At 45.7% G+C, this 71,749-nt stretch overlaps 2 protein-coding genes across 3 annotated transcripts in view; both read right to left on the bottom strand.

The window, feature by feature from the left end:
• The window catches only part of LOC121931197 (transcription factor COE3-like), a 151,542-nt gene extending 142,377 nt beyond the window's left edge, over positions 1-9,165 (bottom strand). Inside the window, 1 exon segment of the mRNA XM_042468647.1 lies at positions 8,413-9,165. Coding sequence (XP_042324581.1) covers positions 8,413-8,546 — 134 coding nt within the window. The 5' untranslated portion in view covers positions 8,547-9,165.
• A 12,909-nt stretch (positions 9,166-22,074) lies between these two features.
• On the bottom strand, positions 22,075-54,229 carry LOC121931843 (RING finger protein 145-like). Of its 2 annotated transcripts, XM_042469926.1 has the most exons (10): positions 52,598-54,229; positions 50,703-50,811; positions 49,162-49,253; positions 47,686-47,921; positions 45,405-45,583; positions 44,644-44,784; positions 43,628-43,810; positions 26,771-26,918; positions 25,875-26,231; positions 22,075-23,747 (listed from the first exon to the last, which is right to left on the bottom strand). In XM_042469926.1, exons 1-10 carry the CDS (start codon positions 52,764-52,766, stop codon positions 22,986-22,988), a joined length of 2,376 nt encoding a protein of 791 aa, XP_042325860.1. In that variant the 5' UTR covers positions 52,767-54,229; the 3' UTR covers positions 22,075-22,985. The 2 variants fall into 2 exon arrangements, with proteins under 2 accessions (XP_042325860.1, XP_042325861.1); XM_042469927.1 differs by lacking the exon at positions 49,162-49,253 and having other exon boundaries at positions 52,598-52,736.
• Positions 54,230-71,749: the final 17,520 nt, after the last annotated feature.

A 71,749-nucleotide genomic window follows, 5' to 3' on the forward strand; every position in this document is an offset into this window, starting at 1 on the left:
AGAGAGAGAGTCAAATTGATTCTGTAGCTGTAAGCTCACAGAACATTCCCTGGATTCCCTACTTCTGTGTGTGACCTTCCTCCAACCATCTACATCTGTTGTATGTGAAGTGACCTCCACCCCCCGGGAAATTCCTTTGTGTGTTTCCTGTCCAGGACCATCTGGTCCGTTCTGGTCAGGACAACTTCTTCCTCCCTATGATGCTGAAGTGTAGCGACCTGGGCCTCCAGCTGCTGTACTTTCTCTTCTAAGAGGGCTACCAACTTGCACTTGGGGCAGGTAAAGTTCCCCATATCCCTAGGCAAGAAGACAAACATCCCACAGCTGTTCCAGGTGACTGCAGCAGGGCCTTCAGTGTCCATATTGAGAAGTCTTAAGGAAACTCTGAGCAAAACTGTGGGTTTCCTCTGCTAAACACAAGTGTAAAGACCCCCTGATGGCTTGGCCTTTGTCCCCAAACTCTGTCCTTGAGTTCAATTCACTGGCCTTATAGTTATGTAGACTAGCTCCTTGCAGAGCAAGTCTCTGACTCACTTCCTCTGAGCAGAAGTACCCACAAACCCCTTAAGGAAAAGGGAAAAGAAAATGTGGAAAATTAAAGGGCCCCCTCTAACAATGTTCCCAGGCCAGCTTCTCCAAATCGTCCTTGACTATATAACAATTTGCTTCTGTCCGCTCTCCCCAAGAGCCACAACAATATCCCAAGTTTAAAAGGTCAGATCTCACCAAAGCACATGGAGAGAGAAAACCAGCTTTCCTCTTGGAAAAGGTGAGCTAGAATGAATATGCTTCTGATTTTAGTCTGATCTTCAAAAATACTATCTAAGGGAAGGAACCCTGGTGTCCTCAAAAGAGGTTGAGCACCTCGGATAGCTCCAACAGATTAAAATCCATACTACATCTGCATTGCAGAAATAATCCAGTTTGACACCACTTTAATTGCAATGATTGGATGATATGGCATTCTGGGAATTTCAGTTTTATGAGAAATTTCACTTTCTCTGTCAGAGAGTTCTGTAACATTGAGCCAAGGCAGTTAAAGCGGTATGAAACTGGATTATTTTTGTAATGTAGATGGAGCCCTGGAGAGGATTCAACATCACCACCTCTGACAGAGAAACCACTGTTTCCAGAAGCCACTGTAACTATCCAGCCCAGCTCTACGCTTCTGACTTTCTCTGCAGCATGCAACTCGACTTACTTTCTTGAGCTTTCTTTCTTTCTAGAGCTGTTTTGCAGCCTCTCTGCTTGGAGCACAAGCTAAGTTACTGAAAAGCTGATTATTATGGCTACTGGGCATAAAAGTTCTTCTATCTCTTTCCTCTCTATCACAAACCCCATCCATTTACTCACCTTAGGTGGAGAGGGGATCTTGGAGATGTCTCATCCATAGGGCCACCATGAGTCAGGGGCAACTCGAAGGCAGTAACAACAACAACAACAACAACAGAAGAGATGTTTGATAGTGGAATGGATTCCTCAAAGAATCACAGAACCATAGAATAATAGTGTTGGACCCCAAGGCCCATCCAGTCCAACCTTTCTTAAAACAGCTTCACTGGCAACCGGTTCATTTCTGGGTACAATTCAGAGTGCTGGTCATGACCTATATATGTCCCATGTCCAGGCTATTTGGCAGACAGGATCTCCCTTTACGAACCTGCTAGAGCCCTAAGATCTTCAGGAGAAGGCTTTCTCTCGGTCCTACCATCATCCCAGACTCGTTTGGTGAAGACATGAGAGAGAGCCTTCTCGGTGGCTGCTCCCTCTCTCTGGAATTCCCTGCCCCCTCCCTTCTTGCCTTTGCCAGCAGGTAAAACAATTTTTATGCAGGTAGGCATTTGGTATATAATTCATAGCAGGGTGGTTTTTATGGAGCAGGTGGGTCTTTTTTTAAAAATGCAGACAGGCATTTGGTATAATTCAAAGATATAGCCAAAGATTAGTCAAAGATGTTGAGAAAATGAGGCGTGTCCGTGCAGCGCCAGAGGTGCACCATGATGCTGCGCACCATGTAGATCCTGGCGGGCAGAATTGGACATGCATTGTGAGGACACTATGCCTCGACTCTGCCTCCATGCCAGCCTTTCCTGCCAGTCTACACAGCCCCTAGGACACAAAGCAATGGATTCAAGCTGCAGGAAAAGAGATTCCACCTAAATATTAGGAAACACTTCCTGATGTTAAGGCTTGTTTGACAGTGGAAGATGCTCTCTTCTTCTTTGGAGGTTTTTACACAGAGGCTGGAAGGCTTTGATTGTGCCTGCATGGCAAAATGGGGTTGAACTGGATGACCCTTGGGGTCTGTCTTCTAACTTTGTGATTCTATTATTCTATGCTTCAGAACATGGGGAGCTTCGGGGACAGCTCCATGTAAAGCAGAATTACACTAATCCAAAACAAACATCACAAGGAGAAATTCCAAGCAACAAGTGAATGACAGTGTTCTAAACAAAATGCACATTTGGGAAGAATAAGAAATGGAAATGATTTATTTTAACCACCCACAGAGCTCAGAAAAGTTATTTTTCCTAAAGTGTCTAGAATCCCTTCCAACCTCAGCATGGCCACTGAGATTCCAGGACCCCAAATGTAATTTCTCTCATGCTTTGGCTATCCAGTTACTGGAACCAAAGCAGTGGACATTCTTGCAATCTCTGTGGTTACTGCTGATTTCTCATCTACCAGACCAAGAATCAGCTCCACTTTGGCTGGTAGTGGCAGGGAATCCCAAAATGTTAAAGGTTTCTGTGACACTGAACAAAGGTAAGAAAAAAGTGTTTCAAGTCGGTAGGAGAAGCACTACCAAAGTAGACAAGAGTCTCCAAGCAGGGATACCTCTCTGGCACTGAACCTGCCTCTTCAAAGAAACCTAGAAAAGATGATAGCAGAAAGGTTGGTATTGGCAAAAACTGCTTTCACTGTGCCATATTTTGGTTCCCCTCTCCTTACATGACATTCCTGTCCTTGTCATGGTGGTGGTTCACTCTGCTACAAAAAAGCAAATCTCCAAAAAACAAAGCATCTTGCCGCACATGGGTTCTTAAAACCTGTCCAGTGGAAACCTTTCCATTGAACTGAGTTCAGAATTTTATCCAGCAAATCAGCTAGGAAGATGTTAAACTCTTGGTGTTGTTTTTGAGTCAATCTCAATTCTTAAAGGAGCATAGACAAAGGCACATTTTTGGGTCCAAATTGGGTGCTACTCAACAGATCAAGCTGGAAAACAAGAAGCTGAGGAGGTGGGTGGAAGCGTTCAGAAGACACGCCTGTCACCTTTGCAAGCCCCTGTTGCTTAATGTTAAGTGCGCACCAAAACAAGATGCCAGTCTTACCTTTGGCCTAATGCTAACATCAGGTCCTGCCTTTTTCAATGGGAATTTCCTTTTACAATAAATACATAAATTAAATAAATCTCCTTCCTGCTCTAGAAAGACTTGAAGCACCCATAATTTTGGAAACACTTGCGAAGTGTTGAAAACAAGGCAGCCTCAGTCAGTCACCCCATTGATCCAAAATATTGGGACTCAGGACAGTTTAGGAAGAACTCACAGAAACTCTATTTCAATATCTGTTGGCTGCACTGCATTTTCTTTTTCCTGCTTAAAGTACACCATGTGCATAAGGAATATCTGAGTTGCATACCATGAGTAAATTCTACATGTCACCACAAACTCTCCTAAAGCGGCATAACAATCTAGTCTCACAGCTGACAATGCAGCACAGGATGAGTCTCTCTTATCTGGAATTCAGAAATTGGAAATACTCCAAAAATCCATACTTGTCCATGTTGGTGGCTGAGAGAGTGACACGTTCGCTTTCCCGTGGTTCAGTGTATGCAAACGGATTAACTGCAGGTTGTTTAGACTTGGGTCTCTTCTCCAATATATGTATATGCAAATACTCCAAAATCCAAAAAAAAAGTATCTCAAATCCCAAATGCTTCTGATCCAAAGGATTTCAGATAAAGGAGACTCGGATTGAATTTGGATAAAGGTTCTGAACAGGGATGGGCAGCTTGGGTCAGTCTAGTTGTTTATTTCCAGCATATCTCCCCGCTGCCAACTACTACTGTGCCTCCAAAATTCAGCAACAAAACACATCATTCAATTTCAAAAACGTACAGGAAATGCTTCATTTAGAGGGGTTTTCCAATGCTGATATTAACATTCAGTGATACAATCTGGTTTTAGGAGCGCAGTGGGGTCACATACAACCCCTTGGCTTTGAGCTGCCGACCCTGGCATAAAACCACACCAAAGTGCACATCAGTTCATGTGAATGAGTCCCATGCCATATTGATTTAATAAAAACAACCAAAACTGCATTACTAAACATTTCTCAAAGTTCTGTTCCAGCCAGCAAGACACAGTCGTGCAGATTTGTTTCAGTCTAGGGCAGTCAGGCGATCTGATATGGGAGACCAGCGATATTTGTCCCTCGATGTGCCAAGGATATTTGTGCCCTGTGGGTACAATTCATTTCTTCTTTCTTTCCTGGAAACCAGACCAGCAGCCACTGGCTCAGGGACCAATAACAGTCCAAGGACCACCACTTTTGAGTAGCACTTGTGTAAGATACACAACTGACTCAACACATCAGTGGATAAAATGGGAGAGTTGGTCCTGTTTGGTTGCACACAAGTAGAATAACATTACAAGCTGAGCAAAATCATGCAAACTAAAGAGGACAGAATTCTCCGCTCCTAAAATTGCAACTTCCACCAGTTCAACCACTGTCAAATTCACCCAGTTTTGACTCCCTTAGACAAGGGTTTAGCATCAGGGCATGTTTCAAAGAGATCCCAGACCCAGCAGCAGAAATGATGAGAACATGCAGACCATGACATCACAACAAGATAACACAACAGGGGCAGCGGGGAAAGAGGAGATTTCGGGAAAAGGAATGCCATTTCATGCTTAGGAGCGTCAAGGTAGCAAAATGAATGAGAGTTAACACTTTATATCTTGGCTGTTGGCACCTAACTAAGAACAGGGTTGTTAACTACTGAAGGGATTTTCTGTAGACCTCGGCGGTTGCTTGCTGGCTTAGTAGGAATGTGAGAGAACAAAATGGAGCAGGGATTGGGGCCAGGAGATAATTCACAGGAATGAACAGACGAGGGAAACGAGTGGAACAGAGAGAGGTGAAATTAGATTAGAATTAGATGAGCCAATTAGACAGACAGGCATGACTTGGAAAGAAGGCGGAAAACGGGAGAGCCCCGAATTGCAACTATGATGGCTCAGGTATCATTGCTATTGAAATAAATAGAATTTAATCATGAGAAGGCATAGGAGAAATTATGGGAAGGGGAGAGGAGAGAAATACGGTGGGTTAGGATGCAAAACGCAGTTGAGAGAACAGGCTTGGTTCTGTTGAAATAGAGAGCCGAATAAGATAAGACTATCCCAGTATAATTCAGGGTAAAAGGAGTTTATCTTCCATTTGTTTCAGGAGGAGCAATGTTAATACATGCTTTTAAAAAAAACCAAAACCACAACCAAACAGCAATAATAAGAACCAAAAGCCATTGCAATTTCCTCCCTGGAAAAAATCTGCTTAGATCATTCCAGCAACAAATGTTATATTTCACCTTTGCTTCCTCCACAGTTCTTTCTTGGACTCTGGATTTATTTAACATTTTAAGACGAACCATTCAATCCAGAGACGTAATAGGAAAATGCAGTAATATGGTTATTGGTCCAAGACAACAAGGGCGAAAATGTCCAAATACTTGATCAAGGTTTCATTTGTCCCAGTGGCCCCTTCTTGTTGATGTGTCATTTTATCATTTTTCTGGATCATTAGGAAAAATGTAAATACATACCACTTTATCAAATGGGGGCTAAACATGGCTCCCCTACCCTTGCTGTTCTTGACCCATTACAAGCCCCAGACCTTATTCAGAACAGATCCAAATTCTTCTTTGGCTGAGCTATTTTGAAGAGTCTCTTTGAGGGAAGTGTCCCTAAATCCAGATAGGATGTATAGGGAAAGATTTAAACCCCAAGATGAAAAACAGAGGGTTCAAAATCCTGCTGAGCAAATTTCTGCGCTTGATCTGCCTGGAAATCCTTTTCCCTATTTGTTCTGACTTGAACTTTGGAGTTTATCACACGGGGAGAAATGGGAGTTTAAACAATGATTAACCCGTGAAAATTGCGCAATTGATATTAAAACGTGTCCCATTATCCCGTGGACAACCAGGGAATAACCAGGCAAGAAACAGCAAAAAGTCATTCATGGGAAAATTCAGTGAATGAATTACTGTTGTTTCTTACCCGGTTATTCACGGAAAATGGCACTTTAATCACGTTTTGTCTCAATGTTGTGTGAAAACCATTGCGCAATTGCATTCAAATGCAGATTAACTGCAGGTTGTTCATGGGATAATAGCATTTTGCACATGACTGCGTGTGAAAACTATTCACACAATTGTGGGTTAATCCCAGGTTAATCACTGTTTATACTTCCAATTTTCCCCTGCGTGATAAACTCCTTAGAGTTGGGTGGATTGTGCATGCTGGGAACAGAGAAAGGGTGAGCGCAAAGGTACAAAGTTGCCATGCATCAACTCAGACCATCCATCCAGAATGATAATTGCGTTATCAGTCCCATCACCCAAGAGCCTTCAAGGAGAGATGCCAGGGGGCTAAACTTGCGACTTGTAGCATGAACTGAACTTCCCAGTGATTCCCAATGAACTTCCCAATGATCGTTCGGGGGGGCCTAGGATGCATGAGGAACCATAAAGATCACAGCAGGGACAGCGTCAAGAACAACTCAGGACTTTGGGCAGCCGTGTTTCGAGATGTGCCACTGAATTTAGAAGGTGAAACTCTCACACACTTGGGCTAAAACCCTCACATTACCAAGACCAGCCAGTCTTGCAGAGCATCCATCTCAGGGGCTTACAAACTATGAATGGATAGGTAAGGCTGGTTGTTGAGCAAGGGAAGTCCAGTATATGATGCTAAGGATAAAGGCAGTTGGAAACACAGGTGGACTAGGTACTGGGGAAATAGGACTGAAGACATACATAATGTTATCTGTTCCATCCACTCCTCTGGTTAGCTATGGATCCTGATTCCTATTTCCTTTGTTTAAGCCTCCTCAAAACCAACGTCAAGCAAGATCGGATATCAAAGGTCAGGGGACACTTGAGATCGATAGAAAATCAATTTGAATCAAAAAGGAGCAAACTCTCCTACCCTTTGAGCCCTGGCAGAAATGATTCATATATTCTGGCTTATCGACCGAAGGAAATAATTGGAAGAGACAGAGAGAGGGAGAGAGAGAAAGAAGGATAGGGAAGAGTTTGTAATGCGGTGATAGCCAGCAACAAAGAGAAACATTACGTACCAGGAGAGGAAAAAATCAAACAAACCAACAAACAGAGAGAAATGAAAAAGTTACACCTACAGAAGTTTTTTAAAATTACTTTAAATTATCATTTTTAAAAAAAGCAGAGGGAGAACTTTACAAGAGCCTTTGAAAGTTGAAAAACTAAAGGACTGTTATCAGATGAGAAGGAAATGTTCTCCGCTTTTTCTCCAGCATCAGGAATAACTCATTCCAACACCATTTCTCCCCTTTGCTTTTCCATCCAGAAGTGTTAATTTCAAAAGCACTTTCTAACAGCTTGAGAACAAGTAATGTAACACTACCTTCAGGATGTACATCTAGATCTAGATCTATAGACACACACACACATATATATATTCATATAAATGTTATCTGATGCTGCCTGTCACTTCCAACTTAAACTGCTTTTGATTCTGCTGAAAGACACATCTGAAAACGGTTATGTTCATGCAAAACTCTAATGGTTTATATGCAACTCTAAGAGCAACAACAAGAGTGTGCGGGTGCGCGTTTGCGAATAAAAGCTACTTTCCTTTTCTCTCCCTCCTACTTAATACTGGAGCCGGGGTTTTAACAAGGAGATTGAATAGACTTCCAAATGACAGTAGTTTTGCACCGCCCCAAACAGAAATAAATGATAGCTGCTTAAAGGATCCTGAATAAAATCTCTCTATGTCTCTACTCAGGCAACTATGGACTCAACTGTACACTATGTTAACCGAATGATAAGTCCGTCAGGCGCATGTGTTCTTGGGGTAATTTTTAAAATTACACAGAAAAAAATAAACCAATTGATACTTTTTCCTCCTCCAAAACCACGCTGGTTTGACATGCAGAAATGGTCACTACTGGGCAGTATCTAAGGCATCTGGGTGGGAGAGAAGGACTAAAAGAGAGATGCATCACCTCCTTTGCCAAAAGAAAGGAGTTTGAGGCAATGCTGGGAAGTTTTGCAAAGCTACAGACTGCAAGGATCAAGGGTCTAGACCCTTCCACCCCAAAAGTGTGTTGTGTATGTACGTAGAGGGATGTTTTCCTCCTTACCTTTGAGCTGCTGTGTTGGCATCCAAGATGCCCGTACTCTGCATCCAAGACCTCACCGCCGACAGTCCGCCGGTCAAAGGCTCTTCCTTCATGGTCAGCCCACCTCTGGGGAGACCCTCCTGGATGGAGAACATCAAAACAGCCTTGTAAGGTAGGCCCGGTGAAGAGGAAAGGACTGGGATGAGGATGGGAAAGGGCTCTTCTCACCCCAGACGACCCCAAACCCCGATCAGGGGCTTCCACTGGGAAAGAAAGAAAAAGTTTGGGGTCCCCCTGATTTCTGTCTTTATTAAAACAAAAAAATCCTGCAAGTCGGATGGGGAGGAAAGGCCGAGTCCCCTCAACGGAAAGGGTCCTGAGAGACAAAACCCAGCCACCTGCCGCCACCAGGAGCCTGGCTGGCAATCCAAAGGGAAGGACCCAACTCTTTGGGCTGGCTTGTTTGTTTCCAAGTGACTGGGAGGGGTGGTGGTGGCTCTGCTTGTGTGTCTTGTGTGTGTGTGTTGTATGGGGGTGATGGTGGGTTGGGCTGGAGGGCTGGCGCTGGGTGGAGGGGAGGAAGAGCACAGAGGCTTAGTAGCCAAGCAGCTGGGAGGGGAGGATGGTTTCTTTGCAGGGAGGGAGAGAGAGAGAGGGAGGGATGGATGGAAGAAGAAATCACAGCAAAGGAGGGCGAGCCAGAGAAGCCCCAGTGGGAGAAGAGAGGGGTGGAGAAACTCTGAAGAGGAGGAGGAGGAGGAGGAAAGGGAGGAGGAGAAAGGAGAGGATGGGAAGGAAGGAAGGAAGGAAGGATGAGATGCAGCTGGGAAGAAGAAGAGGAGGAGGAGGAAGAAACCAGGAGTGGAGGCTGAAGGGTCAAGACACCAGCAATGGATGCAGAAGGTGGAGGATGAGCAAGGGCCTCCTCCTCCTCCTCCTCCTTCTGAGCATCTTCCTCCCAGCAGCAAGAAGGAGGGAGCAGGAAGCCCTGGACCACTCTGGAGAAGGAGGAAGAAGAGGAGGAGGAGGAGACCCTGGCCGAAAGGATGGAGGTGGATGCCCTGCTGGACCCCTGGAGAAGGAAGAAGATGGATGATGGAGGAAGCCGTGGACCACTCTGTGGAAGAAGAAAGAGAAGGAGGAGGAGACCCTAGCAGCAGAAAGGATGGAGGAGGAAGCCCTGGACCACTCTGGAGGAGGAGGAGGAGGAGAGCCAAGGCCAGGATGGAGGAGGCCAGGGCAGAGGGAGGCTGGAGAGGTGAGGAGAGGAGGCTGAACAAGCCCAAGAGCCCCAGGAAGGCCAGAGGGAAAGCGGGATGAGGAGGAGGAGGAGAAGAAAGGGAGGCCTTGGAGGAGGGCAAGGAAGGAAGGAAGGAAGCAGGGCTGGGGGAGGTCAGGAGGGAAGGTGGGCGCGGGGGGGGGCTAGGCCGAGGGAGGGAGGGAAGGGGGAAGAGGGGGCGGAGGAGGGATGAAGCGGGGGGAGCCTCCCTTCTCTGAGGGGAGCCCATGCTGAGGGGGCTCCTGAGAGGGAGAAGGAGGGAGGCCTGCCAGGGGCCTGAGGCTGGAGGAAGGGGGCTCTGCTGAGGGGCGACGGGGAAGGAGAGCCCTGCTGGCTGAGGGGCCTTTGGGAGGCCAAGGCCGGAGGGAGGAGGCTTGGTGGCGGGGCTGCGGAGGGGAGAAGGGAAGCCCCCTCCCCTGGGAGTGGCGGAGGGCTCCTCTGGGGAGCCAAGGCCGGAGGGGGAGAGGGCTCCTGGGCCTTGGGCTGAGAGGGAGGGAAGGCCTCCCGCGCGGAGGAGGGGCCGCGCCGAGCGGGGCCCCCCTCTCTCCTCCCTCTGCCCGCTGGGGGTTACCGTGCTCCGGGGCCGGAGGGCGGGGGGGCTGCCGGGGGGGCTGCGAGGCGGAGGGGGCGCCGTGGGGGACCCCCTCGGGGCATCAGCAAGCAGCAGCCTCCGCCGAGGCTCCCCGGGCGGCACCGGGGCCGGGGCCGGGGCCGAGGAGGACGCTGCCCGGCGGCCCCGCCATCTCCGCCGGGCCTCCTCCTCCTCTTCGTCCTCTTCGTCCTCCTCTTCGTCCTCCTCCTCTTCCTCCCCTTCTTCCTCCGGGAGCAGCACCATCAGGACGGCCAGCCAGGGATGCTGAGGCCCGGCCCCCGCCGCCGCCGCCGCCGCCGCCGCCGCCTCGGGGCGCAGAGGGCCGGGGAGGCTGCCGGGGAGGCTGCCGGGTCTTCCTCCTCCTGCTGCGGCCGCCGGTCCGAGCCGGGCCATGCCTCCTCCGCCGCCGCCGCCGCCGGCTCCCTCCCTCCCTCCGCCTCCCCAGGGAGGAGGAGGAGGAGGAGGGAGGAAGGAGGAGGGGAAGAGGGGCTGGAGCCACCGGGGCAGCGGGCTGACATCATCCGGGGAGGAGCGGACTCCAGGGGATGGACCCAGCAGCAGAGAGAGAGAGACCCAGGGATCCCCTCCCCTTCTCCCCCGAAGGACGCTAAAGAGATGGGCCTCCATCCCACCCTTCTCCCCCCGAGAGACAGATCCACAGACCCCTCAAAGCACTTGCCCCAAGATCCCCCTGAAATCCCAGCCGACTTAGTGCCTCCTCACCTTCTCAAAACAGAACCCTAAAGCCAATAAAAGGGCAACACCGGTTTTAGACTGGGAAGAAACCACTCTGGAAGGAAGGAAGGAGAGTGGGAGGCTTTGGAGGGGCCTTAGGCCCTCTTGGGCCCTTCAGCTGAAGGTCAAGGACTTCAAGCAAGACCCCTGCGATCTCCCCAAAGGCCTCTTTCCCTCTCCTCCAAAAAGGAAGGCAGAGAAGGGGAGGAAAGAAGAAGAAACTTCGCCAGGAGAGGGAGGAGAAAACTGGGGAGAGAACCAGGGAATGGGAAGGAAGAGTAGCCAGTGCCTCAATGATGGAGCAGAAGGGAGGCTGCAGTCAATGGGATGTTGTTGGGGTAGTTTAGGGAGCCCCCTCTACAGCACTCTACCAAACGTAAAACCTGAGAAGGGCATAGAATTCCAAACCACAAGATATAAAAGACACACGAAATAGGTAATTCATCAGATTCAATGGCTGTATGCTACAGCTTCCAAACTTTGGTCCCCCAGATGTTTTAAACACAGGATCATAAAGAGCTGGAAGAGACCCCAAGGGCATCAACCCCCCCCAACACCCAGGAGCCCCAGGCGCTTGGCCACAGTCAGGCCTCCCAAACCTCTGGAGGACCAAAGGTTGGGAGCCAGTGGCATAATAAAGCGGTGCTTCTGAAACTTTGGTCCTCCAAAAGTTTTGGACTTCAGCTCTCATGATTCCTAACAGCTGTCCAAGATGGCTAGGGCTTCTGGGAACTGAAGTTCAAAATACTTGGGGGACCAAAATTTGGGAATTGCACTTCAATGTGTAAAGGTAGATAGCTGAGTCTAAAGTGGAAACCATGCCCTCCCTACAAGGAGAGACTTAGGGAGCTGGGGATGTTCAGCCTGGAGAAGAGAAAGTGATGAGGTGATATGATGAGAGCCCTGTTTAAATACTTCAAGGGATGTCATATTGAGGATGGAGCAAGCTTGTTTTCTGCTGCTCCAGAGAACAGGACCCAATGGAGCAATGGGTGCAAACTACAGGAAAAGAGATTCCATTTAAACATTAGGAGGAACTTCCTGGCAGTAAGGGCTGTTGGACAGTGGAAGACTGTCTTGGAGAGTGGTGGAGTCTCCTTCTTTGGAGCTCTCTCCATAGAGGCTGGATGGCTATCTGTCAGGGCTGCTTTGTCTGGGAGTTCCTGCATGGCAGAAGGGGGTTGGACTGGATCAGGGCCCTAGGGGTCTCTTTCAGCTCTAGGGCTCTATGAAAACTGAAACAGTCGAAGGATTCCCATGCCTTGGATCACACAGAACAGAGAACTGCAGTCAAAAAATCAGAAGAAGACTAGGAATGGGAAGAGGAGCCATGAAAGGACAAGAAAAGATCCTAAAGTGTAAAGATATGAGCAATAACATTTGGATCATCCAACCATCATATTCCTCATCACTGTGTACAAATGTGAGAGCTGGAAAGTGGGTAGAAAGAAAATCCATTCATTGGGGATGTGGGGCTGGAGAAGAGTGCTGAGGATCCTGTGGAGAGCCCAAAAGACACAGTGGTTCCTAGAGCAGATCAAGCCAGAACTCTCCCTGGAAGCCATGGTGACTAAACTGAGGTTCTCATACTTTGGCCACATCATGAGAGGATGCGAATCATTGGAAAAGACAAGGCTAGGAAAGGTGGAGGGCAGTAGGAAGAGAGAACAACCGCATGCTAGATGACTGGACTCAGTTAGGGAGGCTATAGGTATGGATTTGCAGGACCTGAGCAGAGCAGTGGAGGACAAGGGGTCTTGGAGATGTCTTACCCACAGGGTCACCATGAATTGACATCAACTCGAGGGCCGTTAACAACAGCAACAAGAATGAGACACACACACACACCCCTGTATGTAGAGAGATTTTGTAGCATATCTGAAACTAATTGAAAGAAGTTGACAGCATGAGCTTTCCTAGACTTCAGTCTACTTCCTCAGATGCATTTGGTGGAGTGGAAGCCAAGCCCAGACATTCATATGCCATTATAAATCCTTTGTGTGTGGAAATGAAGTGGCAGGTCCAGTTTTAAGGAAAGTTCATCCGCAAACCACAGTCCCTCAGCAATGGATTGAAGAAAGACTATGGTTTCCTTACTCACTACACACATTTCAACACTATCTGACCCCATCCTCATAGGGGTGCCCTACATTCATCTCTTCCCCTCACCACAGGCCAGTCCCATTGCAAAACTGGATCGGCCAGTTCATCTCCATGCACCAAGACCAGTTTCCTACGGCCATCGTTAAATTTGGACCTGCAACTTCATTTCCATACACAAAGCATTTGCAATTTGGATTGGCATCCTCACATACCAATAGACATATATATGTCTGTGCCAGGCATCCACTCCACCAAATGCATCTGAGGAAGTAGGCTGAAGTCTACAGAAGCTCATGCTACCGATTTCTTTCTTTCACTTAGTCTTGGAGGTGCCACAAGATCTCTCCACCTACGAAATCACACTGGGTTTTTAAACAGAGGCTGGATGGCATGGAGTGCTTGGACTGGATGACGGTGGGGCAATGGCATCACTGGGGACCTAAGGAGAGGAGACACCACTGTAACCGCCTTTTGGCAGTCATTTGCTTCCCTCTAAATGCTTGAAGAGAAGATGGGAGTGGGCTGGAGCCCATCGGGAGAAGAAAGGAGAGGCCCCAGCATTTATTAAAATTAACATTTCAATTTTTAATTCTTTAAAGCATTTTTGATATTTTTTAAATTTTTTAAAAAATTCTTTAAAAACCTCACATTTTAACCAAACCTTCACCATGTAAACCCACTTAGGTTGTGCGTACGATATTGTAATTTAAAGGTATGGTTTTAATTTTGCTAGTTGTTTATCTCACAACCTCAGTCGTCCCTCCACATTTGCGGCTTTGGCTTTTGCGGATTTGATTATTCACGTATTTTATTAATATGTTGTCCTTAGGAACATCTAGGTCCTCTTTAAGCAAAAGTCGCACTGAAGGCCCTAGAGATTCCTAGAAATAACACTCTGCTAGGCATTTTTAGCTCCTCCAGTGCAATTCTCTGGTCAGTGTCTGGCAGATATTGGCCAGAGAATTGCACTGGAGGACCTAGAGATTCCTAGAGAGGTGTTATCTCAGGTATTTGGGGTTTTTCTACATCCACGGGGGTCCTGTTCCCCAAACCCCAGCGGATGTGGAGGGATGAGTGTATTAGCATTACATCCAGAGTTATATGGGAATAACATTAGTGTGAAAAAGCATTACTAAGGAGTCTGTGTGGTGTGAAATGGGAGGAGAAGGTCAATGGGGGGGGGGGGGGATCACCATGAATTCCCACAACAGGTGATGCCCCCCACCCTAGTGATGTCACTGCTCTGGGGGTCTTTTCCAATTCTAGGATTCTATTAAAAACCTACTAACTTGGCTTTGGGGGAGTTGGGGTCCCCAATGCAGACCTCGGGTGTATTATTATTATTATTATTATTACTATTACTATTATTTATAATGGAGCCCTTCAAAAAGGATCCAGGACAATGGTCTAATCTGCACTGCAGAAATAATGGATTTGAGGCCATTTTAACTGCCATGGCTCAGTGCTATGGAATTCTGGGATTTTCTTTTTAGAATTGTAGTATCATAGACTCCTAGAGTTGGAGGAGGCCGCAAGGGCCAACCAGTCCAACCCTATTCTGCCATGCAGGAATACGCCATCCAAGCCCTCCCTGTGAAAGATGGCCATCCAGTCACCAAAGAAAGAAACTCCACCACTCTCCAAGGGAGCAGCGTACAATGGGGATAGGTCTGGGAACCCCAAGCCCTGTGAGGAGCAACCTAGGTTGCTGGGTATGTTTAGCCTAGAGAAGAGAAGGTTAAGAGGTGATATGATGGCCCTGTTTAAGTATTTAAAGGAGTGTCACATTGAGGATGGCGCAAGCTTGTTTTCTGCTGCTCCAAATAGGACCCAGAGCAATGGATGCAAACTGCAGAAAAAGCAATTCCATCTGAACATTAGGAAGAACTTGCTGACAGTAAGAGCTGTTCAACAATGAAAGATGAGGCTGCCTTGGAGAGTGGTGGAGTCTGCTTCTTTGGGGTTTTTTAAACAGGGGCTGGATGGCCATTTCTCAGGGTGCTTTGATTGTAACTTCCTGCATGGCAGAAGGCATGACTGAACGGCTCTTGCGGTCTTTTCCAACTCTATGATTCTGTTGTATAAAAATGTAAGCCTATGACTCCTAACATTGTTGTTCTTTTTCTTTCTCCTCTATCATTTTTAACACCTTTGCCTGATGAAGAAGCCAACAGAGCTTCGAAAATCTCGCATCATGTATTTTGTGCATTTTGGTTGGCCAATAAAGGTATCACTGTTTTGTGGATTTTGGGTGTTATTGTCGATTTAAAAAACAACTGTTCAGGTATGTGGTGCCCCCTAGTGGTCAACCCTGGCATGGCATCACTGCCTGACACTTGCAAGGCTTGCAGAAAGTGCTAGCTTTCTAGCTCCCTTCTCCAGCGTTTGGCCTGCAGAGAAAAAGAGGTTAGGCTTCCATGGATTTCCCCACTTCTTCTTTCCATTTTGGACCAACTAGTGCTTAAGTTTCCAGAGGCAAGAGGCACTGCTGGAGTTTGGAATCAACTGACCCAGAAGATGAATTTGTCTCATCTTGTAATATTGTCTTGCTTTGCAGACTGAACCATTATCCCCAAAGCCCTTTTCTAATTAAGGCTCGATTATGAACATTTTGCATAACAGGGTTCGGTTAAAGTGGGCTAGCTCATAGGCATGTGTGCAAATATATGTATCCACCGCAGCCCTTGATTTCTATGAAACAACATCCTTGACAGAAGTGTTTCTTGACAGATGAAAAGTACAGATCGGTTTGAAATTCTCCAAAAGCTTCCTGCTTTATTGAATCTGGCAGGAAGAGAGCCCCTTTCCAGCTAACAACCCCAATGGTCTAAATCAACTAATTCTTTAAAGCATAGGAACCACTCCAATATATTAACTAGGCAATTTATGCAGTTTGAACACACTGAGGCAAGGAAACAACATGGTAATTTAACTAAGTTTTTCACAAGCTCTGAATTGTTTTAGCCTCAGTCCAACTGTCCTTGATTGTGTTGTAAGTGACAACCAGGTAGCAATTCCATAGTGAATATCTCCACTATCTGGCAGTGATGTAGACTCAAATCAATTGACTTGGACTTAAATTGGACTCGAGTCGCTCCACTGACTTGACAAAACAACACACTGACTTGACTTTTCTGTTAAAAGCTGGCCCCTAGACTTGAGATTTGACTTGAAAGTATCTTGCAAGGACCCAAGACTCAACCTGAGAGCTGAAGGTAGAGACTTGACTTGAGACTTAGACTAAAAGACTTGAATTGTTGTCTGGGTCAAATCTCTTGATTTCTGAATTTGGGTCTTTGCCATTTCCATCTGGATTCTCCAGTTCTTTCTTTTTCTCATGGGTGTGTATGCATGCATGCCCACACTGAATATCCAAGCTGCTCTGTTAGCTGCAACCTTTGCAAATTACAGTTCTCAGTGGGCATCGCAATAAGGTGAGTCTGCACACCAGCATTACATGGAACAACATAATCAGTGAAAAAAGAATGAGAGGAAACTAAAGACTGCAAACAAAAACCCATTCATAACACACAGAGGACGCTCATAAGTACAGTGGGCCCCTGTTATCTGCTGGGGTTTGGTTCCAGGACCTCCATGGATAACAAAATCCAAGGATGCTCAAGTCCCATTAAAAGCAATGGCATAGCAAAATGGTGTCTCCTATATAAAATGGCAAAATCAAGGTTTGCTTTTTGGAATATTTTCAAGCCATGGATGCTTGAATCCATGGATAAAAAAATCCGTGGATAAAGAGGGTCGACTGTATACCAAGCCAATTGTAAAGCAAAGCAAGAGCAAATGCATTCTCTCAACAACTGGACAGGCATGAGGTATTGGATTCCAAAACTACTTGAAAGTGATAGTTTGAACTCTGGAAGTAACAGAGATGATCCAGAGTGTCCTGACATTAGGAAAGTGCATTCTGTACATGCACAGAAGTATCATCCCCTTCAACCAGGGATAGAAATTTTAAAAATCCCAGACAACTCTAATGTAGTGAAGCAGTGGGTTAGTCACTGCTACAAGACAAAGCTGCAACAAAATGTTGTAGTGTAGAATCTGAGTGCTTCTGTTCTGAGCAGCCAAATGAGGGACTTAGATCGATTGCACTAACTGAGTAATTCCTAAAGTGAGGGGCAATGGAAAGATCCAGGGGGCAGTGAGGGGAAAGGGGGCAGCAGGGGAGGTTTCCAGTCAAAGTATTGATATTCAAGAAAGACAAGGGAAACCAGCAGCCTTTAGGTATTAAGGTTTAGGATTCTGAGCAGTATACTCTGGAGTGTATAGCTGGAGATTTTGGGCACTGTACTCTGAAGAAGTAACTTTTCTGAGCTTTGTAGAACAGCAAGCAAGGCTAGATGCTGGAGATTCAGGGCACTGTATTCTGCAATGTATAGCTGGAGACTTTGGGCACTGTACTCTGAAAAAATTAACTTTTCTCAGCCCAGCAAAACAGAGGGGAAGGCTAGATGGGCCAATGGGTTAACACAGTGTGCAAATACTGAACATCCCCATAGAAGGCACACCCACAAGGTCTATTCCCAGCCCCACAAAATGCACTCCATCATAGTCCGCAATATGGAGAGCGCTTTGTTGGCTCCATGCAGACTGGCTCGGGGAAGAAAATAACATGTGGTTGCCCCACCTTTAAGAATTTCTTCCCAGCATCGGTGGCCCAAGGGACCATTAGCAAATGGGAGAGAACTCCTCAGGGTGGTCCCTTGTTAGATGCCAGGGAGAAGCAGAAAGAGAAATAACTGCCCCATGGGAAAGATGCGTTATGCCACCATCGCCAGACTGCCATCCCCATCATCACTGTGAGCTTTGATGGATGGAGCTGGTAGGAGCTGGGAGTCTGATGGCATCTGGAAGGCAACAGATTCCCCACCTCTGGTCAAAGGAGAGACATCAGCTGGCAGGGCTAACCGTGATGAAAATTCAAAGATATAGCTGTGCCAGTCTGCAAAATCAGTTTGCAAAGAGATCTTGTAGCACCTTGGAGACTAACTGGAAGAAAGAAGTTGGCAGCATGAGCTTTCCTTGAAGTCAGCATTTGGTGGAGTGGAAAATCCAGGGACAGAGCTACTGTATATATTCTGTACAAGTCTAGAAATTTAGGTTAAAAAAATCGACCCCGAAAAACTGAGTCAACTTATCCATGGGTCAATGTAAGTACTGTATTTTAACACACGCACACACACATCGTGAAAGGCAAGAGTTTAATCTGCCCTGGAAGCACTGACCCCTTTCTACTCTCTCATCCATCCAGCTTTTAGTATGTGCACAAATAGTTATGTCTGCTGGAATTTTGTAAGTTCTTTGGCATTGCTTGCCTTTACTTCGTCCTTTACATCCTTCATTACATGTGCTTACATTTTACCCTCGACTTATCCATAGGTCATATCAAAATCCATAATTTAGGCCCCCAAACCTGCCCTCGATTTATACATGAGTATAGTTGAGTATTTACGGTATATTTAGTGCGTGGGAATGTCAATTCAAATTCAAAATGCTTTGTGTGTGGAAATGAAGTGGCAAGTCCAGTTTTAACCGTGGTGGACAAAGGCAGTGGAAGCTGTAGCTGGTAGGTGAAGAAAATGGATGAGTGTGGGAAACAGAGAGGGATGGCATGGACAGGCCAAGGGCATCCTCATAAGGATGGGGCTTAGACAGTGTTGAAAAGGGAGTAGTGTGTCAGGAAACAGTTATCTTTGTTCAACCCGTTGCTGAGGCACTGTAGTCTGTGGATGAATTCCAATTCTAATGTTACTAATGGCATATACAGGTCTGTCCCTGGCTTTCCACTCCACCAGATGCATCTGTGAAAGTAGACTGAAGTCTGCGAAAGCTCATGCTGCCGTCTTCTTCCTTTCAGCTCATCTCAAAGGTGTTACAAGATGGCTGGATCATCATCCACATGATAAAAATATAATAAATGGAAGTTGGTTATTGTCATTAATTGCCCTACTTTGGTAACTACACATTTTCCTCTCTTGTGTATTGGAAAGCAAGGAGAGGTGTGCAAATTTTAAGACATGAAAAAAATGGATCCATTCAGCCTTTCTAAGGGTTTAGCTACATCACGGGCTCCATTTGTGATTTTTCTTGTGTATCCCGATGCCTCACAAGGCTAGGTCATTACAGATGCATGAAAGGGCCTTCTCCATAGCAGCACATTAGCGCTGGAACTCCCCTCCAAAAGAAAAGCAGGCTGGCTCCATACTTTTCAATTTCTGGTAGGAAGCTAAGACAGATCAGTCAACCTCCTGATAATCATGGATTCTTTATCCACTTGAAAATATTCAAGGACATTAATTCCAAAAAGTAAACCTCATTTTTGCTATTTTGTATAAGGGACACCATTGCACTATACCATTGTATTCAATGGGGAACTTGAGCATCCATGCATTTTTGTATTCACAGAGGGTCTTGGATCCAAACCCCAGCAGATGCCCATAGCACTACAGTGCCCCTCCACATTCACTGGGGTTAGGGGTGAAGGGCCCCCATGAATGTGGAAAAAATGCAAATTAAAAACAAACACTATTTTTTTCAAGCTGAGAGAACACCTCTCTAGGAACCTCCTGGTCTCCAGCGTAAACTCTGTGGTCAACATCTGCCAGAAATTTATCACAGAATCCTGCTGGAGGACCCACAAATGCTTACTGAAGTGTTTGCTCTAGTTATGTCTTCGTTCTCCAGCAGAACTCTATGGTCAGCCTCTGGTACAGTGGCACTGGAGTGGAGGAACTAGATTCCCAAAGAGAACATATTAGTCAAAGCCAACAAATAATCAAATCTGCAAAAGTCAAAGCTGCAAACATGGAAGGCCAGCTGTATTTCACTGGGCTTTTGGTCCTTGAAATTGCTCAAGCTGTTTTGAATGAATGGTTTTAAATTATTTTCAAGGAGTACTTGCAGTGTACTTTAAGATGTTTTTTTGAAAAAGGAATTTATGCATTTCTAAATAACCACCACTAAACACCAACTATGGGTCCCTGGCAAGCTGAAAGGCAATACCCCAGTGCTTTAAATAAATAAGTAAACTCTCTGTCTATCTCAGTCTATCCATTTCCAGAACTGGCTGGGCCTTCGTCTCAGCACTTTGCAGGAACTGCAAGCCCATTCAGTTCTGTGTCCACTACAATCTTTTATTTGATGCATTGGTTTCTATAGCCCCTCTTTTCCTACTCTGATGGAACTCAAGGGAATGGGCATGCACTTATTCATTTGATGCATCTGATGCAGACCTTGGGGGTCAGGCTGTTTGGACAGTTGACCATTCCAAAGTCCAGATACCACCCTGGACACTTGTGAGGCAGGCTATAAACCTACTGAATAAATGCACACTTACCCCCTTGTGTTCTATAAGGGTGGGGGAAAAGGGGGACAGAAACCAATACAAATCAAATGAAAAATCACTGTGGACTCAAAACTAAATAGGCTAGCAATACCACCTAGTGGCAAGGACCTGCTAAGATCACAGAACCATACAGTGCATCTAAATTGCAGAATGAATGCAGTTTGACACTGCTTTAACTGCCACAGCTCAATGTTATCATGGGATTTGGAGTTTGGTGAGACATTTAGCCTTGTCTGTCAGAGAACTCTGTTGCCACAATACACATAAATCCCAGGTTTTCATAAGATGCAGCCATGATAGTTAAAGCAGTGTCAAACTCCATTAATTCTGCAGTGCGGCAACAGACTGACCCACAGCACTACATAAGCTTAACACATGGATTAGCCTTTCCAAATTCTGCAACAATGATGAGAACACCAATGACTTTACATGCACCACAGAAGGGCTGAGGGATCGACAGAATTTGGAAACTTGATCATTCTTCAGGAAAGAATGAGATACCTGATAGCACTATCTGAGCAATTCCAGACTCCAGAATCATCAATTGAGAAACCTTCCTTGCATGCTATCTTCCAACTGCATTATTCAAGACTGGGGTCTGGAGCTTCAAGCAAATCATCATCATGGCCTGGCTTGGTGTTTAATTCCACTCTCTTGAGGCTTCATGTCTTCCTTAAACACTGTCTTTTAATAACAATACTGTAATAAAAAAAACATTCCAAAAGAAAGGTGAGGTGTGTTGGGGAGATTGCTACCAAATGGGTCCTTTGCTCCCTCTGAAGTGAATTGTGGTTTTGCTCCCTACCAGGAAGACTTGCTCAATTGGCAGACAGGAAGGCAGCCTTCTCCAGTTGGGAACCCTCTGAATATTTTCGACTTTAGCACCTGTCACTCCCAGGTAAGGGGAAATGAAGTCTAAGAAATCTGGCAGGCACCCTATTGGGAAAAGATAGAGTGGTGTAGTCATTGCAGTGTTGGACTAGAACTCTGGAAGACCAGGATTCGAACCCCTGGCTTAGCCATGGAAACATCCTGGGCGGCCATGGGCAAGTTACACAAACTCAGCTTCAGAGGAAGACAACGGCCTTCTCCAAAGAAATCTGGCCAAGAAAGCCCTAGGAGAGGGTTATCATAACTCAGTCAACTTGAAGGCATAAGAAGGATTCCCAGAATCCCCCAGCAAGCATGACCACTACTAATTAGGGATCCTGGGATATGTAGTCTGAAAATGAGGCTTATCTGCAAAATATTGGGCAGACTAGATGAGCTCACCCAGTCTGCAGGAGTCAATGCGAAGGCACAGAACTACAAGGAATACAATATTGTGGGTGTTTGCGTTTTTAACTGTGTTTAAAGCCCTCCATATTGGTCTGCTTTAAGGAATGGGTTTGAAAAATAGTAAGAATTCATAATATGGAAAAGGAAATTTATATTATAGTAAGCATGATTTTAAGTTTGAGTGTTTTGAAACTGGGATTATTTTTGTCAGAAATGGCAGTGACATGTCAGTATATGATGATAGCTGCGAGAACTGTTGCTTTATGTCAGAAACAACCTGAAGGCACACAACAACATGTTTGATACATACAAAACTCTATATGCTTCAATAAATTATTTAAAAGATATTTGTTTGCTTCCTTTATTTGGCTCACAGGCCATCAGCTCTGGCCCTGACTGGCCACACCATCTTGTGAAGCAACCACTTCAACACAAAATAGGCCAACAATGTACCAATGCGCTATAGATTCTACAGCAGCGCAAACCTGTTTGCATGAGGGAGCCATTGTCTCTTCAGAGTTTCACACCAGCCTTGGAAAAAATCTTGCAAAGTTCTCTCACCTGGGCAGGAGGCAACACCTCAAACGTTTCATACACCTGTTCAGGCAGGTAAGATCCAGCTTTCTAGATGTTATCAAACTGCAACTCACGGCATTCTTAGCCACAGGATATGGCTGTTGGGACCTGAAAATGCAACCTCTGGAGGGTGGCCCAATTCTCAACCTGTACTGAAGGTCAGAAGTGGCCAACAGGTGGCAGGCAGAAGAACCCCAAACTCTAGGACACAGGCCTGCTATCCTTTTGAAACAAGGCTCCTGCCACTGTTGAGTTTCAGACCTCTCTCTCAAAACATCCTGCTTTCATGTGCCCATGTTGCGGCCAGCGCAACCATTTAAAGAGTGGAGAAACTATTCTGAGAAGAGTCCTTGCAGCTCCAATTGAGCAGAAGGTGCCCAAGTCTCCTGAGTACCGTGGGAGTCCTAAGAGAACAACACAAGACTGTTTGGAGGAGAGGAAGATGGGACCCTCAATGCTCCAGAAAGGGTGCCTTCTTTGCTTTCAGCCATAGATGAGAATGGGAGGAGGAACACTTTCCTCTGTATACAAAGGAAATAATTTCTGCCCTAAGTGTGGCTGTCTACTTCCCTAGAAACAGAAAGAAGAACTGGTAGATTCAGCTGGTTTTGGGGGATCAGGAGGACAGCAAAAGCAGGGAAGAGGAGGCCCCAGAATCCATACTGTCCTCATGACTCAAGGTCCTGATGACCATTGGGTCCCTGGGTCTCACTCAAAATGTCCTCTTGGCTCTCTGGTACCATAAAAGGGTAATCTGAAACCAGGTGTAGGGCAGGTTTCTCAAGACCTTCACAATGGCCCTTGGCTAGGAACGCTGGAGGGACTCCGAGACAAGATCCACTCTCTGCTTGGGTAGAAAGTGACCCAAACCCTCTTGGGAGAGTGCTGCTACCAGGAGGGCTCTGCTCCAGGTTCGAGGGCTCTTCTGAGCTGCTAAATGAGCTTCCCAAATTCTGTTCCTGTGGGGTTTCTGCAGCAACGTGGGCATCCAACCTAGTGGGTCCATGGACACATTTTGCAGCTGTAGCAGATGTTTCCACTTCTTCTGAGGGAGAGGTGTGTCCAGGGACATTCTCTCCCATGCTGCCACTGCTGCACTGCTGCAGGTCTTCCCCTTCTGGCCCTGCCAAGTAGGAGTCTTTCAGGTCTCCACTATAGGTCTCCACAGCCTCTGCAGTCCTGCCAACCTCAGAGCATTCTGGGCTATTGTGAGCAACTGGTTCACCATCTTCATGGTCAGGAATCTCCCCTGCCTCTGGCCCAGGCTCCGCTACTTGTGTTCCAGCTTGGCTTCCGGGATTCTCGGGGTTGGCCAAGGGTTTGACCGGCTGGTGGCAAAGAGGGCAGGTGTCCTGTACATAGAACCATTTACGTAAACAAGCCCCATGGAAAAAATGGCCGCACTGCATGACCACAGCGAGGGTCATCTCCTGCAAGAGGCAGAAGGAGAAGACAGTTAGGGGAGAAGGGCAGGGTGGAGTCATCAACTGCTAGTAGACGGAGGCTGGGGCTCAGTGGTGGAGTTTTATTTGGCACATGGAAGGTCAAGACCCATGAGTACTTCTGGTTAAAGGAGAACAGGGGATGGGAGATTCCCCCTCACCCACAGAGGTCAAAGCAAGTCTCCCTTATCTGAAAAGACTGGTACCAGAATTGTTTTGGATTTTGGAATTTTCCAGATTTTGGAATATTTTTGTGTTTGTTGTATTGCCTTCAAGTTGCTTCCAATTGATAGTGACCCTAAGGCGACCCTATCACAGGATTTTCTTGGCAAGTTTTTTCAGAGAGGGTTTATCATTGCCATTCTCTGAGGCTGAGAGAGTTTGACTTGCCCAAGGCCACCCAGTGAAACCCAAGTGTCCAAGTGAGGAATTTAACCCTGGTCCCCAGAGTCATAGTCCAACATTCAAACCATTATTAATACATAATGGGATATCTTGGAGATGGGACCCAAGCGTAAACATGAAATTCATATACACCTTATAAATATAGCCAGAAGATAAATTTATACATAATATTTCTAATAATTTTGTGCATGAAACCAAGTTTTGGTATATCTCAGTCACTTATGTGGACAATTTTGGAGTATTTCCGATTTTGGAATTCTGGATAAGGGAGACTCAACCTGTATTTCATTTGTATGCTGCTTTTCTCCTAGAGAGGGACCCAAGGCTGCTCCCAAAGAGAAATCAATTAAAAAACTTAACAATAATGTTTAAAAACAATTAAAAATCACTGTATCAAGACAGCACAAAATCATTTTAAAATCACACAGAATAAACACATACATCTCACTTAGAAGCCTTCCTGCTTATACATTATAAGGCTGTTTAAACAAAAAGGTCTTTGCTTGCCAATGAAGACAGATCAAGGAGGGGGCTAGCCTAGCTGCTTAAGGAAAGGGGCTTTCAAATGGTGTCACTTGTATAAAAGGCCCTTTCCCATGTCCTCTTCAAATGAGCCTGTGATGGTAGCGGGACCAAAAGAATGCTCTTTGCTGTGAATCTTAAGACCCTGGGAGGTTCATATATGGAGATATGGGCCTGTTACAGACAGGCCAAAATAAAGCTGCTTCGAGTCACTTTGGAGGTATGGTATTTCAATGATGCATAACTCCTACAAGTCCAAATGGCGTCCTGACGCGGTTTTATTTTGGCCTGTCTGTAACAGGCCATGGTCTTCTAGATAGTCTGGACCTATATGGCTTTATAGGTCATCACCTTTGTGCTCCAGAAGGCATGTATACAGTGGGCCCTTGGTATCCACTGGGGTTTGGTTCCAGGCTCGCTGGAACCAAGTATCGCTGGGGTTTGGTATCCCCCCAACACCAAAATTTGTGGATGCTCAAGTCCCATCATACACAATGGGGTAATAAAATACTGTCCCTTGTATAAAATAGCAAAATCAAGGTTTGCTTTATCTAGTTTATTTTTTTGAATACTGAAAGCTGTGGGTGGAGGTAGTTTATGTATTTTCCTGCGAAGTGTCACACCCAGACACCTCCAGGAGTGCCGTTTGTCAAAATGTGGGCAATTGCCCCCAATTGTTTTTGGAGGAGAGGACTCAGGCTGGGGTGCCTGGTGGGCTGATAGAAGACTCGGGGGGGGGGGGGCACTCTTGCAGACCCTCCAGTAAACCCAAATATTATTATTTTCTGCCATAATTTCTCAAAATGGTGACAAGAAGTAGCACTGAGACACTTCCTGACACCATTTTCAGAAGGGCTACAGAAGCAAATTGAGGTATTTGAAGGCAGGACAAGACTATGGGGTTCTGTGGCTGGGGTGGATCCTTTCACGTTCGGGAGACTATCTGTGGAATTTCAGGGAACAAAATGCTTAAAAATTGTGCTGATATTTCTTTTAAAAATTGAGGGAGTTGCAGGGTTTTTTCTTTCTTTCAGAAGCCACAAAAGATGGGCCTGCACCTTACTGGGATAAGATTAGAGTTACTGGGGACAGGATGCGGATTAACAGCAACAACAATTATTATTCCACCCAAACTCCCCGAAGACAGGTCTAGAAGAGGGCAGGTGATTACATCTTGGTGGTGCTCACCTGGAAACAAATGGCACACACATCATCATGGTTCTCCAGCTGTTCTCTGGTGGCCCCTGGCAGCAAGCTGATCTTCTTGGCTGCCTCTCGGCGGAGCAGAAAACTCTTCCAGCCTGATTGGGCCCTCAGCCATACGTTGAAGTAGCAGTGAATGATGATGACTGAGGCTCCCATCCAGCTCCACTCCCCAAAGATGGACTCCCAGGAGCCATAGGCCACCACACAAACGGCCACCAGAAACTCCAGCACTCGGCTGATGGCATTGACGTAGTATATGATCTCGTCCATCTTCTCCATTGGGGTGTCCTGGAAGAGCTCGATGATGAAGAGGCCGTAGATGAAGAGAGTCCCCATAACCTATGAGGGAGAGGAAGAGAAGGAGTGTGGTTACCCTCCAATCATGTTGGCTGATCTCAGCCTCTGAGGTACATTGCCTCTAGCAGTGGAGGTTCTAGTGAGCCATCTAGAAAGGACTACCTTCTCAAGCTTTTTCCCTCTATAATTTTGAGGGTGGGGGAGAATTACTTCTTTTGGACTATAGGTCCCAGAATCCCTACATCTAGTTTTCTGATGAATTTCCTTGAGAAGCATGCTGGCTGGAAGACTTCTGGGAGCTGTAGCCTGCCCCCCCCCCCGACCAAAAATTAAAAAATATTCAAGGTAATTCTTCCAAGCTCTGGTTCCATGAATTCCACTAAACTTCAGGAACCTCTGCTCCCCCATTCCACAGCAAAAAAAAGGGGGGGGGGGAAGGAAGAACTTTTTGCTTTGAACTTAAACTTTTGTAACAGTTCAGTATCGGCTGGGTCTTATAGGGCACTGACATAGTAGATATCTGAAAGCATTGGGGTGCTAAGGAGAAAGTAGAGACAGGAAAAGGAAAAACCAGAAGGTACCTGCAGTGAGGTCAGCATGCAGCTTGAGACAAGGATCAGGAGCCAGAAGTCCATGTGGAAGAAATGGGCAATCTTATAGGCCATGAAACCAGGGAAAACCAAAAGGAAGAGACACATGCTGACCCCACGGAAGTGCTTCCAGAAACTCCTGAAAGGAAAGGGAAGTGGCAGTTGGACAACTTGCAGGCATGGCTCTTGAATAAAGGTGGACGTAAACATTAAAGCGGGAGAGAGCAAAGTGAAGCTTATGGATTTCATAAGGTCCCTCAGGGGTCAAAAATACCCTCCCCCCAAAGTACCCCAAAATGATACCTAGGGAATGTGGAAAGCATTTCCATCATGTCTGGAACCTTGATAGACCCCTCCAGAGGTCAAAATGAAATTATGCAAAATTTTAGTTTGCCTAAAAATGCCCTCCAGCTTGCTCCATCCTCAGTATCCCTTCAAATATTTAAACATGGCTATCATGTCCTCTCTTAACCTTCTCATCTCCTGGCTAAACATACCTAGTTTCCTATGCCATTCCTCACAGGGCTGCCTTTGTTGTTTTGTGAGGCCTAAGAGATCCTTGGCTGAGAATTCTAAATGCCCTTCCCCAAACTGCAAATCCCGCGATTCCACAGGAGGCAGCTGTAGTTGTAAAAGTGCAACAGCACCATAACAGTGTAGAATCATAGAATCATAGAGTTGAAAGAGACCGCAAGGGCCATCCCTGCCATGCAGAAAATCCAGATCAAAGCATCCCCAAAAGATGGCCATCCAGTCTCCGTTTGAAGACCTCCAAGGAGGGAGACTCCACCACACTCCTAGGAAGTGTGTTCCACTGTCGAACAGCATGGTATTGTCACAGATCACATGGAGACTTGCAAAAATTGGAGAACCTGATCCTGCCTTGACTGAGCCTCCTCCTGGCAGCTGATCAAAATGACCTGAATAGACTAGAAAGGTGGGCCACAGCTAACAAAATGAACTTCAACAGTGAAAAATGAAAGGTACTTCACTTAGGGCAGAAAAAGAAAATGCACAGATATAGGATGGGGGACACCTGGCTGAACGAGACTACATATGAAAGGGATCTGGGAGTCCAAGTAGACCACAAGTTGGACGTGAGTCAACAGTGCGATGCAGCAGCTAAAAAGGCCAATGCAATTTTAGGCTGCATCAATAAAAGTAGTGTCTAGATCAAGAGAAGTAATAGTGCCACTGTATTCTGTTCTGGTCAGGCCCCACCTGGAATACTGCGTCCAGTTCTGGGCACCACAATTTAAAAAGGATGTTGAAAAACTGGAACGTGTCCAAAGGAGGGCGACTAAAATGGTGAAAGGTCTGGAAACCATGTCCTATGAGGAACAACTTAAGGAACTGGGGATGTTGAGCCTGGAGAAGAAAAGATTAAGAGGTGATATGATAGCCCTGTTTAAATACTTGAAGGGATGTCATACTGAGGAGGGAGCTGACTTGTTGTGAAACTACAGGACAAGAGATTCCATTTCAAAAACATTAGGAGGAACTTCCTGTGCAGTTAAGGGCTGTTGGACAAGTGGACAGACCTGTCTTGGCAGAGTGGTGGAGCTCCTTCTTTGGAGCTCTCCAATAGAGGCTGGATGGCCTATCGTGTCCAATGGCTGCTTTGTCTGGGCAAGTTCCTGCATGGCAGAAGGGCGGTGGGACTGGATCAGGGCCTCGAGGGTGTCTCTTTCCAGCTCTTCTTCTTTTTTTTTTTTTTTTTTTATAGGGCTCTATGTAACAACTGAAACACGTCGAAAGGATTCCCAATGGCCTGGATCACACTAGAACAGAGAACTGCAGTCCAAAGAAAAATCAGAAGAAGACAGAATGGGACAGAGGTAGCCTATGAAAGGACAAGAAAAGATCCTAACGTGTAAACGCATTGAGCACATATAAACACTTGGACTCATCCATACTACCATCATATTGCCTCATCACTGTGTACGAAATGTGAGAGCTGGAACAGAGTGGGTAAGAAAGAAAATCCATTCACTTGGGGATGTGGGGGCTGGCCGACAGACGTGCTGACGGACTCCGTGCGACGCACGCCCAAAAGACCCCGATGGCCCTGAGACGCAACGATCAACGCCAGAGACTCCCCCTGGAAGGCCATGGTGGACCTAAACTGAGGATCTCTCATACCGTTTGGCCAACATCATGACGAGGATGCGAACCTCCTTGGAACAACGACCAAGGCTAGCGAAAAGGTGGTCGGGCACGTAGGAAACCGACGAAGCACCACCGCATGCTAGATCGACGCCCTGGACCAGTCCGAAGGAGCGGCTATCGTGTATCGGCTTGCAGGACCCTGAGTCAGAGCGCAGTGGAGGACACACGGGGGTCCTTGGAGAGCTAGTCTTACCCACAGGGTCACCATGAAAACTTGACCATCAACTCGAGGGCCGTTACACAACAGCACACAAGAAATGGACGACACCACACACACCCCTGTTTTATGTAGAGCGCAATTGGAGCCTATAGCTGAAACTAATGAAAGAAGTTGACAAGCATGAGCTTGTCCGAGACCTTCAGGGCTACCGTCCTCAGATGCCATTGGTGGAGTGGAAGCCAAGCCCAGACATTCATGATGCCATTATAAATCCTTTGTGTGTGGAAATTGAAGTGGCAGGTTCCTAGTTTTACAGGAAAGTTCATCCGCCAAACCACAAGTCCCTCAGGCAGATGGATGAAGAAAGACCTTTAGGTTTCCTTACTCACTACACACGCATTCATACACTAAATCACCTGACCCCCATCCTCGCGCATAGGGGGGCCCTACATTCATCTCTTCCCCTACACAAGGCCAGTCCCATTGCAAAACTGGATCGGGCCAGTTCATCTCCCATACAAGCCCAGTTTCCTACGGCCATCGTTAAATTTGGCTGCAACTTCATTTCCATACACAAAGCATTTGCATTTGGATTGGCATCCTCACATACCAATGAGCATATATATGTCTGTGCCAGGCATCCATCCCACCAAATGCATCTGAGGAAGTAGGCTGAAGTTACAGAAAGCTCATGCTACGATTTCTTTCTTTCACTTAGTCTTGGAGGTGCACAAGATCTCTCCCACCTACGCGAAATCCACACTTGGGTTTAAACAGAGGCTGGATGGGCAATGGCAGTGCTTTGACTGGATGACGGTGGGGCCAACATGGCATCACGGGGGACCTAAGGAGAGGAGACCACCACGGTAACCCGCCTTTTGGCAGTCATTTGCTTCCCTCTAAATGCCTTGAAGAGAAGATTGGGAGTGGGCTGGAGCCCCATCGGGAGAAGAAATGGAATGGAGGCCCGCCAAGCATATTAAGTAAATTAACATTTTCAATTTTTAATTCTTTAAAGCATTTTTGATATTTTTTTAAAAAATTTAACAAATTCTTTAAAAACCCTCACATTTTAACCAAACCTTCACCATGTAGAACCCACTTAGGTGTGCGTACGATATTGTAATTTAAAGGTATGGGTTTTAATTTTGCTAGTTGTTTATAGCTCAACAACTCAGTCGTGCCCTCCATCATTAGCGGCTTGGGCTGTTTGCGGATTGATTCTATGCACGTATTTAGTAATATGTTGTCCTTGGAAGCATCTCGGTCCTACTTTAAGCAAAAGTCGCACCTGAAGGCCCTAGAGCATTCCGAGAAAGCAAACACTGCTGCTAGGCATTGTTTAAGCCTCCTCCAGTGCAATTCTCTATGCTCAGCGGTCAAGTGTCTGGCAGAATCATTGGCCAGAGAATGCACTGGAGGCCCTAGAGATTTCCTAGAGAGGGGGTGTTATCATCAGGTATATTTGGGGGTTGTTCTGACATCCACGGGGGATCCTGTTCCCACCAACCCCAGCGGATGTGGAGGGTATGCAGTGTCATGTAGCATTACATCCAGTAGTTATATGGGAATAACTTAGTGTGGAATAACAGCCATTACTACAGGAGTCTGTGTGGTGTGACATGGGAGGTGGTGGTGGTGGGGGTGTTGGGGGGTGTGGGGGGGGGTGTGTTTGGGGGTGGGTGGTGTTGGGGTGGGGGGGGTGTTTGGGTTGGGGTGGGGGGGTGGTGGGGTGGGGGGTGGGGGTTGGGTGGGGGGGGTTTGTGTGGGGGGGGGGGGGTAGGAGGCAAGGTCAATGGGGGGGGTGAGCACCATGAATTCCCACAACAGGTGATGCCCCCCACCCTAGTGATGTCACCTGCTCGGGGGTCTTTTCCAATTTCTGAGGAATTGCTATTAAAAAACCGACTATAACTGGCTTTGGGGGAGTTGGGGGGCCCCAAATGGCAGACCATCGGGGTGTATTATTATTATTTTTTTTTTTTTTTTATTATTTATGAGTATTAACTATTGAGTATTTATAATGGAGCCCCTTCGACCAAAGGATGCCAGGACAATGGTCTAATCTGCCACTGCAGAAATAATGGATTGAGGCCATTTTGAACTGCCATGGCTGCAGTTGCTATGGAATTCTGGGATTTTTCTTTTTAGAATTGTAGTATCATAAAGACTGCCTAGAGTTGGAGGAGGCCGCAAGTGGCCACCCAAGTCCAACCCTATTCTGCCATGCCGAGAATAACGCCATCCAAGACAAGCCCCTCCCTGTGAAAGATGGGCCATCCAGTCACCAAAGAAGGGAAACTCCACCACCCTCTCCAGAGGAGCAAAACAGCGTACAATGTGGATGAGGTCGGGAACCCCAGGTGGTGCCCACCCTGTGAGGAGCAAACCTCGAGGTTGCTGGGTATGTTTAGCCTAGAGAAGGAGAATGGTTAAGAGGTGATGATGAGTAAAAAGGCGCCTGTTTAAGTAGTTTAACAGGAGTGGGTCCACATTGAGGACTGGCGCAAGCTTGTTTCTGTTCGGCTCCAATACGGACCCCACGCAGAATGGCTGCAAACTGCAGAAAAAAGCAATTCCATCTGCACAAATTAGGAAGAACTTGCTGACAGACAGAGCTGTTCTCAACAAATGGAAAGATGAGGCTGCCTTGGAGAGTGGTGGAAAGTCTGCTCTTGGGGGTTGTTAAACGAGGGGCTGGATGGCCCATTTCTCAGGGTGCTTTGATATGGTCATCCTTCCTGCATGGCAGAAGAAGGCATATGCACTGAACAGGTTCCCATGCGGTCTTTTCCAACTACACGATTAGCGTGTATAAAAAATGTAAGCCTAGAGAACTCCCAACATTTGTTCTTTTTCTTTCTCCTTCTCACCCCCATCATGTGTAAACACCTTGTGCCTGATGAAGACGCCAAAACAGAAGCTCGAAAATCCTCCGCATCCATGTATTTTGGTGGCATTTTGGTTGGCCAATAAAGGTATGCACTGTTTGTGGCGGAGTTTGGGTGTTATTGTCGATTTAAAACACACACTGTTCAGGTATGGTGGGCCCCCTAGTGGTCAAACCCTGGCATTGCAGTCACTGACTGACACTTGCCAAGGCTTGCAGAAAGTGCTAGCTTGTCTAGACTCCCTTCTCCATGCGTTTGGCCTGCAGAGAAAAAAGAGGTTAGGCTTCCAGGATTTCCCCAACCCTTCTTCTTTCCATTTGGACCACAAACTAGTGCTGTAAGTTTCCAGAGGCAAGAGGCAACTGCTGGGAGTTTGGAATGCAACTGACCCCAGAAGATGAATTTGTCCATCTTGTAATATTGTCTTGCTTGCAAACTGAACCCATTTATCCCCAAAGGCCCTTTTCTAATTTAAGGCTCGATTATGACCATACTTTTGCAGATAACAAGGGGTTGCGGTTAAGATGGGCTAGCCATAGGCCAAATGTGTGCACAATATATGTATCCACCACGCAGCCCTCTGATTTCATGAAACAACATCCTGACAGAAGTGTGTTCTCGTGAACAGATGAAAAAGTAACGATCGTGTTGAACTATCTCCCAAAGCTTCCTGGCTTTCATGAATCTGGCAGGAAGAGAGCCCCTTCCAGCTCCCCACAACCCCACATGGTGGTCTAAATCAACACTAATTCTTTAACGCATAGGGAACCACTCCAATATATTAACTAGGGGCAATTTAATGCAGTTTGACCACCAAACTGAGGCAGAGAAACACTACTTGGTAATTTAACTAACAAGTGTTTTCACAGCTCTGAATTGTGTTTGAGCCCCAGTCCAACTGTCCTGACTGTGTGTACAGTGCCAACACAAGTAGCAATCCATAGTGAATAGTCTCCACATCCTGGCCTAGTGATAGTAGACTCAAATCAATTGACTGGGACCTTAAATGGAGACTCGAGTCGCTTTGCCACTGACTTGACCACAAACAACACACTGCACTTGACTTGAGACGTATGTATTTTTTCGTGTAAAAAGCTGGCCCCACCAGACCTGTGAGATTTGACTTGACAAGTATCTTGCACAGTCCGACCAAGACGCAAACCATGAGAGCTGAAGGTAGCGAACGTGACTTGAGACTTAGACATAAAAGACCTTGAATTGTGTCCTGTTGGTCAAATCATCTTGATGTTCTGAATTTGGGTCTGTTGCCCATTCCATCTTGGTATTCTTCCAGTCTCGTTCTTTTTCTCATGGGTGTGTATGCCATGCATGCCCACATCGGAATATCCAAGCTGCTCTGTTAGCTGCGAACCTTGCAAATTACAGTTCTCAGTGCGGCATCGCAATAAGTGTGAGTCGGCCACAACCAGCATTACATGGAACAACATGAATCAGTGAAAAAGCAAGAGAGGAAACTAAAGACTGCAAACAAAAACCCCATCATAACACACAGGGACGATCGCTCAAGTACAGGGGGGGCCCCTGTAATATCTGCCGGGGTTTGCGTTCCAGGACCTCCCATGGATAACAAAATCCAAGGATGCTCAAGTCCCATAAAAGCACAATGGCATCAGCAAAATGGTGTCCCCTATAAAAAATGGGCAAAATCACGAGTTTGCTTTTGGAATAGATTTCAATGCCATGGATGCTTGAATCCCAGGATACAAAAAATCCGTGGATACAAGAGGGTCGACTGGTATACCAAGCCAATTGTAAAGCAACGCAAGCGACAAATGCCATTCCTCTCAAACAACTGGAGCATGCAATGAGGTATTGGATTCCAAAACTTACTTGAAAAGTGAAGTTGAACGTGCTGGAAGTAAACAGAGATGATCCAGCAGGTCCTGACACATAGGAAAGTGCATTTCTGTAGCATGCCACAGAAGTATCATCCCCTCTGCACACCAGGGATAGAAATTTAAAAATCCCCAGACACTCTAATGTAGTTGAAGCGCAGTGGGTTAGTCACCTGCTACACAAGACACAAGCTGCAACACAAATGTTGTAGTGTAGAATCTGATGTGCGATTCTGTTCTGAGGCATCGCCAAATGAGGGACTGTAGATCAATTGCACTAAATGAGTAATTCCCCTAAAGTGATGGCAATGGAAAGATCCAGGGGGACAGTGAGGGAAAGGGGCAGCAGGGGAAGTGTGTTTTTGCCAGTCCAAATGGGATTGATATTCAAAGAAAGACAAAGGGAAACCAGCAGCCTTTATGTTATTAATGTTTAGGGAGTCTGAGCAGTATACCTCTGGAGTGTATTAGCTGGAGATTTTGGGCCACTGTACTCTGAAGAAGTTAACTTTCTGAGCGTTGTAGAACAGCAAGCAAGGCTAGATGCTGGAAGATTTCAGGGCACTGTATGTCCTGCAATGTATGAGCATGGCGAGACTTTGGGCCACTGTACATCTGAAAAATTAACTTTTCTCAGCCCAGGGAAGGCTAGATGGTGCCAATGGTTTAACACGAGTGGCAAATTACTGAAGCATCCCCATAGAAGGCACACCCACAAGGTCAGTCCCAGCCCACAACAAATGCACCCCTATCATAGTCCGCAATATGGAGAGGCACTTTGTGGCCTCCATGCCAGACTGGACTCGGGGAAGAAAAAACCATGTGGTTCGCCCACCGTTTCCAAGAATTGTCTTCCACCCAGCAAGTCGGTGGTCCCAAGGGACGCATTAGCAAATGGGAGAGAACTCCTCAGGGTGGTCCCTGTTAGATGCCAGGGAGAAGGCAGAAAAGAGAAATAACTGCCCCATGGGAAAAGATGCGTTATGCAACCATCGCGCCAGACTGCCATACCCATCAAATCAACTGCACTGGGAGCCTTTGATGGATGGAGCTGGGTAGGAGCGGCAGGGAGTTTACTGATGGCCCCATGGCGGGAAGGCAACAGATTGCCCCAACCTCTGGTCAAAGGAGAGACATCAGCTGGCAGGGGCCAACCGTGATTGAAAATTCAAAGATATAGCTGTGCCAGTCTGCAAAATCAGTTTGCAAAAGAGCTCTTGATCAGCACCTTGGAGACTAACTGGAAGAAAGAAGTTGGCAGCATGAGCTGTTCCTAGAAGTCAGCATTTGGTGGACGGGGAAAATCGCAGTGGACAGAGCTACAAGTATGATATTGCTGCTACAAGTCTAGAAATTTAGGTTAAAAAAATCGACCGCCCGAAAAACTGAGTCAAACTTACCATGGGTCAATGTAAAGTAATGTAAATTTTAAAAAACAACACACGCACACACACATCGTGAAAGGCCACAGAGTTTAATCTGCCCTGGACAGCACTGACCCACTTTCTCACTCTCTCATCCATCCAGCCTTTTAGTATGGTGCACAAATAGTTAGTCTGCTGGAATTTGTGTAAGTCTCCTTGGGCATTGCTTGCCTTTACTCGTCCTTTACATCCTTCATTAACATGTGCTTACATTTTACCCTTCAACGTTCATCCATCAGGTCCATATCAAAAATCCATTAAGTTAGGCCCCCAAACCCTGCCCTCGATTTATACCATGCGGAGTATAGTTGAGTATTTACGGTATTATTAGTGCGTGGGAATGTCAATTCAATTCCACAATGCTTTGTGGTGGAAATGAACGTGGCAAGTCCCAGTGTTTAAAAAACCGTGGTGGACAAAGGCAGGTGGACGAGCTGTAGCCGGTAGGTGGGGAATGAAGAAAATGGATGAGTGGGGAAAAGCAGGAGAGCGGCATGGCATGGAGCAGGCCAAGGGCATCCCTCAAAGGATGGGGGGCTTAGACAGTGTTGACAAGGGCAGTAGTGTGTCAGGAAACCTAGTTATCTTTGTTCAACCACGTGTGCTTGAGGCACTGTAGGTCTGTGGATGAATTCCACATCGCAATGTTATACGATGGCATATACAGGTCTTGTCCCTGGCTTGTCACTCCACCAGAATTGCATGCTGAAAGTTCAGACTGCAAGTCCTGCGAACAGCTCATGCTGCCGTCTTCTCTCCTGTTCAGCTCATCTGCAAAGGTGGTTACCCAAGCATGGCTGGACTCATGCATCCACACGCTAAAAATATAATTAAATGGAAGTTGGTTATGTCCAAATTAATGCCCTACGTTTGGTAACTACACATTCATTTCCTCTCTTGTGTCATTGGAACAGCAAGGAGAGGTGTGCCAAATGTTTAAGACAATGAAAAAAAATGGATCCATCAGTCAGCCTTTCTAAGGCGTTTAGCTACATGCAACGGGCTCCATGTTGTTGATTTTTCTTGTGTATCCCGATGCCCTCAACAAGGCAGGTCCAGTTCAAAAAGATGCATGGAAAGGGCCTTCTTCATAGCCGCACACATTAGCGCTGGAACTCCCCCTTTTTTTTTTTCCAAAAGAACCAGCAGCTGGCTCGCATACTTTTCAATTTCTGGTAGGACAGCTAAGACAGATTCAGTCAACCTCCTGATAATGCCATGGAATTCTTTATCCACTTGGGACAAATATCCAAGGACATAATTCCAAAAAGTAAACCTCATTTTGACTATTTTGTATAAGGGAACAACCATTGCACTATACCCATTGTATTTCAATGGGGAACTTGCAGCATCCATGCATTTTTGGTATTCACAGCAGGGTCCTTGGATCCAAACCCCAAGCAGATGCCCATAGCACTAGCACGACAGTGCCCCTCCACATTCCACTGGGGTTAGGGGTGACAAGCTGGCCCCCATGAAATGTGGAAAAAAGCAAATTAAAAACAAACACATTTTGTTCCAAGCTGAGAGAACACCTCTCTAGGAACCCTCCTGGCTCCAGCGTTAACTCTGTGGTGCAAACCATCTGCCAGAAATTTATCACCAGAAATCCGTGCTGGAGGACCCAACAAATGCTTACTGACAGTGTTTGCTTCGTAGGTATGTCTTCGTTCGCTCCCGCAGAACGCTATGGTCAGCCTCTGGTACCAGTGGCCCTGGAGTGGAGGAACTAGGTTCCCAAAGAGAACATATTAGTCAAAGCCAAAACTAATCAAATCTGCAAAGTCAAAGCTGCAAACATGGAAGGCCAGCTGTATTTCACTGGGCTTTTGGTCCTTGAAATTGTCAAGCTGTTTTGAATGAATGGTTTTAAATTATTTTCAAGGATACTTGCAGTGTACTTTAAGATGTTTTTTGACAGGACATTTATGCATTCTAAATAACCACCACTAAACACCAACTAGGGTCCCTGGCAAGCTGAAGGGAATACCCCAGTGCTTTAAATAAATAAGTAACTCTCTGTCTATCTCAGTCTATCCATTTACCAGACTGGCTGGGCCTTCGTCTCAGCACTTTGCAGGAACTGCAAGCCCATTCAGTTCTGTGTCCACTACAATCTTTTATTTGATGATGTTTTATAGCCCCTCTTTTCCTACTCTGATGGAACTCAAGGAATGGGCATGCACTTATTCATTTGATGCATCTAGATGCAGACCTTGGGGGTCAGGCTGTTTGGACAGTTGACCATTCCAAAGTCCAGATCCACCCTGAACACTTGGGGCAGGCTATAAACCTACTGATAAATGCACACTTACCCTTTGTTCTATAAGGGTGGGGGAAAGGGGGACAAACCAATCACAAATCAAATGAAAAATCACTGTGGACTCAAAACTAAATAGGCTAGCAATCCACCTAGTGGCAAGGACCTGCTAAGATCATAGACCATACAGTGCATCTAAATTGCAGAATGAATGCCGTTTGACACTCTTTAACTGCCAAAGCTCACATGTTATCATGGGATTTGGAGTTGGTGAGACATTTAGCCTTGTTGTCAGGACTCTGTTGCCACCATACACATAAATCCCGGTTTTCATAGATGCAGCCATGATGTTAAAGCAGTGTCAAACTCCATTAATTCTGCAGTGCGGCAACAGGACTGACCACAGCACTAACTAAGCTAACACATAGATTAGCCTTTCCAAATTCTGCAACCAATGATGAGAACAACAATGACTTACATGCACCACAGAAGGGCTGAGGAGTCGGCAGAATTTGGAAACTTGCATTCTTCATGGAAAGAATGAGATACCTGATAGCACATCTGAGCCATTCCAGACTCCAGAATCATCAATGAGAAACCTTCCTTGCATCTATCTTCCAACTGCATTATTCAAGACTGGAGTCTGGGCTTCAAGCCAAATCATCATCATGGCCTGGCTTGTGTTTTAATTCCACTCTCTTGAGGCTCATGTCTTCCTTACACTGTCTTTTATAACAATAATAAAAAAAAAAACATTCCAAAAGAAAGTGAGTGTGTTGGGGAGATTGCTAAAAATGGGTCCTTGCTCCTCTGAAGTGGAATTGTGGTTTTGCTCCCTACCAGGAGACTTGCCTCAATTGGCAGACAGGAAGGCAGCCTTCTCCAGTTGGGAACCCTCTGATATTTTCGACTTTAGCACCTGTCACTCCCCAGTAAGGAAATGAAGTCTAAGAATCTGGGAGGCACCCTATTGGGAAAAGATTAGAGTGGTGTAGTCATTGCAGTGTTGGACTAGAACTCTGGAAGACCAGGATTCGAACCCCGGCTTAGCAATGGAAACACTCCTGGGCGGCCATGGGCAACTTTACCCAAACTCAGCTTCCAGAGGAAGACAACGGCCTTCTCCAAAGAAATCTGGCCAAGAAAGCCCTAGGAGGGGTTATCATAATCAGTCAACTTGAAGGCATAAGAAGGATCCAGAATCCCCCAGCAAGCATGACCACTACTAATTAGGGATCCTGGGATATGTAGTCTGAAAATGAGGCTTATCTGCAAACATATTGGGCAGGACTAGATGAGCTCACCCCGTCTGCCGGAGTCAATGCGAAGGCACCAGAACTACAAGGACTACATATTGTGGGTGTTTGCGTTTTTAACTGTTGTTAAAGCCCTCCATATGGTCTGCTTTAAGGAATGGGTTTGAAAAATAGTAAGAATTCATAATATGGAAAAGGAAATTATATTATAGTAAGCATGATTTTAAGTTTGAGTGTTTTGAAACTGGGATTATTTTTGTCAGAAATGGCAGTGACCATGTCAGTATACTGATTGCTAGCTGCGAGACAAACTGTTGCTTTATGTCTAGAAACAACCTGAAGGCACACCAACAACATGTTGATACATACAAAACTCTATATGCTTCAATAAATTATTTAAAAGATATTTGTTGCTCTCCTTTATTTGGCTCACCGGCCATCAGCTCTGGCCCTGACTGGCCACACCATCTTGTGAAGCAACCCACTTCAACACAAAATAGGCCACCAATGTACCAATGCGCTCTAGATTCTACAGCGACGCACAACCTGTTGCATGAGGGAGCCATTGTCTCTTCAGAGTTCACACCAGCCTTGGAAAAATCTTGCAAAGTTCCTCACCCTGGGCAGGAGGCAAACACCTCAAACGTTTCATACACCTGTTCGGCAGGTAAGCCTCAGCTTTCTAGATGTTATCAAAACGCAAACTCACGGCATTCTTAGCCACAGGATATGGCTGTTGACCTGAAAATGCAACTCTGGAGGGTGGCCCAATCTCAACCTGTACTGAAGGTCAGAAGTGGCCAACAGGTGGCACGGCAGAAGACACCCAAACTCTAGGACACAGGCCTGCTATCCTGTTTGAAACAACGGCTCCTGCCACTGGTGAGTTTCAGACCTCTCTCTCAAAAACATCCTGCTTTCTGTGCCCATGTTGCGGGCCAGCGAACCCATTTAAAGAGTGGGAAACATATTCTGAGAAGAGTTCCTTTGCCAGCTCCAATTGCGCAGAAGGTGGCCACAGTCTCCTGAGTACCGTGGGAGTCCTAAGAGAACAAACACAAGGACTGTTTGGAGGAGAGGAAGATGGGACCCTCCAATGCTCCAGAAAGGGTGCCTTCTTTGCTTTCAGCCATAGATGAGGAATGGGGAGGAGGAACACTTTCCTCTGTATACAAAGGAAATAATTTCTGCCCTAAGTGTGGCTGTCTCACTTCCCTAGAAACAGAAAGAAGAAACTGGTAGATCAGCTGGTTTTGGGGGATCAGGAGGACCAGCAAAAGCAGGGAAGATGGAGGCCCCAGAATCCATACTGTCCTCATGACTCAAGGTCCTGATGACCATTGGGTCCCTGGTCTCACTCAAAATGTCCTCTTGGCTCTCTGGTACCATAAAAGGGTAACTGAAACCAGGTGTAGGGCAGGTTTCTCAAGACCTTCACAATGGCCCTTGGCTAGGAACGCTGGAGGGACTCCGAGACAAGTCCATCTCTGCTTGGGTAGAAGTGACCCAACCCTCTTGGGAGAGTGCTGCTACCAGGAGGGCTCTGCTCCAGGTTCGAGGGCTCTTCTGAGCGCTAATGAGCTCCCCAAATTCTGTTTCTGTGGGGTTTTCTGCAGCCACGTGGGCATCCAACCTAGTGGGTCATGGACACATTTTGCAGCTGTAGCAGATTTTTCCACTTCTCTGAGGGGAGGTGTGTCCAGGGACATTCTCTCCCTGCTGCCACTGCTGCACTGCTGCAGGTCTTCCCCTCTGGCCCTGCCAAGTAGGAGTCTTTCAGGTCTCCACTATAGGTCTCCACAGCCTCTGCAGTCCTGCCAACCTCAGAGCATTCTGGGCTATTGTGAGCAACTGGTTCGCCATCTTCATGGTCAGGAATCTCCCCTGCCTCTGGCCCAGGCTCCGCTACTTGTGTTCCAGCTTGGCTTCCGGGATTCTCGGGGTTGGCACGGGTTTGACCGGCTGGTGGCAAAGAGGGCAGGTGTCCTGTACATAGAACCATTTACGTAAACAAGCCATGGAAAAAATGGCCGCACTGCATGACCACGCGAGGGTCATCTCCTGCAAGAGGCAGAAGGAGAAGACAGTTAGGGGAGAAGGGCAGGGTGGAGTCATCACTGCTAGACGGAGGCTGGGGCTCAGTGGTGGAGTTTATTTGGCACATGGAGTCAAGACCCATGAGTACTTCTGGTTAAAAGTGAAAAGGGGATGGGAGATTCCCCCTCACCACAGAGGTCAAAGCAAGCATTTCATTTCATTATTGACAGGCTGAGGTCTCCCTTATCTGAAAAGACTGGTACCAGATTGTTTTGGATTTTGGAATTTTCCAGATTTTGGAATTTTTTGGTTGTTGTATTGCCTTCAAGTTGTTCCAATTGATAGTGACCCTAAGGCGACCCTATCACAGGATTTTCTTGGCAAGTTTTTTCAGAGAGGTTTTCATTGCCATTCTCTGAGGCTGAGAGAGTTGACTTGCCCAAGGCACCCAGTGAAACCCAGTGTCCAAGTGAGGAATTTAACCCTGGTCCCCAGATCATAGTCCAACATTCAAACCATTATTAATCAATAATGGGATATCTTGGAGATGGGACCCAAGCGTAAACATGAAATTCTATACACCTTATAATATAGCCAGAAGATAAATTTATCATAATATTTCTAATAATTTTGTGCATGAAACCACAAGTTTTGGTATATCTCAGTCACTTATGTGGACAATTTTGGGAGTTTCCGATTTTGGAATTCTGGATAAGGGGACTCAACCTGTATTTCATTTGTTGCTGCTTTTCTCCTAGGAGGGACCCAAGGCTGCTCCCAAAGAGAAATCAATAAAAAACTAAACATAATTGTTTAAAAAACAATTAAAAATCACTGTATCAAGACAGCACCAAAATCATTTTAAAATCACACAGAATAAACACCTCATCTCACTTAGAAGCCTTCCTGCTATCATTATAAGTGTTTAAACAAAAAGGTCTTTGCTTGCCAATGAGAGCAGATCAAGGGGGGGCTAGCCTAGCTGCTTAAGGGAAGGGGCTTTCAAATGGTGTCACTTGTATAAAAGGCCCTTTCCATGTCCTCTTCAAATGGAGCCTGTGGAGGTAGCGGGACCCAAGAATGCTCTTTGCTGTGAATCTTAAGACCCTGGGAGGTTCATATTGGAGATTTGGGCCTGTTACAGACAGGCCAAAATAAAGCTGCTTCGAGTCACTTTGGAGGTATGGAATTTCAATGATGCATAACTCCTACAAGTCCAAAAGCCCCACTAAAGCTGCACTCCAGTCCTTAGGACTGGAGCGTGGCTTTGGTGCGGCTTTTGGATTCTTAGAACACATGCATCATTGAAATACCATACCTCCAAAGTGACTCGAAGCAGCTTTATTTTGGCCTGTCTGTAACAGGCCATGGTCTCTCGATAGGCTGGACCTATATGGCTTTATAGGTCATCACCTTTGTGCTCCAGAAGGCATGTATACAGTGGGCCCTTGGTATCCACTTGGGTTTGGTTCCCGGCTCGCTGGAACCAAGTATCGCTGGGGTTTGGTATCCCCCCAACACCAATTTGTGGATGCTCAAGTCCCATCATACACAATGGGGTAATAAAATACTGTCCCTTGTATAAAAATAGCAAAATCAAGGTTTGCTTTATCTAGTTTATTTTTTGATACTGAAAGCTGTGGGTTGAGGTAGTTTATGTATTTTCCTGCGAAGTGTCACACCCAGACACCTCCAGGAGTGCCGTTTGTCAAAATGTGGGCAATTGCCCCCAATTGTTTTGGAGGAGAGGACTCAGGCTGGGGTGCCTGGTGGGCTGATAGAAGACTCGGGGGGGGGGGGGGACTCTTGCCAGACCCTCCAGTAAACCCAAATATTATTATTTTGCCATAATTTCTCAAAATGGTGACAAGAAGTAGCACTGGCACTCCTGACACCATTTTCAGAAGGGCACACAGAAGCAATTGGGTATTTGAAGGCAGGACCAAGACTATGGGGTTCTGTGGCTGGGGTGGATCCTTTCACGTTCGGGAGACTATCTGTGGGAATTTCAGGGAACAAATGCTTAAAATTGTGCTGATATTTCTTTTAAAAAGTGAGGGAGTTGCCGGGTTTTTCTTCTTTACCGAAGCCACAAACAGAGGGCCTCACCTTCGGAAACCATGTCCTATGAGGAACAACTTAAGGAACTGGGGATGTTGAGCCTGGAGAAGAAAAGATTAAGAGGTGATATGATAGCCCTGTTTAAATACTTGAAGGGATGTCATACTGAGGAGGGAGCTGACTTGTTTTCTGCTGCTCCAGAGTCTAGGACCCAGAGCAATGGATGCAAGCTACAGGAAAAGAGATTCCACCTCAACATTAGGAAGAACTTCCTGACAGTAAGGGCTGTTCCTCAGTGGAACACACTCCCTCGAAGAGTAGTGGAATCTCCCTCCTTGGAGGTCTTTAAGTAGAGGCTGGATGGCCATCTGTCGGGGAAGCTTTGACTGAGAATTCCTGCATGGTAGGGGGGTTGGACTGGATGGCCCTTGTGGTCTTTTCCAACTCTATGATTCTATAGTCCTGCAGGGGCAGCCCCTGTAGGCCTCATCACTATCCTGACCCTGTGAATGACTGGAGGGGTAGGAAAGCTAGATTTCTGGGGCTGTGTAATGCTTTGGGAACCAATAAGTGTTTGTAGAAAGGAATTCTTGGTACTGCCTTGCTGGTAAACCATGGAGACAAGGGGCTTTGAGGTACCAATCCCTGTGGAGGGGGCAGAGGGCACAACAACTGTTCTCAGCAACACTGCTCTCAATCCTCCCTTATCCATGGGTGAAGGGGAATATGGTCACCTGTTCCGTGAAGCCCCCAGGCCCAGCACGATGGGGTCGGCTATTTCGATCATGGACTGCAAGGTGGAGGTCACCACAATGAAAAGGATGATGCTGAGGAGGAAGGTCCTCTGGAGGAGCTGAAGGTCTAGCAGGCCTGTCTGCAAAGCCAGCAGTAGCAAGGTCACCCCTTCAGTCACACCCCTGCAAGGTAGAAGAGGGAAGTGGTAGGTAGGGGAGCACAGAGATGCCCGGAGAAGGGGAGGGAAAAAACAATGGCCAAGTGGCAGGCAGAGCTGGAGAATGAAAGTGCATGCAATATAGATGTTTATGGGAGGCTTTATGATTCTCTCTTGAAGTGGGAGGCACACAGTACTCCAGATGCTGTTGGATTTGTTGTGGCTGTGTGTATTCAAGTTGTTTCTGACTTATGGTGGCCCTAAGGCAAACCTATCATGGAATTTTCTGGAGCTGAGAGTGTGTGACTTGCCCAAAGTCACCCAGTGGGTTTCAATAGTCAAACGGAGAATCGAACCCTGATCTCCAGTGCTCAAAACACTACACTACACTGGCTCTCTTGTTGTTAGATTGCAAAAAGTCAGACATTTTAGCAGTGCCAGAATGAAACACGTTCCACAACCCTGGTGCCAGGTGGAGAAAGCTTTGCCTCGCTTCTTCCCACAGTGTTTTGCCCATCCCCAGTGGGACACAAAGGAAGGCTCCTCCTACAGATCTCAATCCTTGGACAGGTATATGTAGGGAGAGGTACTCCTTCAAGCATCATGTGTTTTAAATTAAACCTGGGACCATCTGCTTGCATAAAAAATGTGCTGGCACTCAGCTACAACTCTTCTTTTTAGCATTTCTAGAACATTTCTGGGTTCCCTGTATGACAAATGAGTGTTCCTGCCATCTGATTGCAAGGTGAAGGACAAGACAAGTCCTCAAGCCACTCAGTAAATTCATGGCACAAGTCAAGAGTTCAGTCTGGGAGTTTCTGGCCCATCTTGGAGAGAATAAGACCATGCTGCTCTCACCTGTGCATCACATTGCCATTCTGAAAGGCGCCGTAGCCTGCCAGGTAGAACTTGCACAACTTGAGAAGTCCCAGGGCCAGGTAGGAGATGGTGAATGTCAGCCCGACGAGGGAGTAAGGTGTGCTGCAGCACTCCGCCACACTGCGAAAGGAGAAAAAAACCTTTGAACTCTGGATCATACCAAATTCAATCATCTAATCTTTCTATCTTGTCCCATACATTTCAGCATGATCTCTTGCAGGTCAAGGGCAGCTCTTGATGGTAGGGTCCAAACCATAGCTCAAGTGGTTGAGGGTAGAAAATATCTGTGTGAACTGATAATGACTAAGTCCCTGTTGCCCTACAGTGGCAGCAGGAAGCAGCCTCAGTGGCCCCTTTTGTTCCCTATTTATCACAGCAATAACTAGCAAGCAACTGCAATATTTAAGTACAGAAGCAGAGATTGGGAGACAAAGACATTACTATCCAACAGGGATGACATGAGGAGCTGAAAGGTCGAAGAATACAACCCAGATGGTAAAATGTCTGGAAAGCAAGTTCTGGGACAGGGGAATAGAGTATCTTGGAAGGTGGGAGACTCTTTTTCATTGGGGGTTTTCAAACAAAGGTTTCATTTGGGATCCTTGCATTTGCAGGGGGTTGGGCTGGTTGATCCTTGGAATCTGCCCACATTAACAATTTCAGGATACTATGACCAGTGAAGATGTTGCTTGTTGCCCCAACCCATCACCTTTGCTCTGCCCCTGCCACCCCCTTTCTACCTGCTGAGGAAGACGAAGATCAACCCCTGGTGGGATAAAAGGTTTCCAGAAGAGGAAGAAGCCAAGGCGTAAATCTGCAGGGTGAACAAAGCCAGCCAGAAGACCAGGAACAAGAGTGGGACGGCCAGCTGCCTCCAGAGTGACATTCCCAGTGTGACCAGATGGTATACCTCCAGTGCCTGGAACACAACAAGAGGCCAGAGGAGAACACACCCATTAAGCCTGGCATGCATGCACTGAAGGTTGTTTTGTGTTTAATTGCCATGGGGTACTGGGCCTAAATACTCTAAAAGCACCAGATCCTGTCTGATCTTGGAAGATAAGCAGGGTCAGCTCTGGTTAGTACCTGGATGGGAGACTGCCAATGTATCCCAGGCGCTGCAGGCTGTTTCAAAGGAAGGAATGGGCAAAACTACCTCTGAGGATTCCCTGCCTAAGAAAACCTATGAAATTATTGTGGTTGTCATAGGTTGGCAGGCAACTTGAACATACAGTGGACCCTTCCCATCTGCAGAGCATGCATGCACTGAATAATAATAATAATAATAATAATAATAAGCCATTATCAATTCACAATACGTCACAATTACAATTAGATAAAATCAGCTCATATAATAACACATCTCTTAAAAACAACAAATCACAATACAATTTAAAAAAGAGAACATCCTGAGTAGTAGATATACATTTGAATGTTTTTTGGTTTTTTGTTTTGTTTTGTTTTAAATTTGCCATGTACTAAATATTCTAAAGGCATCATATGCTGTCCAATCTTGGAAGCAAAGCAGGGTACAGCACCAATGAATATCGGGCTGAAGACAATGGCCGGTTACAGACCGGCACTTAAGTGCGTATTCGTCACGCACTAGGGTTACGAAAGGGCGGTGCTTCTGCACCGCCCTAACCCTAGTGCGTGACGAACACGCACTAAACGGCGGCGGCCCTTCCGCACGGTCGCCGCCGTGAACGTCATGGCCGCGCCGCCTTTAGACAGGCCGGCGCGTCCATGACGTAGTAGCTCCGCGCCAGGGCGCTTAGTGCGCCCTGGAAACGGAGCAGGAAGGAGCTCCGTTTCGGAGCTCCTTCCAGGTTTAGTCCGCTGGGAGCAGCCTTCAACGGCTGTGCCCAGCGGACTAAACGATAAAGGGGCTAAGCGGGCCCTTTCTCTGCTCCCCGCCACCGCGGGGTGTCCTTGGGGCTTGAAACCCCAGGGACACACCCTTTTTCAGGCTGCAGGGAAGCAGCCTTTGCCGCTTCCCCGCAGCCCGAAAAAGCAGCGGATCAGGGCCCTAGTGGCTGCCGTTCTGGCCGTGAGGCCCCGCTCCGGCAGGGAAAGGGGCGGGCCAGACCGCCCCAAATGGGCGGTCTGTAAACTGCCTATATTTCAGAGGAACAGGCAAAAAAAACAACTCTTGAGTAATCCTTAAGAAAAACCTTGAAGTCAATAGGATTGTCATAAGTTGACAGATGACTTAAAGCACGGGGTAGGCAACCTATGGGCTGCGGGCCGAATCTGGCCCGGCAAGGCCTTGGGACCGGCCCCAGCCTGGTCCTGCCACGATTGCCGCCGGGGCCTTGGCCTCTCGCGCGAGGGGGCGCGGGAGGGCAATTGACTATAGAAGCCTCAGAAACATGCATTTTATACATTTTTTAAAAAATCAACAAATTTTTTCATGTGTCCTCCATTTTTTTTAAAGTGTCCTCCATTTGAAAATTTGTCCTACATTTGTCCCGGTTTGTTTGTTTATTTAATTTTTTTTAAAATTACTTTATTTTTTGCCTCCGGCCCCCCAGTTGTCTAAGGGACAGCAACCCGGCCCCCGGCTCAAAAAGGTTGCCTACCCCTTAAAGGCACAAACAGTGTCCAATCTGCAGAGGTTTAGTTTCAGGATCCGTCTCAGCCTCCAGGATGGCAAAAAACACAGATGGCCATGCCCCATATTATTCAGTGATGGCAATGAGTGTGTTTGTATCCACACACTGAAGTTGAATAATATGGGGTGTGGTGATCCACAGGTGGTCAAATCTGCAGATCGACAGTCCGCTGATAGAAAGGACCCACTGTACACACATGGACAAACTACCAACTACACGGAGCTCTTGTGCTTTATCCTGCTCCCAGGGCACTTCAACTTTGGCTGAATGGGAAGGGATGTAGCTTTGGTATGGAACTACAGAGAGGAGATGTATGTGGAGGAAGAGCTCAAAATATACACTGTGACCAGGGGAGGTTGTAGGGGAAAGAACAAGCACCAAGACCCCACTGGGAGCCATTCCTCACCTGAGTGATTTCCCTGAAGGCTGCAGTCGCCAACTGGAACGGCAGCGACAAGCCAGAAACAATGACGTAGAGAACTTCCAGGGTAGTCAGGACAGATGCAAAGGTGTTGACGGTGGGCAGGATTTGGAGTGGCAGACAGCAGAGGCGGGCAGCCAAGGGGAGTAGCGGGGCAGAGAAGCGCCACACCTGCTTAGTCCGCAGCAGGAGGGCACAGAGGGTGACCACGATGACCTGGCCTGGGAATGAAGCACACGATCAAGAAGGGTCCTTTGAATCCCAGACACCAGAAGGGGTCATGAAGGGGAAGGATTCCAACATGACCTCACTTTGGCTTTAAGGTGCTCTCGGCTTTGACTTTATTTATTTCAGATACTTCTACATTGCCTCCCAACCCACAAGAGCTCCTGAGGCGATGAACAGCAATTAAAATAGTAAACAGTAAAAACAATTAACATAGCACAAAGATAAAAACATTTTAAAAAACACATTAAAATACTCTTTTAAAAACTTTTCAAAAAGAGTCTAAAAACAATCCTAAAATGCAACTGAAAAACAGAGTAATTTGGAACATTAAAGGCCATGTGAAAAAGGACTGATTTTTGGCTGTCCATCATAAGTGCAAAAGAGGTGGAATCAACCAAAACAGGGAGTTCCAGGGCTACAGAAAAAGCCCTGTTATGTGTGCCTTGATGGCATCTAGTAGGTCCCCACAAGTAGGAAAGGAGGAGGTCTTTACATTGGCCACAAAGGTGTGGATAAGAAAAAGCCCTCACTCTTGATGGTGGCTGTGAGATTGTGGAAGTCTTCACATGTGGTGGCAGGGGAGATTTAGGCTGCTGCCACACTGCAGAATTAAAGCAGTTTGACACTGCTTTAATTGCTATGGCTCCATCCTTTGGAATCCTGGGATTTGTAGTTTGTCGTGATACCAGAGCTCTTTGACAGTGAAGGCTAAATATTTCACAAGACTACAAATTCCAGAATCCCATACTCTACAGCATCAGCTAAGGCAGTTGAAGTGGTGTCAAATTGCATTAATTCTATAGTTTAGCTGTACCTTATATCTGGTGGGAAAAGTGTTGGAATAAGTGGATGCCTCACAGACTGCAACTCCTAGCATCCTGAGCCAGTGTAGCAAAGGGTGGGAAACCCTGGGAGCTGCAGTTCCAAAATCTGGAGGACCACAGGACTCCTACTCCTAAGGTCTCATACGGTGATCACTTTCCTCAATCTCCACAAAATCCCTTTCACTGGAGATGGGAAGGATTCAATATGAAGGTATGTGCTCAGCCTCTGAACTGCAGCCTGCCAGGTTCCATACAGACACGGATCCTTCAATGCAGCCTTACAAATAATTTCCTTTTCCATCAGTCCATGCTCCCCACAAACAACTGAAACCTAAGCAGCTGGGGTACAATGGAAGTTAATTCAGTTTAACACACCAATGAAGCTGCTCCCTCCCTTTCCCCTCCTCACTTGTGAGTGCGGTAGCAAAGCGGCCCAGTGCAATGGGATCCTGGTATACAGCACCATAGAATTCACGTTCCATCTCATGACGGATGTAATCCCTGGAAAAAGAGCCAAGGAAGACATTTTGTATCAGGAACAGGCCTTTCCAAAATAAAAATCTGACAGTTATGGGCATGAGATCCCATAATGCAGGGGTAGGAGCTAAGCAGCCTTCCAGATGTTGTTGAAATAACACTGCCCAGCAATGCTCACTACTGGCTATGATGGTTAGCGCTGCTGGGAGTTGCATTCTATAAATACATAGGGGGCTGCATGATTCCTACCCATTCAAATGCAGCAAGTAGTTCATTTCATAGAATCATAGACTCTTAGAGTTGAAAGGAACCACAAGGGCCATGCAGGAATGCACAACTCACGCAGTCTTGAAAGTTGCGATTTCTATGGAGAATCTGAGACAGCCTGTTCTGCTGTCAAAAAGCTGTTAGAGTACTCAACAGGTTGAGTCTCCCTTATGCAAAATGCTTGGGACCAGTTAGAGTTTGGATTTTTGGAAGCCTGTATTTTCATATATGTACATAATGACATATCTTGTAAATAGAACCCCGGGTTAAATTCAAAATACATTTATGTTTCCTATAGTGCATCTTATACACATAACCTGAAGGTAATTTAATATAATATTCTACATATTTTTCTGCATGAAACAAAGTTTGTGTATATTGAACCATCAGAAAGCAGAGGTGTCACTAATGCAAAACACACTGCAGAAATAATCCAGGTTGAGGCCACTTTAACTGTCCTGGCTCAATGCTAGGGAATTCTGGGAAGTGTAGTTTTAGGAGACATTTAGCCTTCTCTATCAGAAAGTTCTGCCGCCACAATAAACTACAATTCCCAGGATTCCCTAGGGCAGTTAAAGTGGTCTCAGACTGCATTATATTTGCAGTGTGTTTTGGACCACTGTCTTAGTCACCCATGAAACCAGTTTTGGGTTTTGAATTTTGGATAAGTCAGACTCAACTGTAGTTTCCCCTAATATTTAGGTGGAATCTCCTTTCTTGGAATCAGTTCTCCACTGGTCTCTGAAGCAGCTGTATCTTCTACATGGCATCCTTTTCCATGTTTAAAAGATAGCTATCATTTTCTGAATACCTTCTTGTTTCTTCCTATGAAGAAGCTTCTGTCCTCCACCATACCCTCTGAGACCCTTCTGTTTTAGGAGCTTCTGTCCTCCACCAACCAATCTATTCAACCCAGGACTGCAAGTCTGCAAACTGACCATAAGTTTCAACTCTTTCCCATGGAGAGGGCCAGACTAACAATGAACACGTTTCACCCAGACCTCAGGTAGCTGCCCACAGGAGTAATGGTCAGCATAAGGCACCCCTGTGTTATCCAATCCCCGAGTCAGTTCCTTTCAAATGCAAAGACTTCAGAGGGAGACCTTCTCCACACCACCCCATACCCTCTGAGACCCTAATGTTTTAGGAAGCCTACTCTTTGAGCAGTGATTTCTAGTTCTCCAAGGGAAGTATCTGGGCACTTACCAGGCTGTTTGGTGGCCCACATAAAGCAGCATAACTGCCAGGAGGTAGAGGTACAACTTCACAAGGGACCGGACGGGGAGAAGCAAAACCACCACACACACCATGTGGCCTAAAGATTGAAAGAGAAGAGGAGAGGAGCACTTTAAAATCACATCAATGCCAATCTGTTCTGCTTGCTAGGGAAGCCAGTTCAAATCCTTGTATGTCTTCCACCAAATGTTGTTGTACTTTGTTATCAAGTCGGCTTCGACATATAGTCATCCACTGTATGATAGACACCCACTGTTGTACTCAGCTCATCTCTTGCAAACTCAGGACAGCCAGACCTTCCTTGATAGAGTCAATTCATGTATGCTGTGGTCTTCTTCTTCTCCTACTGCTTTTCACTTTACCGAACATTACTATTTTTTTCCAATGAGGCATGCCATCTCATGACATGTCCAAAGTCTGGCAGCCTGAGTTTAGGGTCTTTAAATATATGTCATTTAATAAAGTTTTACAAAGGCTTTTTATGCCCGCTGCCCAGCCCTCTTTCCCTCAACCTCCATCTAGCTAGATTTTTTTTATAGCATCAGCATTGGGAGGATGGTGAAGGAGGGCTGGAGAAATATAGACTTCCAGTATTGAGTTGTAGCAGTGGGATTCTGCTCTAGCTAATTCTTCCATAACTGCAGAATTCAAAGATATAGCCATGTTAAAATCAGTATGTAAAGAAAGAAGTGGGCAGCATGAGGTTTTGTAGACTTAAGTCTACTTCTTCACATGCATTTGGTCACTTAAGTTACTCCCAGAACTTAAGTTGCTTCCATTGCTTACGTAAGTTACTTCTATAACTGTGTGTGCCTGCCTACATCAGGCAAAGAAAACAACAGGTGCTCTTAAGAGTATCTTCTATATTTTCCGTTCAAGTCCCATGGAGTTTAGCAAGAAACTCCTTCTCAAATTAGAGCCAAAGCTTCTCTAGTTCTAACCAAACATACTATAATAAATAAAATAGACTTTACAACCTAGAGGCCTAACCACACTTGCTAAATAACATCTGTGTTAGTGAACAGAGGCAGTGATAGCAATAAGAGAAGAGCTTGGAAAAGTTATTTTTTGGACTACAGCTGCCAGGATCCCAAACCAAGGGGGAAGAGAGCTCCATGCATGCACTATTAGTCCAGCCTAGAAAAAATTACTTTTTGGACTACACCACTGTGAATTTCTAGTCTGGTGGAGTTGTAACTAGTGTGGTGTAGTGGTTTGAGCATTGGACTTTGACTTTGGAGAGCAGGGTTCGATTCTCCGCTTAGCCTGTGTAATACCTTGGTCTCCAGATTTGTACTCCAATACTCAAACCCATTACACCACACTGGATACTTTTTGGTACTATGGCACCCAGAAGCCCCAAGTCAGCACATCGGTTGTGGGATTACTGTCCAAAATACAGTCCTGTATGTAAACTCTTTCTAGGCTCTGGCTACTATAGTTGGTCCTCTACATTTGTGGCTTTGGTTTTTGAGGCTTTGATTATTTGTGGCTTTGATTAATACATCCTCTCTAGGAATCCTCTCTAGGTCCTCCAGTGCAACTCTGCCAGAAGTTGACCATAGAGTTATGCTGGGGAACCTAAATGTTCCTAGAGAAAAAACTTCTCTAGGCATTTTTAGGGTTGTCCAGCATGCTTCTACAATCAACCTCTGGCAGATGTTGACCATATGACTAGCACTGGAGGACCCAGAGATTCCTAGAGAGCTGTTATTTCAAGTAAAAAGGATGGTGTTTTTTTATTTGCAGCTTCCCCACATTCGCGGGGGTTCTTCGCTCCTAACCCCAGCGAAGGTGGAGGGACCACCATACAACCAAGGCAACCTCCTCCAAGGCCAGGAGAGTGGCTCAGGCTGACAGCTAACCTGCATAGTAGATGTTCCACAGGTGATGCTTCTGCATGTAAGACTGCGGGGACTTGGGGCGCATCAGCTCAGCGAAGGCCTGGACGTCCCACCGGTAGAGTAAATCCAGGATGACGATGCTAGGCACCCGAAGGACCACGTTGGCCAACTTCTCCAGCCTGGAGGGCATGGCTGAGCCCTGGGTTCAAATCCTCCCCAGCACCAGCAACCTGTCCCTCTTTCCTTTCTAGCCCCTAACCCACCAGCTCTAAGAAAGAACAGCGGGGGGTCTCCCTCCCCCAAAAGGACACCCACCCCTCCCCTTTGCAAGGGCTATTGCCTTAGGTCAGGAAAGGAGCAGATTTTTAAGGAGAGGAAACAAGCACCAGAAAATAATTCTTAAAGAAAATAAAAAAAAAATTAAAAAAAAAGGGGGGGGGATTTACAAGAAAATGTGGCTGGGGGCTTCAAAAGATCAGAAAATGGAAAATGGAGTGGTCCAGATCTATCAGGAAAGGCATTGAGTGGGGAAATTAATGGGTAAAGGATTTAATGGGAGGCAGGATTTCAATTATTTGGGGAGATGAGATTAGTATGGAATTCAATGGGGAAAAGCATTTAGTAGGGAATTTAATGGTGAATGGGATTTAATGGGGGCAGGATTTCAATTTTGGGCAGGGAATTAGTAGGGAATTTAATGGGAAAAGACTTTTAATGGGGGCAGGATTTCAGGGTTTTGTGGGAGGAATTAGTAGGGAATGTAACAGAAGAAGGCATTTAGTAGAGAATTTAATAAGGAATGGGATTTAATGGGGAAAGGATTTTAATTTTGGGGGGTAAATTAGTGGGAAATTTAATGGGGAAGTCATTTAAAGGGGAATTTAATGGGGAAAGGCATGTAATGGGGACAGGATTTCAATTATTTGGGGAGAATCAGTGGGGAATGTAATGGGCGAAGGCATTTCGTAGGGAATTTAATGGGGAATGGGATTTAATGGAGACAGGATTTTAATGTTTTGGGGGGGAATTAGTGGGAAAAGTCGTTTATGGGGGAATTTAATGGGGAGAGGCATGTAATGGGAGCACGATTTCAATGGGGGGGGGTTGCACAGCCATTCATGTCAATAATTTTTGGAGGGGGGGAACAGATTTTGGGGAGGGGGATTCAGAGGTTGGAAGGGGATAGTTTAAAAAATAAAAACTGAGGGGGATTGGGGAGTATCTAAGCAGCCAGGTTTCTAACAAGAAATTTGGGGAGGGGGTTGTGCTTGGGGGGGGGCTTTTGAGCATTAGGGAAAAGGTCAGGGATAGATTGTAAGTTATGAGGAAGGGGTTAGGGATGGTTTGAACCTCCTTCTTCCCCAAGGGCAGCCTCAGTTATGGGTGGGGTGGGGGGTTGAAATGGTAAGAGTCAGTCTGGGGTCTTAGGGGTCCCAGGGTTTGAGGGAAGAGGGTCTATCTAGGGAAAGAGAGAGAGGATAGCTGAGAAAGGGAATGGGGGGCAGCCTTCCCTACCAGTCGCTCCCCTTCCTGGTCTCTTCCTCTCCCAAACCCCCAACTTTCACTTTCCCTCACACTCTTCCTCTTCCTCCTCCGCCCCTTGAAACAACGGAATCCCTCACCAGTGAAGCCAAGGCGGCCATCTTGTTTGAGGGCACTGACCCTTCTAGAGCCACGTCGCGTAAAAGGCGGAATCGTGTGCGCATGCGCGCGCGTGCGCACAAGAGAGTTGAAAAAATGAGGCCCTCAGGCGCCATCTTGTTTGTGGCTTTTTTTGGACTTCAACTCCCAGCACCCCTGGCTATTGGCCAACATGGCTGAGGCTTCTGGGAGTTGAAGTCCCCCATCTCTTAAAGGGCACCGTTTGGACAATTTAAAATAAATTATAATATTATAATTTAATAACAATATCAATGTTTTTAATATCAATATATAATAAATTAAAATACATTTATAATAAACAAATTTGCACAATTTAGTGCAGTGGTTCTCAACCTTTGGACCTCCAGGTTTGTTTGGACTTCAATTCCCAGAAGTCCCAGCCAGTATGCTCATTGTTCAGGGATTCTGGAAGTTGTAGTCTAAAAAAAAGGTTGAGACCCACTGTTTTAATAGGAAAGCAGAATTACAGTACTTGGTGTAGAAGTGGTTTGAGTGGCTGGACTATAAATTCTGGAGGCCAGGGTTCAAATTCTTGTTCAGCCCTATAAAACCTAGGCAAGTCACACTCTCTCAGCCTCAGAGGAAGGCAATGGAGGCATACAACAACAACAACAACAGGGCAAGGGATGCCATTTTGTTACTTCATTTTATACCATGGGGACTTGAGCATCTTAAGATCTGTTGAGATGTTTTCAGTCCTGTAAACCGCCTTGTGTCCCTTCCTAGGAGAAAGGTGGCATAGAAAATGAATTTGGGAGTCCAAGGGGGCCTGGAACCAAAGCAAAGCGATTTATGGGATGCGATTCTTTTTTATAACTGTCCTCATACAAACATAGGTCCAAAACACACTGTAGAAATAATCCAGTTTGAGACTGCTTTAACTGCCCTGGCTCAATGCTAGGGAGGGCGACTAAAATGGTGAAGGCTCTGGAAACCATGCCCTCTGAGGAATGACTTAGGAGGAAGCTGAGGATGTTTAGCCTGGAGAAAAGAAGGTTAAGTACTTGAAGGAATGGCATACTGAGGAGGGAGCAAGCTTGTTTTCTGCTGCTCCAGAGAATAGGACATAGAACAATGGATGCAAGCTACAGGAAAAGAGATTCCAGCTCAACATTAGGAGGAACTTCCAGACAGTAAGGGCTGTTTGACAATGGAAGACACTCCCTCGGAGAGTGGTAGAGTCTCCTTCTTTGGAGGTTTTTAAAGAGAGGCTGGATGGCCATCTCTCGGCGTTGCTTTAATTGAGAGTTCCTGCATGGCAGAAGGGGTTTGAACTGGATCAGGGCCCTTGTGGTCTCTTCCGACTCTATGATTCTATGATAGATTGCAAGTAATAGAAGAACTGGGCAGAAGCTGATTTTTGTTTAGTAATTAGAGCAGTCTGGGTTTGTCTTCTGAAGATTCTTGTGTCTCTTATTTTCTGCTACATCATGTAATGGTCAACCAGAGACAGACAAAAATGTGCTAGCAAAAAGTTAAGAAATAGGCATTACTTTATTTAGCCAGGAGATGGCATCAAATACTGAGAACTTCTGCAGTTTCAGGCTCAAGCAAGAAAAACCTTTCCTCCTCTCCCTCCCCTTGGTATCTGCTGGGGTTTGTTTCCAGGGGATCCCCTGTGGATAACAAAATCCATGGATGCTCAAGTCCCATGTATCACCACCCAGTTAGTCTGACATCAATACCAGGAAACTACTGTATCGGGTCAGAAGGCACAGGGAAGCCATTGAAGTCCAGTAGTCCACAAACACCTGGACAACTCCAACAGGAAAGAAGAAGCCCTGCAATTATACAAAGTTTGGCTTGTTATGTTGTTAACTGTCCTTCGATCTCGACTCATCGCAACCCTATGGATGAGACATCTCCAAGACCCTCTGTCCTCCCCTGCTCTGCTTAATTCCTGCAACCCCATAAAACCCATAATGACCTCCGTAATAGAGTCCATCCTCTATCTGGCATGATGCCTTCCTCTCTTCCTACTTCCCTTCACTTTTCCTAGCATTATCATCTTTTCCAATGAGTCCTTCCTTCTCATGATGTAGCCGAAGTATGGCAGCCTCAGTTTGCAGATGACTCCAAATTAGGAGGATTAGTTAATACGCCAGAGGAGAGGATCAAAATTCAAAATGACTGGAATAGATTAGAAAGCTGGACCAAAGCTAACAAAATGAATTTCAACACAGAGAAATATAAAGTACTGCACTAAGGGCAAAAACAACAACAACGAAATGCATAGATATAGGATGGGGGACACCTGGCTGAACACGGCTATGTGTGAAAGGGATCTGGGAGTCCAAGTAGACCACAAGTTGAACAGTGTGATGTGGCAGCTAAAAAAGCCAATGCGATTCTAGGCTGCAACAATCAAAGTATAGTGTCTAGATCAAGGGAAGTAATAGTGCCACTCTATTCTGCTCACCTGGAATAATCCTCTGTCCAGTTCTGGGCACCAGAATTCAAGAAGGATGTTGAGAAGCTGGCACAAGTCCAGAGGAGGGTGACTAAAATGAAGTGTCTGGAAACCATGAAGCCCTATGAGAAGAGATTTGGGGAGCTGGGTATGTTTAGTCCAGGATGATATGATAGTCCTGTTTAAATATTTGAAAGGATGTCATATTGAACAAACAAACAAGCTTCATTTATATACCGCTTCATACCGCCTAAGCAGTGTCTAAGCGGTTTACAACTGTAAGCTAATATTGAGGATGGAGCAAGCTTGTTTTCTGCTGCTCCAGAGAATAGGACACGGAACAATGGATGCAAACTACAAAAGAGATTCCACCTAAACATTAGGAGAAACATCCTGACAGTAAGAGCTATTGGATATTGGAAGAAAGTTCCTCAGAGTGTGCTGTCTCCTTTGGAGACCTTTAAGCAGAGGCTGGATGGCCATCTGTCAGGGATGCTTTGATTGTGAGTTCCTGCATGGGAAAATGGGGATTGACTTCCAACTCTATGGTTCTATGAGGCTGGAACAACTTGTTTCCTACTGCTCCAGAGATTTAGACATGGAGGATGGATTCAAGCAAGAGGAAAAGGGATTCCATCTCTTGAGGCCCTTGAGGTCTCTTCCAACTCTTATCATTCTGTGATTCGATGAAATACAATGCGGGAAGTTTATCATGTTAAGAAAAAGGCAACATGGGATATACAGTGATAGAAATAAAACATGTATGTGAGAGTCACTATGACTAAGCAAAAGCAATTAAGAAGCCACACAGGTGTAAAAGGTAATGTACTGTATTTAGCAAGTCCTAAATGCCAAGGACAGAAATGCAGAGTGGATAATTGAACACACCTGAGAATTGTTAAGTGGACAAGGTGAAATGATGAAATCATTAATTATGGGCTGAACTATGAGAACCAATGAAAATGAATGCACACGCCCACTGGGTGGAAACTGACAAAAGTGGGTGGTGTTTTACTATGACTATAATAACTGATTTGATTCCCAATGTATTTTGTGGGTAGTTGTGGAGTTTTGTGAGTAGTTTGGAGATTGTAGAGATTGTGATTTGTGAGGGCATTAGTATTGTATATAGTAGAATAAAGTAGATCTTTTATATAAGACTACTGAGTTGTGTGGTGTCTTGGGTGAAGATACAAGAGCCAGCTGGATCCTGGAGAAGTGTGAAGACTTCTGCGGAAGCAAGAGTGAGAAGGCTTGGAGAGTTTGTCAGGGTCTTCAGCCTATTCTCTGAAACTCTGCTGCTTTAGAGCAAAGCTTTAACCACTGGCCAAAACTGGTCAGCGCCGGTGCGTAACAAGGTGGTGAGTTCGAGCCAGAGGCGAAGAGCTACAACTCCCATCATCCTTGACATATCAGACAACTTTCCTGTAAAGGTGAAATAACATGAAAGTTAAAGTGAAGGCAAAAGGGACAAAAACAGCAGCTTTTTACTTTCAGAACTTCTTGAAAGTAAAGAGCTTCCATTTTTGTCCCTTTTGCCTTCGCTTTAACTTTGCATTATTTCACTTTTGCAGGACGACTCTGTGGATGAGATATCTCCAAGCTCCTCTAGCCTCCACTATTCCACTTAGGTCCTGTAAATTCATACCCATAACCTCCTTAATAGAGGTTATCCAACTAGCTTATGGTCTCCCTCTCTTTCTCCTGCGCTCCACTATCCCCCACATCCTTGTCTTTTCCAATGAGTGTGCCTTCTCATGATGTGGCCAAAGTACAATAGCCTGAAGCTGACAATCTTGGCTTCCAGGGAGAGTTCAGGCTTGGTTCTAGGGCCCATTTGTTTCCCTTTTGGTTGTCCACAGTATCCTCAACGCTCTTCTCCAGGCCCACATTTCAAATGAGTTGATTTTCTTACTATTCACTTTCTTCACTGTCCAGCTCTCACATCTGTATGTAGTAATGCAGAATACTATGGCTTGAACGATTCTAACTTAGTGTTCAGCTGTATATCTTCACACTTTAGGATTTTGTCTAGTTCTTTCATAGATGCCCCTCCCATTCCCAGGCTTCTTCTTATTTCTTAGCTGCAGTCTCCATTCTGATCAATGCTTGATCCAAGAAGGTACAGGAACTCTTTTACTATCTCTATTTTCTCATTGCCTAGGGTTGAATGTGTGGAGATCCTCCATGGTCATTATGTTTGTTTTCTTTATGTTTAGCAGCAAATCTGCCTTTACATGTTCTTCTTTAAATTTCCTTAGTAGTTGTCCCAAGTTCACCAGTAGTATGGTGTCCTCTGCATATCTTAGGCTGTTGGAGTTCCTTCCTCCTATTTTTCTTCCTCTTCTTTCCATGTCTAAACCTGCTCTTTGTGTGATATTTTCTTCATACAAGTGGAACAAATGGGGTGATAGAATGCAGGCGACTGGCAATTTCTATCCGCTGTCAGACTGAGGATTCACACCTCAGTATTGGCGCTCCATGTGCAACTCTGCATCCACAATCTGGAATGAAATGTGGGTGTTCCATATCCTACAGAAACATCATGTTGCTTTGATAACCCAATGCTCAATGCGCATTATTGGCACCAAATGAGCAACTCTCGTTTCCCCAACCCTGGCCTGACTGCAGATGTCCAACACTGGGAGGGGACATGTCCAACCACTTCTGTAGCAGAATGTATCGCATGCAAAAGATACCAATGGGATTCTGGCCTCTATTTTGATTCAGTTTGCGTCACTTGTCCGCACAGTGACAAACACAGTGGTCCTCATCCATTCTCCCAAGATGGCATTTCAACCGCACTCACTGTTGGAGGCGGTTGCTGTGGTTGTTATAAAAATTTCCAGAAGAAAACAGAGAAGCTGGGTGTGTTGTCACTTGGTAGGAGCCGAGTGCGAAAGCCCAGCTTGTTTCCCACTTATAATCATAGCACACAGAGGTAGCAGAGAGGGGGAAATGCAGAGCAGAGAGAGGGAGGAGGCATGTAACAAGAGCGATGACCCCATCTGTGATCTGAGAATTAAAGAGGCCCTTCCTTGACTGAGCTTCACCGCCGCAATCCGTCAGCTATGGCATCCTGTGAAAAGAGAACCCAAAAGCAATTAACATGCCAGCAAAGGAGGGCAAGGAGCCAGCTAACCAGGCTGGAAGCAGCGAGTGGGTGGCTGACTGAGGGAAGGAGCCAGTGCCTGCGTGGGGGATGCTTGTCATACTGCCAACACAAAGTGGTGATGTAGACGGCTCAACCAGTTGCAAATCTGGATGGATTTTCTGGATGGACAACATCACTTATCTAAACCAGCTAATAGTCGGAGGTGTGATACTCTTAATGCTTTTTTAAACCATATGATTTGGAAATGTCCTGCGATTGCCTTTTCAGGGTGCTGGGTGGAATAATCCCGCACACAAAAACTGTTACTAGAAAGTGCTTTGACATTCAGTGATGCACATATTCTTTACCCTTGTTTTGGAGCTGAACACACAGTCAGTGGGAATGGATCTTTCATGTCCTCTTGACTGCTAAAAGACTGATACTCAAGGATTCGAAAGATAACACATCCAGAACACCTGGAGTACTGTGTCCGGTTCTGGGCAGCAGAATTCATGGGGGATGTTGATCATAGAATCATAGAATTGTAGAGTTGGAGAGACCACAAGGGCCATCCAGTCCAACCCCATTCTGCCATGCAGGAAATCCAAATCAAAGCATCCCAACAGATGGCCATCCAGCCTCTGCTTAAAGACCTCCAAGGAAGGAGACTCCACTACACTCCGAGGAAGGAGTGTGTTCCACTGTCGAACAGCCCTTACTCTCAGGAAGTTCCTCCTAATGGTTGAGGAATGTTGAATCCTTTTCCTGCAGCTTGCATCCATTGCTTTGTGTCCTATTCTCTGGAGCAGCACAAAACAAGCTGCTCCCTCCTCAATAGGACATCCCTTCAAATATCAAACAGGGCCATCAATCACCTCTTAACCTTCTCTTCTCCAGGCTAAACATCCCAGCTCCCTAAGGCGTTCCTTATAGGGCGGGTTTCCAGACCCTTCACCATTTTAGTCGCCCTCCTCTGGACACGCTCCAGTTTCCTATGTCCATTTTTAATTGTGGTGCCCAGAACTGGACACAGTATTCCAGGTTGGGCCTGACCAGAGCAGAATACAGTGGCACTATTACTCTCTTGATCTAGACACATACTTTTATGATGCAGCCTAAAATTGCATTGGCCTTTTTAGCTGCTGCATCACACTGTTGACTCATGTTCAACTTGTGGTCTACTTGGACTCCCAGATCCCTTTCACACGTAGTTTCATTCACCAGGTGTCCCCCATAATCCTATATCTGTGCATTTCATTTTTCTGTGCCCCAAGTGCAGTACCTTACATTTCTCCGTTGAATTTCATTTTGTTAGCTTTGGCCCAGCTTTCTAGTCTATTCAGGTCATTTTGAATTTTGACCTGGTCCTCTGGAGTATTAGCTATTCCTCCTAATTTGGTGTCATCTGATAAGCTGGAGTGTGTCCAGAGGAGGGTGACCAAAATGGTGAAGAGTCGGGAAACCATAAAGCCATATGAAGGACAGGGAGCTGGGTATGTTTAGTCTGGAGAAGAGAAGGTGAAAGGGGTGACATGATGATAACCACACTTAGTATTTGAAAGGGTACCTCGAGAGATTTTGTAGCACTTTGAGACTAACTGAAAGCAAGAAATTGGCAGCATGAGCTTCCGGAAACTTCAGTCTACTTCTTCAGATGCATTGGGTGGAGTGGAAACCAGGTACAGACATACATATGCCATTGGTATGGGTGAGATGTCAATTCAAATTACAACCTTTGTGTATGGAAATGAAGTTGCAGATTCAGTTTTAACTACGGTTGTTAGTGCAGAAAGACATAGGAAACTGCCTTGGCGTATGGAGATGAAGTGGCGATCCAGTTTTGCAATGGGACTGGCCTGTGATGAGGGGAATAGATGAATGTAATGGAGAATAAATAGACATAAACAAGATATTTTAAAAATATGAATAAAAAATAAAAAAATATGAAAGACTATGAGCCCTCCTTCCGACCACCATCTTGAGGGGGAGAGAGGCCTGGCCTGAAAGACTATGAGCCCTCCTTCCGACCACCATCTTGAGGGGGAGAGAGGCCTGGCCTGAAAGACTATGAGCCTCCTTCCGACCACCATCTTGAGGGGGAGAGAGCCTGGCCTGAAAGACTATGAGCCCTCCTTCCGACCACCATCTTGAGGGGGAGAGAGGCCTGGCATGTTTTTTTTTTTTTTTGGACTTGTATGTACTTCCTGTTGTACACGCTTTGATCTATTGGAAAAGCGGTATATAAATAAACATTATTAATGTTTAATTATTATTATTATTATTATTATTATATTAGGAATGCGAATGCACAAAAACCGGTGGCAGAACATTTCAATCTCCCTGTGCATTCCATGTCAGAACAGAGGTCATTGAACAAAAGAAGTACAAAGGTAGATTGGAAAGGGAAACAGCAGAACTGGAATTCATCCACAAACTACAGTCGCTCAACAATGGATTGAACAAAGACAATGGTTTCCTGACACACTGGACACACTTGAACACTATCTGACCCCATCCGCATGCACCCTTGTTCCCATTTCTGGCTGTGTTTGTTATACCAACTTGACAGAAAGATTGGTGCTTTTCATTTGAATTCCCTCCCATACCCTCTGTGTCCCCCTGAAGCCTTCATCTGCTAGGCCTCCAACAAAAGACTTTGCTACTGGCAGGTATTAGATAAGTGCCGGATGCCTGAGTCTTTGGAGCTCACAATTAAAACCCCTTTCCCCCATCCTAATGGAAAGTCATTGCTGGCTGCAGCTCTATTGTTTTTCCAGCACAGGCGACATTGTTTTCTGTGTAGAGGTGTTTGGAAAATCCTTTCAGGTGGAGGATTTGGAGGAAGGGAGGGAGATAAAAAGGCCGAAGAGAAAGGACCAACCAATGGAAGAAAGAGACTGAAAGTTTTTAGTGGAAATAGGGGTGTTGGGTACCAGAGTGTACCGTATCTGGTTCCAACGGTGGTTGTTGGCTGCCGGATTCATGATCCACTCTGGGTTTTAATCTGAACATGAATGAAGCAATCTATGATGCTGTGATGCTATTCTGCTTTGACCAGATGTTACCAGGAATCCTGTGTCCAGTTCTGGGCACCACAATTCAAAAAGGATGTGGACAAGCTGGAGTTTTATCCAGAGGAAAGATACCAAAATGGAGAAATGTCTGGAAACCAGCAATCCTTATGAAGAGTCAATTAGGGAGCTGGATATCTTTAGCCTTGAGAAGAGCTGGTTAAGGGGTGGCATGATAGCCATCTTTGAATCATAGAATCATAGAATTGGAAGAGACCTCAAGGGCCATCCAGTCCAACCCCATTCTGTCATGCAGGAAAATAACATTTGAAGGCATGTCATACTCAAGATGGAGCAAACATTCAGTGGAAGACGTGTTGGCCATTTAACAAATACAGTACAAACAAAAATCCATCAGTGATACCTTTATTGGCCAACCGAAATACACAATATACTTGTTGCATGCTTTCGAAGCTCCATTGGCTTCTTCATCAGACAAGATGTTACAAACAAAACAGGAGGAAAAACACAATTGGAGATGTTAGTCAGATGTCTCATGTTGTTTTAGTCCTTAGTAAAGATGTTACGATGGGGAGGGTATCTTTTGCAGGCATCTTTCCTAAGGGCTGAAACAACATGGAAGCATCTGACTAACACCTCCAATTTGAAGTCGAAGGCTTTCATGGCCGGCATCCATAGTCTTTTGTGGGGTTTTCGGGCTATGTGGCCACATGGCCACATAGCCTGAAAAACCCACAAAAAACTAACATCTCCAATTGTTTTTTCTCCTCCTGTTTGGTTTGGAGCATTCAGCATGATGGAGAAGCCCATAGAACTTCGAAAGCTTGCAGCAAATATATTGTGCATTTTGGTTGGCCAATAAAGGTATCACTGATGGATTTTTGTTTGTATTTGAAAATGGAGACTCTTTAGATTACTGCACTGCACTCTTATAGTGTTGCTGTTCCACTTTAACAAGCCTCATAATGCAACAGGAGGCAGCCAGAGCAGTAAAAGTGGAAGAGCAGCACTATAAGAGTGTATCTTGGCAATGTGGCAAGACATGGAGCAATGGATTCATGCTACAGGAAAAGAGATTCGACCCAAACATTAGGAAGAACCTCCTAGCAGTAAGACCCATTGGACAATGGAAGACATGGCCTGGGAGTGTGGTGGAGTCTCCTTCTTTGGAGGTTTTTAAGCAGAGGCTGGATGGCCATCTGTCACAGGGAAGGCTTTGATGGTGTCTCTCTGCATGGCAGAATGGCACTGAACTGGATGGTCCTTGAGGGTCTCTTCCAACTAAGATTCTATGAGTCTATGCTGAACCTCATCCCCAAAATAATTTCAGAGCCTTGGACAGTTCCTTTATGGTTCCAGCTAAAGCCTGTGACAGATTCACTGTCTCACTGACCTAGGAGCCCACAGCAACCATTACGCAGTAACTAAGCTGCTGCAGCTGCTGGACCTCTTTGCCTCTCAGCACCATTCTTGTTTCCTGCCAGTTCACAGAAGCAGCTTCAGGTTTCGCTGGCACATGTTGCTTCCAACCCATCTGTTGCCATAGTGATTTTGGCAGGTCCCATAAAAAGCAAAGGGGAGCTTGTGTAACTCCCAGGTCTCCAGGCAAAGCAAGAGAGCAGTTCAGCAAAAGAGAGGGAAGAAGCCACCTGCAGTAAAGAAGGCAGGCATTACTTGCTTCTGCAGAGACTCCAACCCAAAACAAGCATCAGCAGCAGTAGTTAACAACAACAACAACAACAACAGCAACATTATATTCTAGGGAAATATATGACATGTTGAGTCTTACTTATCTGAAATGCTGGCCTTTGAATTTTGGGTGAGGGTGGCTGTGGAATATTTGCACACATATATAATGAGTTACCTTGGGGATGGGAACTAAGTATAAACATGAAATTCATTTAAGTTTTATATAATACACATAGCCTGAAGGTAACTTTATATACAATATTTTAAATAATTTTGTGCATGAAACTATGTACACTGAACCATCAGAAAGTAAAGGGGGATCATGCAAATGGTTGGTCAACCAATTGCAAATCCACCAAACAGTTGCATTGTCTAGCCCACATTTTACTAGCGTTTTTGCAAGGATATCATGGGGGAACCTCATCAAAGGCCTTTTTGAAATCAAGATATGCTATACCCACAGCATCCCCTACATCTACCATGCTGGTCATTTTATCAAAGCCAAAGAGATAAGATTAGACTGGCATTCCCTTCTAAATGCTTACAGACTCTCTGTTTAGTGATCTGCTTTAGAACCTTTTCTAGTATTGATGTCATGCTAACTGGGCAATATTTGTTTGGATTTCCCCCCCTTTGTTGAAGATAGGAACAACATTTGCCCTTCATTCTCTTCTGGCATCCAAGAATTCTTAAAGATTATTGTCCATGGTTCTGAGATTACTTCTGCCGGTTCTTTTAATGCCCTGGGATGAGGTTAATCTGGCCCTGAACATACAGTAACCTTTGATCGCATAATGTGTGGCTATGCGGATGTATGGTTGGCATTTGTTACTTCTGACTTAAACAGAGCCATTGAATCAACTGCTGAATGGTTGGTCAACACACTTGTAAGTCCAAATGATTCAATGACTCTGGTCTAGTTGGGGCTAACCATAGGAATGAGGGTGTATGTCTTTATTTGAATTGTACTCAAGAAGCAGTTCACTTGCCACTTGTGGATGGTCCAAAATCTCCACAGAATGGAGTGACTTCAAGCGTGATTCTGTTTATACTTACACAGAGTGGCTCCCAGTGAGAAACAATTATTTCGTTATTAAAAAGACAGAACAGTTTGCAGCAGTAACCAAGACATCCAATGCAAGCTGTTTCTCAAATTAAAAAACAGGGGGAAATAGCATGGGTGCGAAAACGCTACTCCAAACCAGTCTAAGAGCAGTGTAGCTTATTTTAAGGGACTACAGACTCAGGAGTTTATCCCACGGGAGGAATTGCTCTTCATTTCGAATGAAAATAAAGTGGGGCCAGAACGCATTCACGTGAATTCACTAGTTCAGTGAATTTATATGAATTCGAATGGCGTTCGAACTGACTCCTCCTTGCCCGAAAATAGCTTGCCATTGCCCGAAATTGCGTGTGATCACCTGTCACGCAATACCATGAAACCCCATGATTGCGTTCGGATTCACTTCCCATTGCCCAAAATTGCATGTGGTAGTCTATCACGCAATAACATTAAATCCCATGATTGCATTTGGATTGCCATTGGATTATACTTCCAATTTCCCTTGTCTGATAATGTCCTAAAATACAAACACATGGATTTTCTCACTTTCCAATGTGAAGAAAGTCTGAATAACTGGAGACCTGAGCAGGGAAGTAGCTCTCAGAGAGAGATTCTCTCTCTCTCTCTGTATTTAACATGTTCCTAACTAGGGGCCTGTCTCCTAAAAGTGAGGTGAACTCCTCTGATTGGGCCAAAAAAAGAATCATAGGAGGGATACAGACCGCCCCTTTGGGGTGACCTGCACCCGCCCCTTTCCCTGACAGATTGGGGCCTGAGCTGCCACAGCGGCAGCCCCGGAGGCCCTGATCCGCCGCTTTTCCAGGCCTCGGGCAAGCAGCAAAACGCCACTTCCCCGCGGCCTGGAAAGGGGTGTCCTTGGGGATTCATGCCCCAAGGACAACCCAACAATGGCGGGGAGACAGAGAAAGGGGCTGTTACGTCAAAATGGCGGCACCCATGTAGGCAGGGCGCCGCCATTTTGACGTACTGAGTACATACTAGGGTTAAGGAGCGTCTGAAATGGATGCTCCCAGGCAACCCTAGTACCTACTGAGTGCGTGCTTTTTGGCCCATCTGTACAGGGCCAGAGACCCCAAGGGCCATCTCTTTTCCTGTAGTACGCAGCCATTGCTCTGCTTCCTATTCACTGGAGCTGCAGAAAACAAGCTTGCTCCACCCTCAATATGATGTACCTTCAAATATTTAAACAAGGCTTTCATATCCCTTCTTAACCATCTCTTCTCCAAGCTAAATTATTATTATTATTATTATTATTATTATTATTAAATTCTACCCCGCCCCTCCAATAAGATCAAGGCAGCTTACAACAATACAATCCATACAATATAATAAAATAAATCCCACTATCACCTCCTTCCTTAAAACAAATCAACAACAACAACAACAACAACAATTTATTTATACCCCTCCTCTCCCTCCTGGTCGAGGTGGGTTACAATACATTTCAATAAAACACAGAAATATACAAATATACAGAATACAAATTATAAAGCAAAACCAACTCTACATAATCCCCTCCCCCTCCCCCATAAACAAAAACAATAGCAATAAAAATACAGATTAAAAATAGTTTAAACCGGTGGACAGAAGTGAGGCAGCTTGGGGCAGACAGGAACCATCTATATTAGTATAATGGGAGGCCAGTCTCGGTCTGGGAAGGCCTGCCGGAAGAGATCCGTCTCGACAGCCTTCTTAATAATCCCAACATGACAATAATAAAATACAATTAAAATAATTAAAGCAATCAGAGATGGGAAACAGGGCATCATGGGGTAGTCACTAGGATGGTCCATATCTGTGGGGGCGACTGAGTCAGTAATTCAGGGAAGGCCTGTTGGAAAAGATCCATCTTGACAGCGTTTAAAGCCATCAAGGTTGGTAATATGTCGGATCTCCTCTGACAGGCCGCTCCATAATTTGGGAGCGGCAGATGAGAAAGACCTCTGAGTGACCACAGCCAACCTAGCCTTTGTTGGCTGCAGTAAACTTTTCCCAGAGGACTAAGTGCGTGGGAAGGATTGTATGGAAGGGGGCGATCCCACAAGTAGGCTGCAACATACCAAGCTCCCTAAGGTTCTCCTTATAGGACAGTCGCTTGGAGGGTGGTGAAGCCTCCTTCTATGGGGGTCTTTAAACAGAAGTTGGAAGGCACTGTATATACTCATGTATAAGTCTAAAAATGTTAGTCAAAAAACTGACCCCCAAAACAAGAGTCGACATTTATGGGTCAATGTTAATGCTGTATTTTAACTCTTATTTTTTAAAAAGAACCATCCCCTCGTGAAAGGCAAACTGTAATCTGTCCTGGAAGCACTGACATGCCTCTGTTTTCTCATCCATCCAGCCTTTAGTGGGAGAACAGTTATGCCTGCTGGAATTTGGTAAGTTCTTTGGCGTTGGTTTCCTTTGGTTCACCCTTTAGATCCTTTGTTGCATGTCCCTACATTTTACCCTCAATTTATCCACAGGTCGTATCAAAAGCCATAATTTGGTCCCCAAAACATGCCCTTGACTTATACATGAGGTTGACTTATAGTTGAGTTTATACTGTAATCCAGGGGTCGGCAACCTCCAGCCTGTGGACCGGATGTGGCCCGTGGAGGCCTTTCGGCCGGCCTCTGCCTGCCCCTGCTGCCGCTGCCGATTGCAGCTTTTCGCTGCTCCCAGGCGCCGCCATTTTATTTCTCAAAATGGCAGCAAAGTCTCGTGCGACCTTCCCCGCCATTTTGAAAAACAAAATGGCAGCGGCCTAGAGGCGAAGTCTCGCACGACCACAAAAAAGTCGAGTGAGACTTCGGCACCATTGGCAGCGGCATCAGGGGCCGGCAAAGAGGAGGAGGCCTGGCTCCCGGAGGGTGGAAGCTCCGCCCCTGGCATGCAGCTCCGCCCCTGGAGGGTGGAAGCTCCACCCCTGGCTTCGGCCCCCCAGTTGTCTGAGGGACAGCAACCCGGCCCCCGGCTCAAAAAGGTTGCCTACCCCAGCTGTAATCTCTCATCACTGCTTTAGTTATGGATGGTGGCAAATAGATGCTCCTTCTCGTCTCTTCCAACTTTTTGATTTTGTGTTTCTTTGATGGATTTGTGTTGGAAAGAGTTCAAGGGAAGGTGGTGTTAAATGGAGAGAAAGAGGAGGAAAGACAGTCCCTCTCTAGGAAATGGCCAGTAGGACAATAGTTGGCCTTTGATTGCATCTGAGGAAGGAAGAGGCTCTTGACTTGAGGGAACATGCACCGCAATCAAACTGTGCATCTTGAAGCTAAGACAGAGGAGACATTGGCTGGAAAATGCCAGCCTTCCCATCAGACAGAGAGAAGCAGAAGCAGAAGCCTTGGCCAGCATTTCTAAGGCTTAAGAAAAGAGTAGCAACTTCTTGGCAGCAACTTTTGTTATTTTGACACATACACACACACACAGAAACACTTCCCAGGATCAGGAGGTTATGCCGGAAAGCATATCCAGGCTGAGTCTCCCTTACCTGGAATTCCAAATGTACATTCCAGCACAAAAAGCAGCACAAAAAGGTATTCCTCTGAGATCCAGGATGTCTCTATTCCTTGTGGCTTCCCTTAAATAAACAGGCCAAAACAAGATTTGCTTTGGGATGTCATACACACACACACACACACACACACACACACACACTTCTCCATATTCGTTAGGGTTAGGTGCACAAGACTTCCATGAATATGGAAAACCCACAAACAACAAAAATACTATGTTTTTACCTGAGAGGACACCTCTCTAGGGCTCTCTAGGTCCTCCAGCACACCTCTGTGGTTAACGTGCAACAGATCTGTGGATGCAGAATCTGTGGATATGGAAGGCTGGCTGTATATTCCTATATGGCCCTTCCAACTCGTTGATGAATCTATTTAGCATCCAGTGGTGTGTAGCAGTTCACCAGTGGAGTGGTGAATCCAGGTTGTAGTGGAGCTCTCCAGGTGCAGGAATCTATTTCTTAAAAGGTTCGGCACTTTGGAGACTTCCTTTAAACCTGGAATGGATTCATGCCCCACCGACATGGCAGCCACCACTCCCACTGACAGCCTCCATGGTTTTAAGATGGATGCCTCTCAATATACCAGTAACATTGTGATATTGAAAGGGAGCCATGAGACTCATGACCTCCTTCTGGGCTTCTCAGGCACATCTGGGCTGGAATCCGGATGGTTAGTCCCAAACAGAGTAGACCCACTGGATCAGTTCTTGAATGGTGAGCTAATGCACAGGCAAATCTCACAGATTTGATCGCTGTACTCTGAGACTAACAACAGAATTTCATCCCTAGCAAGCCTGTTCAGTTCTACTCTAACAAAGAATTTTTGCTGCTCAAACTCTGCAGCTAGATTAATGCGATTCTTCTCCATCTCCTTTGCATCTCCTGGGACTCTTCCCCAGATGTTTGCGGTGAGAGCCGGCCACAGAGCCAATGCATCATTCTCCGCCTCTGAGCATAACTTGCACGTCTCTCCCTTTCAAGGTAAATCATCCTGCATATCAAAATGTCAGGTTTCTACCAGTTAATGAAATGGTTTTTGAGGTTTTAAAGGTGTGCCTGACTCCCCGACCTCCTCCTCCTCCTCCTCCTCCTTTGCAGATTATTGTTTTAAAGCCATTTGTCTCTAAAGCTTCTCAACACCAGCTTTCAAAGGGCTTGATTTGAGTCTCCAAATTTGCCTGTCAAAACCAGACATCCAAAAATGAAGTGAGGCAAGCCAGACATTTGATTTCCCCCCAGAGGTACCAGCTTAATCTAGGAAGGGTGGGTGGCCTTCTGCTGATTTTGGGTGACAGTTGTAATCAGTCTGAGAGGAGTCAATTTAGTGACAGTCATAATTTTAAAGTGGCTTTTCTTCAGTGAACTTTGAAATACACTTTTCTTAAATGTACAGATAACTTCTGGAGATATTTTTTGACTTGATTCATTGGAAACTAATTAATCTCGTGGCTGATGCCGCTATTATTTTTCCTGCTGCCAGGCAGATGGATTGGATTTGTTTCATGTTTTAAAAATATGATTTCCTTCTCACAGACACATCTGTTGTTGACTGTGTTGAAGATCTGGTTCTAAATTTCCAAATGAGCATATCCAAAATCAGTCAGTCAGCCACTGGCTGGAATCCTGTCAGTGTTTTACACAGAGACAACTCGCCTTACACTTGCATTCGGTTTGCAATTGTGCAAGCAGAGTTGTGCAAGTGTGACTGTATGACTCATTATGCTCAATAAATATGAATATTAGACTTTGATGCACAAGGCAGGAAATCTGTCTGTTGCCAGAATCTGCACAAATTGTTAAGAAATTCATACTGGAGTGGTAGGGCTGGTGGCCTGGATCCTTGTCCATCTTGGAGGGTGGCAGGAATCAAGCCTTATTCTAAAGTAAAACTGGAATTTCCCTCCAGACCTCTTCCCTCTTCTTGCTGACAAGGAAATAGTTTCATAGATGAAAGCAATCAGGGCATAACAGTTTTGTCTAGCTCCACCGATTCAGACTGGTACAGCAGCACCACATGCATTGTGGGGTATTGTGCAGCTTTCAAAGATGTTGGGTAACCCTATCTGGGTTTGAATGAGAGTAATTAGCCCTACTTAATTGGTTTTGTCTTGTGCACACAGCCCATTGTTCTCTACCGCCCAGACCATGGAAGACACATTATCAGTGCCTGAAAGGCACATTTACCTGTGCGCTTTGCAAGTACATGTTTTTGTTTTTTGAATTCCCCATAGAACAAAATTGAGGTCATTGAGGACACCTGGCTGAACAGGGATCTAGGAGTCCAAGTAGCCCACAAATTAAACAAGAGTCAATAGTGCGATTTTAGGCTGCATCAATAGAAGTATAGTCTCTAGATCAAGGGAAGTAATAGTGCCATTCTATTCTGCTTTGGTCAGGCCTCACCTGGAATAATCCTGTCTACAATTCTGGGCTTCACAGTTCAAAAAGGATGTGGAGAAACTGAAGCATATCCAAAGGAAGGTGACTAAAATAGTGAAGGGTCTGGAAACCATGTCCTATGAGGAAAGACTCAGGGAGCTGGGGATGTTTAGCCCAGAGAAGAGAAGGTTAAGAGGTGATATGATAGCCCTGTTTAAATGTTTGAAGGGATGTCATATTGAGAAAGGACAAAGCTTGTTTTCTGCTGCTCCAGAGACTAGGACCCAGAGCAATGGATGTAAGCTGCAGGAAGAGATTCCAGCT

This window comes from Sceloporus undulatus, chromosome 5 (genome assembly GCF_019175285.1).
Source record: "Sceloporus undulatus isolate JIND9_A2432 ecotype Alabama chromosome 5, SceUnd_v1.1, whole genome shotgun sequence".
NCBI classification, from domain to species: Eukaryota; Metazoa; Chordata; class Lepidosauria; order Squamata; family Phrynosomatidae; genus Sceloporus; species Sceloporus undulatus.

Bases quoted from the DNA above. Each gene is read 5' to 3' on its own strand.
- LOC121931843 (XM_042469926.1), bottom strand. From the start codon at position 52,766: ATGCCCTCCAGGCTGGAGAAGTTGGCCAACGTGGTCCTTCGGGTGCCT. The intron at 50,812-52,597 runs GTTAGCTGTCAG...TTCAATCTTTAG, and splicing joins GTGGAACATCTACTATGCAG to GCCACATGGTGTGTGTGGTG. The intron at 49,254-50,702 runs GTAAGTGCCCAG...CTCTTTTTCCAG, and splicing joins GTGGGCCACCAAACAGCCTG to GGATTACATCCGTCATGAGA.